This window comes from Rhipicephalus sanguineus, chromosome 1 (assembly GCF_013339695.2).
Source record: "Rhipicephalus sanguineus isolate Rsan-2018 chromosome 1, BIME_Rsan_1.4, whole genome shotgun sequence".
Classification (NCBI taxonomy): domain Eukaryota; kingdom Metazoa; phylum Arthropoda; class Arachnida; order Ixodida; family Ixodidae; genus Rhipicephalus; species Rhipicephalus sanguineus.
The window spans coordinates 72,425,780-72,497,868 of record NC_051176.1 but is presented as its reverse complement, the minus strand read 5'-3'; the positions used below and the strand labels follow the sequence as shown (position 1 = coordinate 72,497,868).

General features: G+C 45.8%; 1 protein-coding gene and 1 long non-coding RNA gene across 4 annotated transcripts; both read right to left on the bottom strand.

Moving 5' to 3' along the window:
* Nucleotides 1-12,167: 12,167 nt before the first annotated feature.
* Nucleotides 12,168-71,712, bottom strand: LOC119399461 (high-affinity choline transporter 1). 3 transcript variants are annotated; one of them, XM_049414706.1, is made up of 6 exons: nt 71,295-71,712; nt 55,899-56,002; nt 54,834-54,941; nt 24,639-24,794; nt 13,155-13,247; nt 12,168-12,287 (listed from the first exon to the last, which is right to left on the bottom strand). In XM_049414706.1, the coding sequence occupies exons 1-5, from the start codon at nt 71,372-71,374 to the stop codon at nt 13,159-13,161; spliced, it is 537 nt and encodes a 178-aa protein (XP_049270663.1). In that variant the 5' UTR covers nt 71,375-71,712; the 3' UTR covers nt 12,168-12,287; nt 13,155-13,158. The 3 variants fall into 3 exon arrangements, 1 of the variants encoding a protein (XP_049270663.1); XR_007415787.1 differs by lacking the exons at nt 12,168-12,287; nt 13,155-13,247; nt 24,639-24,794; nt 54,834-54,941 and adding an exon at nt 66,055-66,182 and having other exon boundaries at nt 55,862-56,002; XR_007415786.1 differs by lacking the exons at nt 12,168-12,287; nt 13,155-13,247; nt 24,639-24,794; nt 54,834-54,941; nt 55,899-56,002 and adding an exon at nt 65,176-66,182.
* LOC125758063 (uncharacterized) lies at nt 47,500-52,153 on the bottom strand. The gene is made up of 3 exons (XR_007415789.1): nt 52,103-52,153; nt 50,776-50,844; nt 47,500-47,520 (listed from the first exon to the last, which is right to left on the bottom strand). It is a non-coding gene; the product is annotated as an uncharacterized LOC125758063 (long non-coding RNA).
* Nucleotides 71,713-72,089: the final 377 nt, after the last annotated feature.

The following is a 72,089-nucleotide window of genomic DNA, read 5'->3' as shown; positions in this document are numbered from 1 at the left end:
AATACGTCGGGAAAAAATTGGGGGACCCTTAAGCTTCGCCTTTAAGAGTTGAACGCAATAGCGAAATCCGGCCCCTGGTGCGCACTACAACCACTAAGTGCATACTTATTAATGTGTATTGTTACACACACACGCACACAGACACACACACGCGCGCGCGCGAGAATGGTACATACAGGTTTTTGATCTAAAGCAAGAGTCGCATGGCCTCCAAGATGCACGCCGCGCGTTTGCCATCTCGGAGGCCATGAAGAGTCTCACAATGCCTCACAGATGGCAGCACATTATCTAGCGTTCGCTGTTTGCTTGATCAACGCCTCCTCTGGAAAAGCCGGCATTGGCTTGATATGTTTTCCGCTAGATGGACATAGTTGTCCATTTCCTTTCTCGATTTTTCGCTCACGGATGATTTTTCGCTCACAACCAACGGTCCCTGCGGTCCCGACACCGACGACGGAATTTCTGCGACACGAGCTCTATAACGCTATCGCGTTAATACGAGTGCTGTGTTGCGGGCTTGTAGTCCCGGCGCAGCAGCAGGCGTAGCCGGCGGTGACCAATGGTACCGGCGGGGACGCCAGCCAGCCCGAACACACGGTTTGGCGCGAAGCGCCGAAGCAGAAGAAACGTCCGCACTCAACGACTACTCTCGTTGAGTGCGGATTTACACGTCGCCTGGGTAAAACAGGTATGCCAGAGCGGCGCCCCATGGCATTGGTACTGTGCAATACTGAACCGAAACCGAAACACAACAATGAGCTCGTGCAGAGGGCACGGAGGAAGGCAAGTCTCAGCGCAGTCGCATTTTCAACGCAGCTTAAGAAACTAGGGTCTCTAGAATTACGTATCTATGTATTTTCTATTAAAGTAGCACACCACCTAGGACTTACCTAGTGATTGCGCGCCTCAGGTATGCGTATTGTTTGCTTTTTCATCAACAATGTACACAAGTATGAACCTAGTCAGCCGTTCAAGATGGCTGGCCCTTGGGCAAGTGGTTCAACTTTGGCCGGGTGGCTGAATCGAGTGACGCGCCGACAAACAGAAAAACAGACAGACAGACCAAAATTTCTGCGTTTAAGTTCCCGAAGAAAGACTGTCGTCTTTAAAAGAAAGAAAAATAACATTTTCCCGAAAGAATGAATGTCTAAACCAACAAAGGCAAGTCTGTGCCAGCATGGAAGTATGCACTACATACTATGCAAGCACGCTAGCCAGCTTACCAGCGTTTCCGTTTAAGCCACTAAGAAACCGTGCTGAACATGTGAATTAGCGCCGAACGCCGCGCGCGCCTTGTGCCTTGCGCCTTGTTTTTTTTTCTGGCGCCGGCGCCGCATCTATGTGCAGGGAGCTTCGACAGCGCCGGCGGGCATAAGGCGCTTCGCCCCTAAAAATGAATCGCGCATTTCGCGCTTACAATGTGACATGAATCCCGATGCCCTAAAGGATTCAAAGGTATATATCTGCCCAGTGCTGAAGAAGTGTCTAGGTATTGGAAAATGAATCATGGAGTGCACACACGCCTTGTGGTTGTTAAAACTGTACCAAATGCATTTTCGGTTTGACCTATATACTGTAACTTGCAGATGGAGCACTCAAGCAAATATACTACACTATCTGTCTCACACGTAAAATCGCCACGAATTTTCAAGTTAAAGTCATTAGCGGTGCTTTTAGCTACAGTGGTGGTCCTCATCCGAGTGCATACTTTGCATCGCGGTTTGCGACATGGATGGAAACCAGTGTGTGGAATATAGGTATTTCGAACTTCGGTTTCTTGTCTAACGCGATATCTTTGTTTTTGCTATTGCTATCCGCATTGTTGTGTCCGCAGTGCGTCTATAACTTGTTGTTCTAGATGCGCAGAGTGTCTGATTGTGGTGCAGTGCACCGCAGTGTGAAGCTACGCACTTCGAAATAGTGCCTGTAACATGTACTGCATTCATTCTGACGAAGGCTGGCCCACCAACTGACACGGTAATAAAACCACATTTCCTCTATCTATCTATCTATCTCTCTCTCTCTCTCTCTCTCTCTCTCTCTCTATATATATATATATATATATATATATATATATATATATATATATATATATATATATATATATATATATATATTGTTACGGGTACGGTTGAATTATGTTTATTTACAGGGCGAGGTTGATGGTCAGGGAATGATGGCGTCGGTAGGCTCGACCAGTTCACGTCCTCTTCTTCTTCTTCTCGCTCGGCTCATACCCGTTTCATTCCCCGGTTCCCAGACGAAGCCCGCTGGGCGAGTCCGAATCACTTAGTATGTGTAGAGTGAAACCGCTTAAGACGGGCAACATGTACCAGCTGGGTCCGGCTTGACCGACGGCCAGCTGACGTCAAGCGCGCCACCACGTACGTCAAATCGCTCAAGCGATCAACGATGACGAACGGGCCCGTGTACTGGGGTAAAAACTTTTCGCATAAGCCACGTTTACGTTGCGGGGTCCACAACCACACGAAGTCTCCTTTACAGTACGAGACAGCCTGATGGTGGCTGTCATAGCGTTCTTTCGATCGCTGCTGCGATGCCACAGTACGAAGGCGAGCAATCCGCCGGGCTTCTTCGGCAAGACACAGCGTTCTGGCGACAGAGTAGTCGCTATGAAAGTCAAACGGTAGTATCGTGTCGATGCAGCTTAGCGGTGGACGTGCGTAAAGGAGGTAAAATGGACTGTAATCGGTCGTCTCATGCTTTGCAGTATTATAAGCATAAGTGATGAAGGGGAGAACATCATCCCAGTCTTTGTGGTCGGAAGATACGTACATGGCCAACATGTTAGTCAGAGTTCTGTTCGTACGCTCTACAAGCCCATTCGTCTGAGGGTGATAAGGCGATGAATGGCGGAACTGCGAATTGCACAGACGAACCAGTTCTTCTACGGCGTCCGCGACGAACTGACGACCACGATCACTAATGATCACACGGGGAGGACCATGTCGAAGAATAATAAATCGAAGCAAAAACATTGCAACGCACGCAGCTGTCGAAGATGGTATGGCCGCCGTTTCTGCGTAGCGGGTCAGATGGTCGACACATACTATCACCCATCGATTGTCGTTAGATGATCGTGGAAATGGGCCTAAAAGATCAATACCCACTTGTTCAAATGGTAGACGAGGCGGTGACAGTGGTTGGAGAAGACCTGGCGGAGAAGTCGAAGGGCGCTTGTAGCGTTGACACTGTTCGCAACTTGCGACATAGTGCTTGACGGTGTCTCGCATTCTGGGCCAGTAAAAGCGCTCCTGTATCCGGTTCAAAGTTCTGATGAACCCGAAGTGACCAGCGGTCGCATCGTCGTGCATGGCTCTCAGTATTTCCAATCGCAGACTCTGTGGCACGACCAGAAGGAAGCGTGCGCCTTTAGCCGAATAATTCGTCTTGTAAAGCAAGCCGTCACGGACACAAAAGCGACCGGTGGCTCCAGGACGCGTTGCAGCGACGAATAGTGGTTCCAAACCAATATCATTTTTTTGTTCTGTCTTGAAAGTCGTCGAGTCTGGGAATGTGGCAGAAATGTGGGCAATGCAGTCATCAAAACTGTCTTCGTCACACTCGGTCGTCGTCAGAGGAAGGCGGGAGAGACAGTCTGCATCGGCGTGGTGACGTCCAGACTTGTACGAGATGACGAAGTCGTACTCCTGTAGTCGAAGAGCCCAACGTGCAAGTCGTCCACTTGGGTCACGGAGATTCACCAGCCAGCATAAAGCGTGGTGGTCGGTGACGATTGTGAACGGGCGTCCGTAGATATAAGGTCGAAATTTGTGTACCGCGAAAACAGCTGCCAAGCATTCTTGTTCTGTCACGGTATAGTTGCGCTCAGCCTTACTGAAAGAGCGGCTAGCATAAGCCACGACGTGTTCAGCCCCTTGATGACGCTGCACTAGTACGGCACCGATGCCGATGCCACTAGCATCGGCGTGCACTTCTGTCGGCGAAGACGCATCGAAGTGACGCAATATAGGCCCCGACGTTAGCAGAAACTTTAGCTGGCGGAACGCCTCGTCGCAAGCCGAAGTCCACTTGAAAGGCACGTCTTTTTGGAGAAGACATGTTAGGGGATGCACCACGTCTGCGAACCTTGGAACGAATCGACGAAAATACGAGCATAAGCCCAAGAAGCTCCTCAGCTCCCGCACGGACTTAGGTGGTTCGAAAGAGCTGACGGCCTCGATCTTTCGTGGGTCTGGCCTCACACCGTTTTTGTCCACGAGATGCCCAAGTACTAACGTCTCCGTTTCACCGAAACGACATTTCTTTGAGTTTAGGATCAAGCCGGCCTTTTCTACGCAATCCAAAACGAGACTGAGGCGTCTGTTATGCTCGTTCAGTGTGCTGCCAAAAATCACCACATCATCGAGGTAGCACAAACAAATTTCCCATTTAAGTCCACGAAGTATAGTGTCCATAAATCGTTCGAACGTTGCTGGCGCATTACAAAGGCCGAACGGCATAACATTAAATTCATAAAGGCCGTCGGGCGTCACGAAGGCCGTTTTCTCCTTGTCGTTTGGGTGCATGGGTATCTGCCAATACCCTGATCGCAAATCCAGCGACGAAAAGTAGGCAGCGGAATGTAGGCAGTCGATGACATCATCAATTCTAGGAAGCGGATACACATCCTTTTTGGTGACCGAGTTTAGTTTTCTGTAATCAACACAGAACCGCCACGATCCATCCTTCTTCTTTACCAAGATCACTGGTGCTGCCCACGGACTAGATGACTCTTTCACAACACCCTTTCGTAACATATCAGTCACCTGTTCTGCTATAACTGTCCTTTCTGTCGAAGACACGCGGTATGGCTTTTGACGAATCGGGTGTGCAGATCCGGTGTCAATTCTGTGGTGAGCACGAGAACGTGGTAGTGAAGCCTCCGTGTCCCCTTGTGTGAAATCGAAGACAGAAAGATGTGTCAGAAGGACTCGTGCAAGAGCGTGGCGTTCATGTGAGGGCAGCGACTTGCTGATCATCCGTAAGACCTGTTCTTCAGAACTGCTTCGTTGGGGGTCGCTTTTTTGAGACTGCTCCTCCTCGCTTAAAACTGTAATAGAGCTGTAAGTAACTTCGTCAAATTTAGCGAGCTTCATATCGCGCGGGAGAATAGCAGGCACCGAAGAACAATTGAAAGCCCACAAATTTGAGGCGCCATTCACAACAGTCACGAGAGAACGCGGCACAAGTACATCTTTCTTCACGCAACCCGTCGCAAGTGGTTGGGTTTGGGCGTCGAACGATGAAAGGTCGGACGCAGCAACATTAACAGGAACACGCGATAGAGACCACGGCGCTATAAGCGAATCGTTCGATACGACAAAATAGTTTTCCTCTGGTAAGGATGTATCGGCAAGAGTAGAGAGAAGCGCGCCATTCAACGTAATTTCGCCTGTGCCACAGTTAACGGAAGCACCACAGTCTTGAAGAAAGTCGATCCCGAGAATCACATCATGAGTGCACCGTGGTAGAATAAGAAATTCCGTGATGAGATGTTCTTCGCCGAATAAAACACTTGCAACACAAATACCAAGGGGAACAAGACACTCTCCGCTGACACCACGAAATGTCACACCACCATTCCACGGGAACATAACTTTCCGACCAAGCCTTTCTTTGAAAGTCACACTCATGACGGAAACCGTAGCACCAGTATCGACTAACGCAGTGACAGGTACACTATCAATTAACACACACACTTTGTTCTTGACCATCACAATAGGAAGAGGAGTAGTTCGCAGAGACGGAGACTGGCCGGCGACCTTACCTCCATCGGCCGCGCCGGCTAGTTTCCCGACGATGGTGGTGACGTAGAACGTCGCCGTGGTGACGGTGAACGGCGTTGGCGTCTGGTCGGTGGCGTCAGGCTACGGTCGGAAGCTGGCGAGTCACTTCTTCTGGTGTAATGACGGAAGGTATTCCTGGGTGGCGAGCCTGTGGTGTTTACTTCCCTAAGTTCTGTCGGCCAATGATCGTCATAAATGCCTTGTTCAAGGTTAGGCCAAGTCGGTGGTGGGCCGTATCTTGCCTGGCGTCGCCGGCGACAAAAACGAGAGATGTGACCTACGGCACCACAGCTGTAGCAGACAGGCGATGGGCGACCGACGTTGTAGGCTTCGGGATAAGCTCTGGGACGCTGCGTGTAGAAAACACGGTCTTCTGAGTGCCGATTCGTGGTAGTATCCCTACGAGTGCGTTGGTCGTGCGTCATGTCATTGGGCAAGGAACTTCGGTGCTGTCGCACCTGGTCGACTCGAAAGTCTGCGCCGCCTGACATGGCCGACAATGCGGATACAGCCGATGCAGGTTCGTGGTGTTGGTTAGAAGCGCAACCAGGCTGTTCGACATCCGCCGATTTGGTGTGTCGTTCCAGTTCTTCGCGGACAATTTGCCTCACAATTGCTGCAAAGTCAAATTGAAAACTGTAGCTGTCCTCAATGCTTGCTACAGTCGCCACATTTGCTAACCTGCCGAACTTGGGCGTGATGCGGCGCAGCTTCAAGGTTTCAAATGTGCGGCAATGCTTCATGACATCAGCGACCGAGGCGAGACTCTCCTTGGCAATCAAGTAGTTGTATACATCCTCGGCAATACCTTTGAGAAGGTGCCCAACTTTGTCCTCTTCGGACATTCGAGGATCCACCGTCTTACACAACTTCAGGATCGCCTCTATGTACGTGGTACAGGTCTCACCTGGCACTTGAGCACGCTGAAGCAATGTCTGCTCCGCCCGCTTCCTCTTCGTGGTAGAATCTCCGAAGCACTCTGCGATCTCAGTAGCGAAGCGCTCCCAGGTTGTTAATGATTCTTCGTGGTTCTCAAACCACACCAGCGCAGTGTCTGTCAGGAAGAGAACGACATGCTCCAGCTGAGCCGTGGGGTTCCAGCCGTTGCACTTGCTTACACGCTTATAGTGGGTAAGCCATTCCTCCACGTCCTCGCCGGGTTTTCCAGAGAAAGGGCGTGGCTCCATCTGACGCATCCAGCCGCCGGTTGTCCGCGCCGGAGGAGCCGGAGACGACTGTTGGTCACCGTTGTTGGACATCGGTAGCGTCCCCGGTAGTGTCGGAGGTAGTCGAGCGAGGCGTCGGCTTCGGCGTAGACCTAGCGGCAGCGGCTCCGTCGTCTCGATCGAAGTACCCAGCACCTCCACCACAAAACTGTTACGGGTACGGTTGAATTATGTTTATTTACAGGGCGAGGTTGATGGTCAGGGAATGATGGCGTCGGTAGGCTCGACCAGTTCACGTCCTCTTCTTCTTCTTCTCGCTCGGCTCATACCCGTTTCAATATTATTGTACGGCAGGCACCCGTCGCACACAATCGACGCAACCCTTCCATACACGCCGGATCGATCGGAGTGTGCGCCTATTTCTGCCACTGCCAGACTTGCTGAGGAGTGTCGCGAGCTTGCCAGGACCTTTACTACGCAGGACCAAGAGCGGCAGAAGAGCATTCGCAGTGCCACCAACACTTCTGCACCCACGTTCCTCCCTGGAGCGCTCGTATGGCTCTCGGTTCCTACCACTGCAACTGGCCTCTCTTCCAAACTACTACCCAAATACGAAGGCCCCTACCGTGTCATCGAACGCACATCCCCGGTCAACTACCTGATTGAACCTATTGACCATCTTCGGACATGCGCCGTCGAGGGCGCGACATTGTCAACGTGGAGCGCCTCAAGCCCTACCATGACCCGCTCATAGTGACCAGCTGTTAGGTCGCCAGGCGGCTCCCTTTTCGTACCCGGGGCATTGTAGAGAAGCATTGGAACGCTCTAATGGGTCGTCCTCTCAAGCGCCTCCTAGTGGGTCACCCTCTTCGCCTATTCTCGGGGAGCACGCCCCTCGTGCTCGTGCTCGTGAGAGTCTGCGAGTCTGCGCTCTATCGTTGTGCATCGTCGCCGTCAATCTCGCCGTCAATAAACGTCTTAACAATATATATATATATATATATATATATATATATATAATATATATATATATATATATATATATATATATATAGAAGGCGACGATGATGAGGCAGTGCTCGTGCACTAGAAAAAGAGTATGGCATCTGTGCCGTTGGACGTCTCTCCTTCATAGCGTGATATATATATATATATATATATATATATATATATATATATATATATATATATATATATATATATATATATATGTCTCTCCTTCATAGCGTGATATATATATATATATATATATATATATATATATATATATATATATATATATATATCACGCTATGAAGCAGAGGACGTCCAACGGCACAGATGCCATACTCTTTTTCTAGTGCACGAGCACTTCCTCATCATCGTCGCCTTCTACCCGTCATTCCTTCCTTCTTACGTCACACACACACACACACACACACACACACACACACACACACACACACACACACACACACACACACACCACACACACCACACACACACACATATATATACAGGGTGTCCCAGCTATCTTTAGCCAAGGGTTAAAAAATACGATATTAGAGGCAGGCGATTGAAATGACTTGCAAATTGCTGACAGCCACCTTGCGCACTACAGACAATTTTTTGTTTTGTAATTAACTAATTTGTTAATTAGGACGATTTAACTAAATTGCTAAATATTGACTATAGGCAAGAAATGCTGCTTGCAAAGTTCGAGAGCGTCTTCAGAAACCCCAATCGCATCATTTGCGATAAAGAAAGTCTCACGTATATAATTTTTTCCAAGCTGCAAAAAAGCCCGCGAAATACAAAAAGAACCACGTGGCTAGCGCGCTCGCGCGCCGCGAGGATGCTGCCCTCAGCCGTGGTTTGAACGAACGAAATGAGCTGCGGCCGCGACTCGGCGTCTCCGTTGCAGCGGTAGGCCGATAAGTTAAAGGTGGTTTCTTGGCCCGCGCTCGTTACAACTTGCACCGTCACGATCGCAGCTGGCTGGCAACGGGCCAAGAAACCACCGCCCACTTATAGGCCTACCGCTGCAACGGAGCCGGCGAGTCCCAGCCGCAGGTGATTTCGTTCGCTCAAACCTCGGCTGAGGGCAGCATTCTCGCGGCGCGCGAGCGCGCTAGTCACATGGTTTTTTTTGTATTTCGCGGGCTTTCTTTACAGCTTGGAAAATATGGTATACGTGAGACTTTCTTTATCGCAAATAACGCAGTTGGGGTTTTTGAGGACGCTCTCGAACTTTGCAAGCAGGATTTCTTGCCTAAAGTCAATATTTAGCAAATTAGTTAAATCGTCCTAATTAACAAATTAGTTAATTACAAAACAAAAAATTGTCTGTAGCGCGCAAGGTGCCTGTCAGCAATTTGCAACTGATTTCACTCGCCTGCCTCTAATATTGTATTTTTTAACCCTTGGCTAAAGATAGCTGGGACACCCGGTATATATATATATATATATATATATATATATATATATATATATATATATATATATATATATATATATATATATATATATATATATATATATATATATATATGGCGGGATGGTGACTGTGGAGTAATTTTTCACATTTAGCGAAACGTAGCGGAATGACGCTAGAGCAATGTGGAAGTGGTATACGCACACTCATACGTTGAACTTGTCGCATATGTATTATATACCCAGTTTACAATTGTGTAACGATGCCAACAGTAACATAGGTGTAACCAACAAACGCGGTAAGCTGATATGTAGTGCTTATATTCTTCAATACTGGATAGCGCGAATCCGAAACGGACAAAGAAGGAACACAGATGCACAGGACAGGCGTTACTCGCAACTAAGCTTCATTCAGGAAAGCTTCCTTAGGTGTACGGTACGCAGCCGAGTGGCACGCGCAGGCGCACTGCACGTACTACATTACAGTCACAGTTGCAGTTGTTTCACGAACGCACGTTTCGCGAACCTGTGTGCATGTGTAGAAGGGGTTCTTGACAGTTCTTGAACAAGGTCATTATCAATGTGATCAGTAAGCACCAGTAGCTGGACCAGACTTGTTATCGGATCCGTTCATGATTGCGGCTACGAGGGGTCTAAGTGTAGTGAAGTGCGAGGTATAGTACACCTGGTGGAAATCCTGGATGCCTCTTACGATGAAATGACCTATCATGCCTCCTGTCCTGGACGTGGCAGCGAGGTCTTTTGATGCCCAGTCCACATCCAAGCCGTCTAAGGGTCAGGCGTTGTTGGGTATTGACAAGTCAATGTTGAAGTCACCGGTAATGATGAGAGGCCTGGTTCTATCGGCAGATTTATTGTAGGGAAGCATTCACACCGGTTTTTTTTGTGGACCACGTGGACTAGTGGATGGTAGCTGAGCGTCTTCTAGGGGCGCTCTGTCTTCAGCTCCGTCACTTTTCTTGCGCCCGCCGCGGTAGTGTAGCGGTTACGGTGCTCAGCTGCTGGCCAGAAGGTCACGGGTTCGATCCCGGCAGTGGCGGTCGCATTTCGATGAAGGCGAAATGCTAGAGGCCCGTGTGCTGTGCGATCTCGGTGCATGTTAAAGACTACCAGATGGTCAAAATTTCCGGAGCCCTCCACTACCGCGTCTCTCATAATCATTTCGTGGTTTGGGGACATTAAACCCCAGAAGAAAGAAGAAGAAAAGAAAAAGAAGCGAGCCGCGGAGACAATCCCCGGAGTATCACGTCAGCAGTGGAATGCCACACCGGGTGATCGGCCCGAAGACGACGTTAGGCCTAACGGGCTTAGCCGTCAGGAGAGCGGAATGCCTGCTGTGAACAGGCAACGAAGGCTGGCGCATCGTGCTATAGAGTGGAGCATGCCAAGTTATATGACCGGACGACATAGACACCAGATGGGACTTTGACTATGCACCAAGCCATCAGAAATACTAAGTAAGGCCAGTCCGACGTATTATTTGGTACAAGACCGCAACAGGTTAGGAGTAGGACGATTTTGTTATGTACTGATTTGAGAGATTCAAATTTCTTTGCAGGGACTGCATTTTGTACATTTGTATATTTTAGAGTGCCAAGTTTTCCTTTTTTTGTTTGATAAATATTTCTATCACACAATCATGACACGATCAGACAATCAGACACAATCAGACACAATCATGACACGCGTCATGATTGTGTCTCTTGCGCGGGACCACCCGAATCCGTGACATTGTTAGAACCTGTATAAAATAGGCAGACACATATGCGTATGAAGGCTACAAGAGTTTTTGTTCTGCCTCCATTCTGTTTTTCTTTTTTTGCTAGATCCGTTTTATGTTCAAAATGTCGCTGTCTCTAATCTTCTTCATTTCTTATTTTACGAAAACTTTTTCGAGCAATTGTACCGCTAGCGCTGATCACTGTTGTTTTTGTGACGGGCCGAATGAATATGACAAAATCAGGAAAAACGTAGTGGGCTTACCGTAAAGAGAGAACGTGTTAAAATATCTCGGCGCACTGTAATAAGCACTGTTTGCATTTTAGCGCGCCAAAACGTACGGCACGCAGATGCAAACATAAGAGAAGAGGAAGAGCGAACACAAAGGCTAACGCGGTGTATGTGCTATTTCCCTTCTTTTGAGCCCGCGTCTACAGGTCTTACTCTTTCGTACGATCAAACAGTGCTAACCAGCTCAACTCTCTGCTGTACTATGTTTTAAATTTGTTATCGCCTATAATATATTCTTCAAATTAAGCACGAACTCTTGCCATGCTTTGCCTTTATTACTGTGAACTGGCCAAATAAATATGCCATATAGGAAATCAATGCCAACGCTGAACTTTCATTTCCCGGATGGAACTATCTTGTAGGACGTAGTTCTATCCGCCTTCTCGGCTGTTAGCTAGCAAATAGTAAGTTAAATTCATTTTTCGGATACGGTAGCTTGTAGTACGGTAATAAGCGCTGGCATATTCGAAGAAACGTGAGTCTTGGAGATAAATGTCTTTTAGAATAACATAGAGCTGAGTGAGTTGGTAAGTATTCATTCTAAATAGACAGGACGTGCAAATACGGACACAAGAAATGAATCATGACACCATAAAGATATTTGTGGTGTCATGACTTCTTTCTTGTGTCCGCGTTTGCACGCCCTGTCTATTTAGAATAAATGTCTTGTCGTGGCATACAGTACAGTGACTACCGATACAAACAGAAATAAAACTTATGACTGTACAGGCGACGTACTCGTCGTCTTGGCAACAGCTCCGACCACGATGGATGGAACAGTGACGAAAAGGCATAATACTGCGGAGAGGTATGAAAGCATCTTTGCACCGAATATGGAGTCCGTGCTCAGCACTCGTTGGAAGTAGCCCTGCGTTACGAGAAGACAAAAAAAGCACTTGTTACATATATATATATATATATATATATATATATATATATATATATATATATATATATATATGTATATATATATATATGACACGGTGATCTTGCTTAGGATCCAAGAGGAAGCCAATGGCTTGCAGCAACGTTAGAACCCTCCATACGCGCCATGCCTTAAAGTAGGAAAGGTACAATGTTAATGTTGGGATCGATGAGCTTAACGTACGGTGGCTTGTCCTCAATCACATTACAGTTTACGAAATCTACGAAGGGGACGATACTATTGGTAGAAGTGCTAAAATTTTCATACTTACATGCACCAGTATTCTGCAACGTATACCTGTCCTTGAAAGCCCACGCTCCCTTCGGATTTAAGTGCGCGAATTTCACTGCCTCTTCATAAGGAGGAAATCTCAGATACACGAAAGAGAGGTCACATTTCGCTGAAAGGGTATCAGTTGGAGGGTTAAATATGGCTCACCGTAAGCTAAACATACCATGTGTTAAAAAATGACAACTTATCTTTAGCCGTTTATAGAGCGTTTAAGCTTGATTACTTCCGCAAAAATGCTTCAGTAACTTAGTGAAGACACTGCATTTGAGTTGGCAGTTTAAATCTTCGGTCACCATTTTATTGATAAGGGTCGTTACAACAATGTATCTAAGGAGTACAGGAAACAGCCCTAGCACAGGGCATCACTGAAAGCTCAACAACGATGAAAATAATCTAAACGAGCGCTGCGCAACGCTGAACACCTACGATACAATCAGCGTGCTTTTCAAGGAGATCTCGCACCTGCCAGGGAATGCCTCCAAAGGTGGTCATAAACAGCAAGTCAACGACCATGCTCACGTCTTTAGGCTCCATCGAGCCTATCCAGTCGCTCTCGGGAGGACCAATCTTTCCGCTCGCCTTGTTCATCACCACGTACGGCAAGCACGTCAACTGCGCACGGCACCAGTTTTGAGTGAACTTGTGGACGCAGATTTGAACGGATACGAGAAAAGGTATTAGAGTGAGAAACGTGCGCGCAAAGCTCTTGCGCGCGCTATACTTATGCTCTTCATGCAGAGTGTGTCATCCGTAAACTATCAATCATTCGAAGGTACGCTATTTCAACAGCCGAGCTCTTCGTTCCGCCGGTTCGCGTGACCAGCAGAAAGCGGGTATGTGCCAAGGAACTCCTAGCATAGCATAGCCGTAAATAGTATGGTATAGCAAGGGGCGGAAAATTGAAGTGAGGGTAAGCAGGAAGGAAAGGAGGGTGCGAGAGGGTAAAGCATGGCATAGCCTTGTATAGTATAACAAGAGGGTGGGAAAGGCAGATGGGGATGAGGAGCACTGATGTCAAGGTGAGGAGGAGGGGAAGAAGGATGTGAGAGGGTAAGAAATAGCATAACCATGTGGAGTACAGCATAGCAAGGGGTGGAAAAGTGAAGTGAGCGTGAGGGGGAGTAATGTGAGGTTTAGGAGGATGGAAAGGAGGAGAGGGGGCAATATAGAAATAATTATAGGAAAAAATACAGGTGCAACAAAGAGCAAGGAAGATGTAAAAAAGATAAAGAAAGAAAGATAGAAACGAGAAACTAAAGAAAAAAATCAAGAACGATGAAAGAACTCAATCTGCGTTCGCCAAGTGGCGGCGCTTCCTTGCCAGCTCTGCTGTCTGCTCAGATTGCAGAGGCGTGGAAATGGCTTTATTTTTTTTTAATTCAAATAAAATTAGCATGAAGATATCAGGATAGATAGCTGGGTAAGGCTAGTTTCGAGTCGTGTGTAAGAATATAACAATTAGGTCAGTCGCAGAATTTTCCAACAGCGATTAACGAGGCAATGTAATAATTTGTAGCATGTTCAATATCTTGTGCACATACAATGTAAGCCGTATGCTTGTGCACATAAAATGTAAGCCCGTTAGAGAGAGTGCATAGGAAAATAGAAGAAGTTGCCGCACCACTTCAACGGTCTTAAGCTGTATAGGTAATATAATCGAAATTCTTTCGCCCCAGAATTCAGTTATACTTTCACGGTATATATTGTAACAATATGATTAGTTACGTTGCCTTTTAAGGTAGGTCTATTACTGCGAGCTGGTAAAGAAAGGGCGATTCCGAGAATAGGAAAAATTGTGCACAAATTACCATTGACTGAAATGAAGCTACTATGACTTTACGGTCTCTAATTGACAACACCCACTCTGTGTGACAGGTGTCAAGAAGTGCATCACTGGCGGAGTTCCAATCATTAATTACCTCCTCCAAGGTCGTATTCTATAATTTTAGCAAAGGTCATTGAAGGTGTAAATAACGAGGACCCGTGGTCGTTGATCTGGAACACGTCTTTATTGTGCAAGGGCTAGCTCCTAATCCCACTTCGTTCTCCTCCTCGTTTTTGACCCTGTAGCCACCCTCAAGACTATGCCCCACTATTCTATTTTCAACATCCTCCGAGGGGGAGAGGACAAAAAACGTCACATTAGTCATTTTGTAGCTTCCATTACACACAGTTTTTGCACCGGCCGGCTCACCACGTGGCCCGTAGCCAAACGTACGGAGCAGGCTCTAGCTACCCCGTCTCGGCCGGGATGCAGCGACGTCACTCGCCCGAGTTTCCAGAACGTCGGAGCAGTGTTGTCTTCGTTCACTATTACAACGTCGCCTATGTGAATCGGTGAGGAACCTTGTTCTGGGCGGCAGTGCGCTGATCGCAGCTGTAGTAAGTAGGCATTTTTCCATCTTCGCCAAAGCTCCGTGCTGATCCTCTTCCGGTACTGCACTCGTCGTTGTAGCTCAGCGTGAGTTGTTGTCCCTGCTGTGATACCCGGCTCCGGCATTGCGATGGCTCGCTTTCCGAGCAGAAAGTGCGCCGGAGTTAAAGGCTGCAATTCATTGGGGTCATCCGCCAGGTAGGTCAGGGGTCTGCTGTTAATGACGGCTTCAACTTCGCATAATGTTGTCGTGAGGCCCTCTACGTCAAGGCTGCTATGCCCTAAGGTCCGCTTCAAAGCGTCTTTCGTAGTGCGGATAAGGCGCTCCCACCATCCACGCCACCAAGGAGCTCGTTCCACAATAAATTTCCACTGTATTCGCGTGGTGGTGGCGTACTCTTGCAACGCAGGGATGACCGCCTTGAAGCTCCGTGCACAATAACGAAACGTTAGGGCGTTGTCGGAGTACACCACGGCTGGAACACCTCGCCGCGCAACAAACCGACGAAAAGCGAGAATCGTGGTCGGCGTTGTCATGTCGGAGGTCAGTTCGAGGTGAATAGCTCGTGTCACGGTACATGAAAATATCAGTATGTATGACTTGTTTGAGTTCCCAGTTGTGCGAACGTAAAGTGGCCCACAATAGTCGATGCCAACAACCGAAAATGCTTGAACCTCGGTTATTCTCTCTGGTGGCAATGGTGCTACTGGAACAGACACTGCCGTCAATCGTCGTTTTCGGCACGGTAAACACTGCGAAAGCAAATTTTTTACGGTCTTCCTTCCCTTCAATACCCAGAATCTTGCCCGGAGTTCGGTCAGGGTGAGCTCGATGCCACCATGACGAGTGCGGGCATGAGCAGCTTGAACCATCAGGGTGGTGAACTTGGGTTCGGCGGGCAACAGAATGGGATGCCGGATGTCAGGACTGGCGTTAAGCAGGTCAAGCCTCCCACCGACACGGAGGAGTCCATTTGTATCCAGGAATTGGGCCAGGCGAAGAACCGATGACGTTGATGGCAGCTTTTTTCCTTTCTCAAGAAATCGTGTTTCGGCTCTGAAATACTGGTCTTGCACGAGTCTAAGCCAATAACGCTCGGCTTCTTCAAGTTCTAAAGTCGTGAGCGTTCCACCACGGGGAGGGCTCCTTCTCGAAGCGTTGTGGACGAATCGCTGTACGAAAGCAGTAACGCGCAGAAGCCTGTTGAGCGAGCTGAAATCTTCCGCACGCACAATTGACGTCCTCGACGAAACAAGCGATGGACAGATCGTCGTGGCTGTCTCAAAGAGAGGCTCAATGTCTCTGTCGTTCGGAAGGTCATCCAGCTTGAAACTGGGAATCGGTCCTGGCGTTGAGATCCAAGGGGGACCGTGCCACCGTTTATCCAACTCCAAAAGCGCCTTTGCAGACACGCCACGGGTGAGTAGATCGGCAGGATTCTCGCCGCTGCTGCAATGCGCCCAGGTGTCGGGATTAGTGAGCTTAGATATCTCGGCCACACGATTGCTGATCAAAAGATCTCGATTTCTTGTTTTTGCTCGGATCCAGTGAAGAGTGACTAGGGAGTCGGTCCAAAATCGAGCGGATGCCTGCTGGAGAAGTGGCACGGACCGTACGTACTCCGCTAGCCGTGCTCTACTAACGCAGGCGATCAGCTCCAGTCGCGGCAGGGACATCGTCTTGAGCGGAGCGACGCGACTTCGGCTGATGAGCAATCGTGTGACGCACGCCCCGTCGGCAGAAAGCGCCCGAACGTAGATACACGCACCATAAGCTTTAGGACTGGCATCAGTAAATATGTGCAGTTCAAATGCCAGCTCTACGCTACTGTCGTGCAGAAACACGTAGCGAGGAATCTGTGCCTGGACCTCTGGTAACTCGGCGCACCACGCGTTCCATGCAGCTTGTACTTCATCTGGCAGCGTGTCATCCCAGGAGTGCTTCCGCTTCCACAGGTCTTGGAAAATTAGCTTCCATTTCACGGTGAAGGGGGAAAGATAACCGAGCGGATCGTAAACTCTAGCTACAGTTTGAAGGATCGTGCGCTTGGTGGCCGGACTGTTTGTGGCAAAGGAGGCTGCGTTGCGCACTGTCAAGGCGATGGTATCGCCTTTACGCTCCCACGGCACGCCCAAAACCTTCATGAGATGGTCATCTCCTGTTTCGGTCTCAATGGCCACGTTATCTTGGATAAACTGTTGCTTTAGCAGGTCGGAGTTTGATGCCCATTTCCGTAGCTCCATGCAGGCGTCAGCGAAAATGGCGCGTGTTTCCTTGTATACAGTCATGGCTTGTTCCGCCGTGGACGCCCCAAGGATGAGGTCATCCAAGTAAAACGCCTTCTCCAGGAGGGCCACTGTCACAGGAAATTTTTCCCGACACGACGCTAAATGATGGCGTATCGTGGCGGCAAGCAGAAAGGGACTTGATGCTGCTCCGAAAGGGACCCTAGTCATGCGCCATGCGACAGTGGGTGGGCTGGGCTCTTCCTTGGTTGGCAGTTGCTGAACCCATAGAAAGCGTAGTAAGTCGCGGTCTTCTGGTCGAATGAGCATTTGTAGATAGGCTTTCTTGATGTCTGCCACAAGAATCACTGGGTGGCAACGAAAGGATAGCAATAGTTGCACGATGTCAACACCAAGCTTCACCACTATCGATAAAACGTCATTCAGGCACGGTTTTCTGACGACATGTGACGACGCGTCAAAAACAACCCGGAGCTTGGTGGTCACTGCATCTCGACGGATCACAGCATGATGCGGCATGTAATAAATGTTCGGGCCTGGAATCTGCTCTTGATCAACTCTTTCGGCATGACCATCCTTGAAATAAGCAGTGATGGCTTCGTCGTACTGTTTCAGCAGGTCGGGTTGTTCCCTGAATCGGTTCAGCTGCAGATTTAGTCGACGTGCTGCAAGCTGTCTGTTGTCACTACCGGCAGGAATGCCAGGCTCCTGCATCATCAGGGGCACTTGGTAACGACCAGCTTGCTTGCTCAGACAGTGCTCAAATATGTCGAGGTCAGGGTCGTCTTTTACAGTACTTGACCACCGGTTCTCAAGACCAATAGTGTCGAGGCGCCACATAGCCGATTCATCGCACTCTTGATGAGAACCACCAGCCGATAAGAAAAGGGCACTAGTTGCTTTAGCTTCGTAGTGCGAGCTACTGCCCTGCACAGTCCACCCGAACGACGTTTCCACGGCAGTGAGTTGCTCGTTGAGGCGATCAATCTTTCCCGTGGCGACCTTCCAATAAGCGTCCGAGCCAATTAATATGCTGACGTCCTCTGGGTGCCAAGTTTCCGGGTCAAACATGTCAGCAGCATCATACCTCCGGGCGCTCAACAACTCGAGCACTTCGATGTTCAGCGGTGGACTTGTCACGGTGCACACTTGGGGGCTTCCAGTGCTTCCAATGCGACGGTGCTGCCGTTAAAGCGTCCACGCAGCGTGACAGAGACGCGTCGACAACGTAAATGATTCCGTGGCTTGGCATTTCCAAACGTTAGCAATGACAGCTCTTCCGTGCCAATGACTTTACACTGCAATCTCCTGGAAACATCGGTGCGGATGAAAGAACTCTGGCTGCCGCTGTCAAGCATCACACGCACCAGGAGCTGTCGCGGTCCGCTCTCCGCCCAAACACGGCCCGTCTGAAGCAGCACGGACTTGGCTTCTGTAGCGCCGGTTGACGCCGTAGTTACTGTCGGTGAGGGAGAGCCGGATGAGCCGCCCGGTACTGTTGGTGTAGGAGCAGTGGTCGTGGTGACGGCTCGTGACAGCTCGCAAAGGACCGTTAGGTGTCGGCGTTGGCACTTGTTGCACGTAAGGTTCAGGGAGACTCTGCAAAACCGTGCGACATGATTGCGCATTCCGCACTTGTAACAGCACCGAGCGTTAAGCAACCTGGCCCGTTTCTCGTCGGCGGATAAGTCGACCGTACACTCTGCCAGGCCGTGACCTCGGCTGTCGCACAGTACACAAGGCGTGCGCTGCTGTAGGGATTCCGTCGCCGCTAGCGCGGATGCCGATGGAATACCCCGTGAAGATCTTGTCGGCGAGTTCATGTCACCAGGTTCCGTGATCGAGTTGTGCGTATACGATGACGCCGCTTCTTGGTTCCCTTCCTCACGCACTTCAAGCTGTATTCTCAGGAACGCTAAAATATCGGTCGCCTTGTGCGTTCTCGCTTCAGGGGGTGCGGGCTCTGCTGATGCATTAGTACCGCTCGTGCTCTCCTGCTTCGTCTTCTGTCGGTACAGCATCGCCAAGTCTTCTGGCAAGCACCTCATTAGCACCCGATGCAACACCACAGTGTACTGCTCAGGTGGTACGCCAAGACCTTGGAGCGCACATACGCGGAAACGCACAGTGTCATGCAGCACCCGAAGCTTCTCCACTTCCTTGGAACTTCTCACGGGCGACAATGCAAGAAGCTGGTCGATGTGCTCGTTGACTAGTAATTCTTGTCGACCGAAGCGGTCTTTCAGTGTAGTCACGGCAATTTCATAGTTGTTATCAGCCAGCCTGATGCCTTCGATAGCTCGCTTGGCCGCTCCCGTCAGGTACGTCAGCAAATACTTAAATTTCTCGATGGGCGGCAACTCGGTGTTCTCGTGGATCGTAGCGCTGTAATGGTCCCAGAATTCTTGCCACTGACGTAAATCTCCGGTATACGTCGGGACCTGAAGCGTTGGAAGCGCGACCGACCGGTAGCGTGGCGTACTAACGGGTCCTGGCGGCGCCTCAGCAGATCCGATGTTGCTCTGGGTGGCTGCTACCCGGTCTTCATTGGGTTCACGCCTCGACGGGCCGCTGAGACCGGTCGCCTGTTGGCGGTGTGACAGGAAGAACTGCACATCAACAATTGCGTACAGAATCTTCTTGTGGTAGTCATTTGCACCCTCGACTTCTCCTTCAATAGCCTCGTCTTCCGTGAGATCGAGAATGTCCTTGTCTAGCTGGCGGAGCTCAGCTTCTTTCGTCTTTAAAACAGCGACTTGCCTATTGATCTCACGCGCCTCGGTGCCGGGGTCCTGTAGCAGTCCTGTCAGGAGCGTAATATTCCGGGAGACGCTGGCCCTGACAGTTCCACGCACCTTCCGAAGACGCTCGGTCGAAGACATCGTTGTCCAGCACTGACCAGTTCCCGGGTTTCGCGGCACCAAAAATGTAAATAATGAGGACCCGTGGTCGTTGATCTGGAACACGTCTTTACTGTGCAAGGGCTAGCTCCTAATTCCACTTCGTTCTCCTCCTCGTTTTTGACCCTGTAGCCACCCTCAAGACTATGCCCCACCATTCTATTTTCAACAGAAGGGTTTTGGTATAGTGGAGTTTTTTCAGTATGTCCTGCATGTCGTTGCCCAGAAACACAGACAGCAAAAAATACTGCTATGAAAAACGCATAATGCAGAAAGAAACTCCTCACGGGGAAAATATTGCGTAGCTTTGGACAAGGGCATAACAACCGTATGCGACCTTCCTAAAAGCATTACGAATATTAGCTTCGCAGTGTAAATGTCGGCCACATATGGCACCCAAATGTCTAAAAGGAGAACTTTCCTGGATCGATATATTAATTCACCTAATGTTTATTAGACTGGCGCCAATATTTTCTTACTTCTTTCAAAAGACTACATACTTCATTTTATTGATATTTAAAGGTAACTTATTTTCTAAGAACCACGACGAAATTCTCATAACTCGGCCATGACATCTGTCTGCAGGCCCCAGTCAGTCGCCGATAACTAACAAAGCGGTGTCATCTAGCACATGTGCGTTCCGAAGAACGTTACCGCGATGGTTATTATACGAGCATGCCCAGCACAAAAATTCGCAAGATTCCGCTTGTGATGGTGTTGTGCGCAGTATAAGTGTCACTCCCTATTATTTCTTTTCGCGGGGCTACAACAACTTCAAGCAAGATCAAGTGAGGTAGTATCAATAAAATAATATTCCAGTTTTTGCAAAAGTAAAGATTGAGCAAAGACATCGAATGCCTCTTCTTTCTCTAAGAACATACCTATAATTATTCTATTTTCATAAATTGCTGAATTTATTATTACCAGAGTGTTAAAACAGCAGTCGATGTCTATTTGGTTGGAGTGGGGTTATGATGCCGTCTACAAATTACATTGTTTTCCTTCAGAAAGCACCTAACTTTCTTGTAACTGTGTTTTTCAAGAAAAAAAGCGTTTATCGCTCTCAGAACTGAACCTGGTCTATAATTGTCCAGTTAGTTCGAAACTTAGGGCTCAATATTTTGGTGCTTTTGAATAAAGGCGGGTACGTGCAAGTAAATCCTTGGCTCAAGACATGACAAATAGGACTGTGGATAATGTTAATATAGACTTTTTAAATCCCAGTGTGTACAGACTATTGTACGTAAGACATGTGGACGGCGCCACCTTGGACTGTTAAACAAATGTTCTTTTTAGTACGACGGGACGTGAGCTGATAAGGCCAGAAAACGCCGAACGCGCCAGCCCAATCGTTTTCATGTGTATATTATACGTCCACCGCAGCGCTGTTCGCATAGTTGTTCAAGATAAAAAACGACAAGGACAGCCCAGTAAGGCGGCACCGAAGCCTATCCGTAACACGACTTTATTTTTGGTTCGAGGGCGCCGCCATCTTGGGCTTGTAAGCGATTGTTTTGCCGGTTTTCTATGTCCCAATATGAAATGATCATGGTCATGAAACGTTTAATGTACCGGTACAAGCGTTTTCGTAAGTGCGAGTTCACCATAGCACTTTTGTGTTGTTTGTGTTAGAATAGGTGCATGTTTTTTTTAATAAAAATGACTCGCTAAGTACATGTCAATGTTAGCAAAATGGTTATTAAAATTATCAGGTAGTTACATCGGCGGTTTATTAGGAAGAATACGCGGCTTTTTTTTTCCTGCACCTGTCACTTCTTTAAAGGTTTAATACGCCCGTTCAGTCTTCCCGCTCTTGTTCATAACGGGGTTGGTATAAAGAAGTGTACATAAAATAGCTTGGAAATGCTGTATAATAAAGGTTCTTCGATATTCTATTCATAATAACTGGTTTACTTTTGAAATACTTCAAGCTCTCCTTATAATATGACTTGGTTTTGTTGCTTTTTATGCTTTGCACACTTCATTTTCCTTTTATGATCAAAATAACCAGTGCCTCTTAGGGTGCCTAAAGAATTTATGATGGGTTACTTCTCTATAATACCCGCGGTATTCGCCTTAGCTTTTGCGCTACCGTGGTGACATTTGTCATGTTTCCGAGCTCGAAGTCTACTTTTTGATCCCGGCTTGAGTTCACTGTGTTTTCATGAGTACGAGACGCAAAAGTGACCGATTATTTGGCTAGATGTAGGTACATATAAAATACTCCTACGTAATGCATATTGTTTCCAAAGGCCTCCGCTATGGTGTGCCTCATAAGCAGATTTTGGTTTGGGAACGTAAGACCTTAGTATTTATTTGTTCATTCTGCTTTGTGCAAGAGAGCACTATGTATGGGTGTTGCACTGGTGTTCACAAAGCGCAACAACTTAGAAGGCCTCGCGTACGGAACGCGCACGAGCTCCATACTGTAAGGCTCGCACGAGTGTCGCACGAGCTTCACACTGCAACGTTCGTGCGCGCATAACACGTATGAGCCGTGAAGCCTGCTTTCACCTCCGTCCATGGGCTGGAGCCAGAGCGCAATGAAAAAAGCGGATGATTGTCCTTCCTGCAATAATTATGTGATAGCATCGCGAGTCAGCGCGAATATGATTTTGAAATTAACAGCATGAATAATGGTAATTTTGCGTTATTTCAGCTCATAATCGAGAAACACAATGATATTCGTCTTCTCATTCGTCAGTAAGATGTACCATCCACTATGTCCAGTGTCTCTTCCTTGCTGTCCTCCTCTTCACCAGCGCTAAGCTACTGCCTTTCAATCACTAGTGCACGAAGTGACCTCTAATACACTGCTAGGCCGTCTGCATTCCGTCTCCAGTTGCCACTCAGATGAACTGGACTGGTAGGCGGCCGAGTAACGCAGTTGTGTTGCACAACTTGCGTACATTAGTAAATGGGTGTGCAAAACGGACCATTACGAGATCAAGCAGATAGACATCGTCTATGGCAGTTCGAATAAACAGCGTCATTGTAAACATGAGTGGCAGGCGCTCTTTCGTGGGGTGTTGCGTACAACGCCATTCAACGGCTCGGTGGCAGTAGTACTTGACCATGTACTCACCAGGCCGATAACTGTGCTGAACATCTGGAACAAGTCTGTATAGATGACCGAGTATAGGCCACCAAGCGCCGTGTAGAACAAGATCACGACGGCTGACGCGACGATGATCAAGTGACTGTTGAGGTGGACAATGGTCTCCACGGTGTCACCTGCCACCGGCCGTAGCAATTAATTATCAGCGGCGTGCGTTAGAATGCCTTCATAAACCTTAAATCGGTAAGAACTCTCGTAGAACTTGCAAGCACAAGAGAGTGTCTTCATTTCTGGTTAGACAACTTGTTTCAAGATGTCCCTAGCAGCATCCAGTAAGCCGCCGGCATTACACCTACGCCATTACCTACGACAGAATACCGGGCACACTAACACCCTCGGTAGTAACGATGCTGGTTTGAACGTCTGTCCTGTCAGATTCTTTCCTTCTATTCCTGCTTTTTGTCCGCTCATACAATCTACAAGATGCTGGGTTCATATGCGCAAACCCTCGTTGAGCTATCATTATTACTACGAGGACGTTTAAGCCACTGCTGATGTTCAGCTATAATTAGCATGAATGGCCCTCCGAACATTGGCTATTAAACTTTATGCAAGGAAAGCTTTGTGCACTGGGTGCCTGCTGAAGGCCCCGAATCACATCACTTTATTTGCTTGTTTTCACTGTAGTTTGCCGAATACTCTACGTCAACAAACTTTCCTGCCATCGAGGACACGAAGCACCACAATTAGTCGCTGTTCTTTCTTTTTTCACAGGTTGCAGCTGTGTGCAGGAAGCAGAAATAAAAAAAGACGCATGATAGTTGCAGGAGAGTGGTCTATGACTACAACCGGTGACGACAACAGGCAGCGTTCATATTATCATCCATAGCGCGTCTCTGCCATAGGAAATAGAAACACGAACAGAATGAAGTTTAAGTTATGCGTATATTCATTAGATTGAAGAACAAGTTTACAAGCACGCTCACCCGCGACAACATAAACGGCCGTAAAATATTTGCAAGCCTCTCTTGATACACATTTGCTCATTGGAAACATCCTCTAGATTTCCCAATATTTCATAGTTTAACGTGCTCTCGCGAAAATACTCATCACTCAACAAGTAAGTTCATTGGATTACTGCAAAAAAATAATAAATGCACGTATTTTACCCGTTAAAGACATGAGAAGGCTTTTCCGAGTCATTGATTTCTTTGTGTTGGAATAAGGTCATCTTGAAGCTAACAACAAAAAAAATGCCGAGTTTGTATGTGGCAGTCAGCTGATCCAGGCAGGCATATTAAATGTTGCGGTAATCACTTAGTTGCACTGCCTAATTGCCCACTTACGACAGACCATATCCAAGTTCGCTTTGCAGTTTGAGACGGCTGAACCTTTTTTCTTTCTAGATAATTGTCTGAGCTTACCTAAAGCGGTAAGTGCCGAGGCGGTCCAGAAAACTTCGGAAAAGACAGCTGGCACCGTGAGCAGAACGGAGATCCACTTGCCATAGTGCTGCTGGAAGGGGTCCAGCATCGTCAGCGCCTTGGTAACTCTCATCTTGCCGGCAAAGAACCAGCCGCCTGCGTGCATGCACGCTTACGTGAATGCGATGTGCTCAGCCCCACCGCGCTATTCAGCGACGTTTCAGTTGGCGAGTAATGCATATACGCAATGCTAAGCGAGCTGCATGAAAGTGGGCGACGCACGTCGAACACCCCTTCACGACGTCACTATTGCAGATCCTAAAGAAATGACAGCACAAGTCACCCGGCCATGTTTTCACCCTGAAGTAGTTACTGATTTAGAAAAATTCCCGTGGTTTTGGGACGTTAAACCCCAGATATTATTATTATATTAGAAAAAATTCCCCCGATATGTTTTAGTAGTATTGTAAAAAGACCTCACCTACGCCCTTGCAACAAGAAAACACCTTTACGTACACGCGGAAAATTTCTTGCGCATCTGCCACGAAACCTGTCTACTTGCCAAGGCATTGGTTTGAGTATGCAGTCCGTTGGAACCATCTTTTTTAGCACGGTTGATCAGTTTCAGAGCATTTTCAATATTAGTGTCGTTGGCTGTGTGAGCCTACTTTGGGGTATCAGTCCGCTTCCATTGCGGGTGCTCCACCACCGCAAATCGCCGCGTTCATGTGCAATTTTAAATACGAAGCATTCCTTAGCGAACCAAAGGCACTTTTACCGTTTCTTATATGTAGCCGCCTACGTCTGGGCGCTCTTGTATTCGGCTCCTTAGCTTGGTATATGCCTGGCACATGAGGACATGGGTGAATGACGAAAATGATTAACAGGTAATGAGATGAATAACGTACGGCACGAAACCCTTTCCCACAGTCATGTGTGGCACATACCCGCATACTACGGCCCATGGAATGCGGGTATGTTCCACAAGTGATTCACAGTTTATATCTCACCCAGGAACACCGAGAATAGAGTTCACAAATCTTGACACGATAGCGCTAAGGAACCATGCCGCAGAAAATCCGGTGCATGCCTGGACGACATTGTCGATGAAAGAAAAATCCCGATGGACGCAAAGAGTAAGACACGGATCGAGCAGGAATCAAACTGATGCATTTTGCATGGCAGTCAGGTGTTCTACCACAGAGCCGCCATTGCTTGAAACTGTTTCGGAAAAAGACACTACACAGGCGGGGCAACGTCATTTGGGTTGCAGTGTTGGCCAGGGTTGCCTTTGGGTGTATTTGAATAGGAACCATAACTGAAACTAAAAGCCGCCAAAGTAGTCATATCGTTTAATTGTACCCCCAAATTTCTAGCTGAATAGAACAGAAGCGGTGGTATGACTAGAGCTTTTATTGTTTAATAATAAATAATACCATTTAAATGATCAAGATCATAGAAACAATTTTTCGCTCTTCTTCGGTATTCAATGCACAGATACGTTGCAAAAGAAACGAATAAAATATAATAAATACAGTTCTTGCGAGGTACAGAGTAATTATGGAATATTCCAGCCAACACGTCAGTAGGAACATTAAACATTGAAGACCATTTTTTATTTAATACCAGTCGATCATCAGATGGTGAAATCTGGCTGAAGATGAACAGTCCAACTTCATTTCGTTCCGGATCCCTGTTTTTATAAGATTCACACAATAACACTCGCTGCGCGTGAGAATTAGAACATTGAGCATGGCATCAGCATAGATGACGGGCAGCATGTTAGCCATGCGTTTGCCAGCATGCATGCAACTTCATCATGCCGCGTTTGCACCTGCGCACGCTTAGCGTTGGTATACCTTGATGCGCACAAGCGTGCTGGTGGAGAGAGGGCGCGCGCGCGTCGGCAGACACAACAGGAAAGCTTGGAAACGATGCATTTTTTGTGCAAATAAGAAAATTGGCTGTTTAATGCGCCAAAGCAGAAGTTCAGAAGTAGTAAGAAAGTAGCCACGGAGACGACGTGAAATTTTTGCCGACAGACGCTGTCGTATAAAGTAGCCAACTTGACGCAAAGGAGCCACCAACGGCAACTCTGGCGTTGGCTTTCCGCTTTTATGCCAGTGCAATAAACATTACATATGTTGAACTATTCTGTATCTGGCAAGAATTATATTCTATATAAACTAAAAGCAGGCGTACTTAATTTAATGTAATTTATTCATTTATTTCAACTTATTGTGCCTTGAATACCAAACAACACTGACCTATTGATTCTATGCTGCTGCTTATTAAAATGGTATTTTTATTCTTCAATTAATAAAAAAACTAAACCTATATTACCTCTTATGATCTATTACTATAACTCAGAAAGCTAAAGCAATGATTTGCTCTACCACGGAGAAATACGTCGACGACTGCTACTTATGATATGCACATCGTCGCATTGTATAGCGTGCACTTCGCTTCGACAAAACTGACGTCTGTGCTCTACGGTGAGTACAGACGTTAAATCAGGCCATAAGCTGCCCTTTAGGCGCCAGTATAGTCGATGCACCTGGTAAGCCCACGATACGCTCCCAACTACGCAAAATACGCAAAGACGTCGATCCAGCTCGTAGGACCTGATTCAAAGCAAAATAACAAGTGCGGCATAGGCGGTTCCAAACTGTTTAGCATGAAATCTACCACCGCAATCTGTTGGATCTACCACAACTTTCCTTTAAAACGGCTGGTTTCGGATGGTCGAGAGGGAGGAGCGGTGACCTCCGCTACTTTAGTTCACCCTTCCTCGGCAACGGATGGGACTCATTGTGGGCGAAGCGCAAGAAACATAGACGGAAAAGAGGAGAACGACACAAGACAGGCGCTAATGCGCGTGGTGCAGCAAGGTTGTTTGCAAAGGGACACGTCACCCATGTGGTGCACGTTCCTCGCCTGTTCACAGTTGGATGTGTTGTTCGTTCTTTTGTTATCAGGCTGTGTTTTGCCGTGGTTGCTTTGTTTGTTAGTTTTCTTGCGTGTGATTTCTGCGATTAAAAGCCAGTTGAAGATTAGCGCCTGTCTTGTGTCGTTCTCCTCTTTTCCGTCTATGTTTTTTGCGCTTCGCCCACAATGAATCCCCACCATCTAGCCCAATTTTCAGTTTTGTTAAACGGATGGGACACTGGCGGCATGACCGCTGAAGTACGCATGCACACAATGGCGAACCCGCTGAGCCATCGTATGCAGCACCACATGCGCTTGTGTGTAGCGGAGTTGTAAACAATAAACTAAAAGCTAGGATTTTATTTGTGCGTGAAAGGGACTGAAGCTGCCCTATTATTTTACAGTGTAGGCTCCGTACCCCCTTGGAATAGCGATACCTGCCTTTGGACAACCTAATGAACTCGTTGCGTTATTATTAACTATCTGCTATTTACGCGTAAATGTGCGTGCGTGTGTGTGTGTGTGTGTGTGTGTGTGTGTGTGTGTGTGTGTGTGTGTGTGTGTGTGTGTGTGTGTGTGTGCGCGCGTGTGCATGCGCGCGTGTGAGCATGTCTGTGTGCACCCACCCCTGATATATACCCCCTAAAATATAGTGACTCGAAATAGGTGGCCCCAGTTCTCTGGCGATAACATAGCAGGAGGAGACGCAAAACATATACAATTAAAACTCGATCTAACAAAACCAGATTTTACAAAGTTCCCCATCTAACGAAGAAATTTCCAGTCCCCAGCAAGCACACACAGGATTCAATGTTTTCATCAACCCCAATTAACGAAACTAACATGCCACCAAACCCGAGCTAACGAAGCTTTTCCTGAAATAACTGAATGATAAAGCGGTGATGTCCTTCTAATTATGACAGAGACGGGTTTTTCTTCGAGCGTGCGCACTAACGCGATCGCGTTAAAATATCTAGGCCCTCCAGTCACACCCCGACCTTTGTTTTGACGAGGTTGCAGGCCACGCCCATGAGCGAAACAAGGGAGTCGTCAGTCGGTAGCGCTCTTACATACCGCGTGATGCTGTGGGTGACAGTGGTTGCTTTCGTTATGTGATCGTTGAGGGGACAGATAGCACTGGTTGTCTCCTCAGAACTTTCTTGCTCGGCCTTCTCGCATAATCAGTGCATTCCTTTTCAGCGTTTTCGCATATCGCGAGCCTGCCATAGCTTCCCGTGACCGTCTACCAGGCTCACATTGCGCGGACATGCGGCACCCTAAGTTCTGGCGACATGGAAGGCTCCATGTACGGGCCGCCTTCACAAATTTTGCACAGGCCCAGGTGTGGGTTGGCGGCAAAAACAATGCCATGGTAGCTTTTGGATGTCGCTACGTTACAATTTCAGATTCTGAAGTACCGAAAAATTGCTTTCTCGATTTTGCGAACTTTCCGATTTAACGAAATAAATAGACCTCTCCCTGTTTGCAAACAGTGTGACGTCACGCAGCGCATCGGCATCGACATCGCGCCGAGCAAGTTTCGCGCGGGTTGGGAAAAAGCCCCTGTTCCGGCAAGCCTTCTGCAGCATAGGAGCTCTCGGAGTACGTGAGGTCTCTTACTGAAAATGCGCGCCAGCGATATGTTGAGAAGCTCCAAGTTAACGGTGAACAGTATCCTGATCCGTACACCATTTCGGCGTGGATTAATGATCCGAAGCGTTGGCCAAACGTTCGGTTTGGCGACATTTACATCTATCTTGTAAACACACGTGGGCCGTACAGTGCCAAGGCCATGAAGTGTTACCGATCTTTGAAGGCTTACGGTCTTGCGATGGAGGGGCATGTACGGAAAGTGCTAATCTCCGACATGGCCAGCAGCATGGAATGCTGCTTCCTCAAAGCAAATGTGACGCCGTCGCAGAGAACTACGGCCAAGCCCTACGAGCCCTGGGTGCTTGTTAACCGAGACGACACCGTCAGCACGGCGCACTGCACTTGCATGGCTGGGTAAGTTATCGTAGCCACCATTTCTCTTATTTTTGTTATTTGTGCTCAGGCATAAGCATATTTTTCTACTACCTGGCGAAGCTTGCGCATGCAAGCGTGCAAAGCAGTCTTGGCAGTGTATAGGCGTACTGTGTGCGCTTCGTAGCCGCTCGCAAGCAAACGGGCGAATCATGCATTCAGTAGCGCGCTTTCCGATGCGAAATTTTCCATAGTCGTCGCAGCACCACTCGACCATTGTTGATGGGCGACGAACGAATGCCATGTTTTTGCTGCGTGATCGCTAACTATATCGGATTTCTTGTAGCTTTGTCTGTTTTGCGGAATGTGCACAGTGAAACGAGAAATGGTCACGCACGCTAGTACGTGTGCGCTCACTCCGTTTATGCTGCAAAACGGTTGCGTGCAGGTCAGTTATGCCAAGCTACGTTTCTTTGTTTTCGTTTTCTTCTCAAGAAACTGCAGAGCATTTTATGGAGGCCTCGCTATGAAACTGATTCCAAATCACTTATCTGAGCTTCAGCACCATAGCGACGGAAGGGCCCTCGCTCTTTTTTCTTTGAAGCTTTCTGGAAGCTTTTTGTAGAAGGTTTATTCTAAACAAATGGCGATAGTTTCAGCAAGACTCGCATTGCATAATTTACCTTCCCTTGCAGACTAGGAGAAGTGTGTACGCATGTGGCTGCATTGCTGTTCAAGGTTGAGCTGTTGGTGTTGTCTGGGTTTGCGAGGTCTACGACATCCCAACTCTACGAGTGGAGCAACAGATTTCGAAAGAGTGTGAGCCCAAATTTTGATGTTTTTATTGATGCCATAAAGTGCAGTTTGTGCTTATAGTTCTCACATTAACTTGAACATAAAAATGATAGGTGAAGCATATATCAATTCCTTTCACTTAATGCCGAGTGTGCGTAATTGCGATAGCAATTATATGGACCGTCTCGGCTGAATTTTGCCGTCGCCGTCATGCACCGTATATATATATATATATATATATATATATATATATATATATATATATATATATATATATAAACGCCCAAAGAAAAATAATTCAGAAAAATGCTTCCGAAGCGCGAAATCGAACCAGGGACCTCTTGCTTCGCAGCGAGTGGCGCTAACCGCTACGCCACGAAACGCAGATCCTCCACGTAGCTAACGGCGAGCGTTATATACACACCCTTTACCGCTGGACGGACTCAGAGGCGGCCGGCGCTTATAAGCGTTTCTTCATTATCAGCGAGATTGCGCTAGGAGCACGACGGGCGCATTTAAAAGTCGTCGGTGAGCTCGCTCGCTTCTCCTTATATTTGCGCAGGGAGAACCTTGCCCTTCCGCTGTCTGCTCGCGCGGTTTTCTCGTGGTGAAGGTGAAAGGGTTATTTCAAGCTTTCACCGTGGTGTCCGCGCTCATGTTTCGGAGCGTACGAAAGTCACTCGAGCTCAATTGGGACGCCGCTAAACGAACAAACAGACGATGAGCGCGAACTATCAAGTGTCACAGCTCGACACTTGAAGCACGCTAGTTTCCTTCGCTGCTTCGGCCGCCTTTGCAACAGCAGCGCTGTTCAAACTGAGAGTATCCATTGGCGAGCCTCACTTCGTATAGCATTAGTTTCTTGCTATCGCATTCATTGATTCGCCCTTGCGGCGAAATTGTGACTTTTTAACAGCATGCTGCATGTTTACATATGTGAAATTAGCAATGTCACAAAAGGGAAACCACAGGATGTTGTAAGTGGCATTTCCACTTTACTTTAATGTAGGAAAAAAGAATTTGGGTTAGAGTTAAAACGCTTCATTTCATTACAGTTATGGAAAATTAAGTTCGTGACATTGGCAGAACGGTTCACAACACTGAACCAGCTCAGCACGGAACAGCTTTCGACCTATTCAAGGATGAGCTCTCATCACATCTGCAAGTTTTGTCAAGCGGTGGGATATGTCAGCGTCAGCAGTGTAGCCAGAATTTTTTTTCAGGGCGAGTTCACCTATACTTTATGCATGTTCGTGTGTGTGTGCATGTGTGTGTGTGTGTGTAATATGCACGTCCAAAATCGAAAAAATTCAGGGGTGGGGGTGTTGAGCCCGGCACCGCCAGTGGTCAGCATCTTGGCGCACTGGAAACGGTGCTTGATGAACACGTCAGTAAATTTTAGTGCAGCTTTCATTCCCTAATAGGTGCCCTGAACAAAGTCCTTTCTCTTTCTGTTCATCTAAACCACATATATGTGTACTACTTCTACTGACATCGCTACGTTTACAGAAGTCACCAGTGCATTCGATAGAAAACATTTTTAACTCCTAGACTGTTTTTATGCTTGTGCAAATGTACATAAGTTGTGTAGTTATGTCATAGTTATACATTGTAATTCCCAAATATATCCTAAAATTTCCTGCCAGTGTTCATGAAGGCTCCTGTTTTTATATAAGCATTCTTGTTTTTGTTCATGCTTCTCTGCTGGTACTTCATTTGCCAAGTGTAGGCTGCAGTGTCACTAACGTTGAATTCCTTGTAAAATGTGTAGGTGGAGCCAGCGAGGGTCAAGGACTTGCAGATTGTGAAGCACCAGCATGGCAAAGTGTCCAAAGGCATCAAAGAAAGCGCAGTGTAGCCAAGCTCCGCAGGCAAGGTTCCCCGATGTGCTCGAACCTCTAAGAAATATACTACCAAATGCAGCAGTTTTTACAGCATATTCAAAGTATGCCCTAAGAAATGAAGATACCGACAGTGCTGATGAATGCGATGCCTTAACTGAGTTGCCAAATAGTCTGTACGGAATCTATGACAACACATGGGAACAGCTCAGTGCAAGTGACAAAAAAAAATCGATTCTGTGCTGATGATGACTATGAGCCACAGTGATGCCGCAAGGATAGAAGAGGAGACAAGAACGCAAGGAAAGTGTCATTCCTAGTATCAGCAAAGATGTGGCCGCATCACGATATCGATCATCAGCAAAGTTGTGAAGTGCAAGAGCACAAATGCTGCTTTACGTCTCGCCAGCAAAATTGCCGAGTCACCTCTCGTGCTCTTTGAGAGCCGGCACAAGAAGACTGTTGCCATGAGTTATGGTACAGAGCGCGAGGAGGTAGCAAGGAGGCTATATGTACAGCATCAGATGTCGCAACACACAAACTTTCAATGTAGAGATGCTGGTTTGTTTATTTGTGAAAAGTTCCAGTATATCACTGCCAGTCCAGATGGCATAGTTGACTGTAGTTGCTGTGGTCGTGGGGTGCTTGAAGTTAAGCTTCCATATAAGTACAGGGATGTACATATGACGACATCAATGAGAAAGGCTTTTACCTTGATCAGAATCATCATCTGAAAGAGCACCATGATTATATGTTTCAAGTGCAGGCTGAAATGGCTTCAGCTGATGTAAATTATTGTGATTTTATGTGCTGGACTAGGAAATCTTTTGTTGTTGTGCGTGTTATTAGAGATCCAGATTTTATTGAGAAGCACATGCCAGTGCTGCAAGCATTCTTAAAGTACTCATTACTCCCACAGCTACTGTCAAGGAAGAGCATTCTCGATGTGCAGCACAATAGCTCCTGGGCTTGTTGGTAGAGTGGTTTGCACAGATAACATATGGTTTGATATAGGGTATCGCTCAGCATGTACTTGATAGGTAGCAACAGACTAGAAGTGGTCAGTGAATATATTTACTTAAGGCAGGTAGTAATTGAAGATCCCAACAATAGGACGGATAATAATTGTTGGGGTTTTACTTCCCAAAACCATGATATGATTATGAGAGATGCCACAGTGGAGAGCCCTGGAAATCTTGACCACCTGGGGTTCTTTAATGTGCAGCTAAATCTAAATGGACAGGCCTGTAGCATTTCAACGCCATAGCATTGCGGCTTCAGAAGCCAGGATTCAATCCTGCGACCCTCAAATTCGTAATTGAGTGCTGTAACCACTAGACCACTGTGGCGGGTAAACCATAACATAGAAATAGGTAGAATGATAAGATTGGGATGGAGTGCATTCGGCAGATATTCTCAGTTCATAAATATCAGTCTGCCAGTATCCCTCAAGGTGAAGGTATACAACTGCGTCTTACTGGTACTAACCTAGTGGGGAGGCTTATGAGCAGGCTTCATTAAAGCTGAGGACAAAACAACGAGCAATGCAGAGGAAAATCCTTGGAATAACGTTAAGGGACAGGAAGAGAGCAGAGTGGGTCACGAAACAAATGTTTGTTCATGACATCTTAAATGAATTTAACGAGAAGAAACTGGCGCGGGCGGGGCATGTGTTGAGAAAGGAAGGTGATCATTAAGAGTAGCAGAGCGGCTTCCAAGAGAGAGAAAGTGTAGTAAGAAATGGCAGAAAGTTGCATAGGCAGGTGCGGTTGCGAAGTTTGCAGGCATATTGCGGAGGCAACTCAAACAGGACAGGGTTAATCAGAGAAGTTTGGGAGAGGCTCTTCCGCTCCAGTAGGCTGGTAACAATGATGAGCGTGCGCAGCGTAAATTAACACTGCCTTGCACTTCTTTCCCTTCTTTATTGCCACGGCTGCAACAGCCGCTTTAACCGTTGTATGTAACATCAGTGATTGGTGTGGTGCTGACAAACAAAGCATGGAATTACCAAACTTGGCGTGTTATTCTGCAAGATTGTCCTGGTTTCACTGTGAAGTGAGAATAACTTTGCAGCAAAGCTTGCATCACGTGTCAAGCAGTTCGATCACCCCTGAGCCCTCTTCCTCTCGTTTTGTTTTTCTGCGGCACTGCACCACCGACAGCTCTTTTGATTGCCGAAGCAGTCGTTATATCTGTGGTGATATACGAGGAAAGAAATTGCAAAACAAGTGCGCGATTAGTACCACGCCTGCTCAGATGTGACCCACCTTAAACTGCGCGTAATAGACCTTTTTCAGGCACACGAGCGCCACCAACAGGCGCGCAAGCGCTCATGGAAAAAGTGTGTACGCCGCAGCAGCCGCCGCGACGAGCGCGCGGGCCTAGCGCTGTAGCTTTCCGCTTGCGCCGTGCCAGGACTTCTTAGACACAGTGAATTCGGCAAGGTGCAGCATGTTACTGCGCAATTCAACCACGAACTTCAGTGTTTAGTTGTGACGGCCTCTCGACGATTTCCATCTGTCCCACTGTTGGATCAGCTGAGCGGCTCAGAAGCATCACCTTTTATTTATTTTTTTGGCACCTTACGGCATAAATGAAAAAAAAAATACAGCTCGGTTCCCTGCAAAGTGCAGGAGCGGTCTATGATTCGCAGATGCATTTGAAATCAACGTCCATCGACGTTGTCGACGAGTACAGTGTGAGGTTGTGATATTTAAAGAGTACACTAGAAAGTGTAGTCGGCAATTGGGGAAATGAGATACATTCACTGCGTCGCTCGCACCATATATGTAACGAACGATAAGTGCCAACTAACCCTTGTTGGTACTATAACTACAGGTTGTAATAATGCACAAACCAGCGCTCACACACAACTGAACGTTTATTTGCTCGCGTGAAAGAATGCATATATATACAAAAATGGGGGTGTGTCGTGCATGTCATAAAGAAACAGAATAAGTCAAACAACCAAGGTGCGTGCTTACAGTAGTTTAATAAAGTTGAGAAGGTTGACTGGCAGAAAGTGTGGCGTTATTTGTGACATGATATGCCTCCGAAGTTTCTCGCGTTGTCTTTTCAGGTTGATGGTGCAAAATTACTGTGCTTTCGAAGATGAGATTACATTTTCATGACTGACAAAGCGATGCAAGATGAGACGGCTCCATTCATTGAATTTCGATGCTCGCCGAGGCGCGTGTTACTACATCGACCAGTCTGGCCGATGTACATGTGGACACAAGAAAGAGATATTTGCGGTCAACTCCTACAGAATTGAAAAAACAATTGGCATGCCTCTGACCGCATTTTTTTTTGCCCACTACAGACCCCTGCGAAGTTAATGCGACTAAGCTTATTTGGGGCGGCAAACAGAACCTTCACTCCCGCATCGCTTCCCTACGTTCCTCAGGCCATGCGACCTCTTATGCATATGTGGAATAACTGCAATATTTCTAGTTCCTTCATTATTCATGGATGGAGGGCGTCCGTATTAATTTTTCTTTGCCATGCGAACCGATTTTCGCAAACCATACAACGATACGCAGGATATCCCGCATCTGTGATTACTTTGCAGCTGGAAACTACTGATCACTGCTTATGTGCGCAAGCTTTTTTTCCACCGAATTAAACACCGATTTCGCTGAACGCGGACTATACCGCCCTTAATAATAATATCTGGGGTTTAACGTCCCAAAACCACGATTTGATTATGAGAGACGCCGTAGTGGAGGGCTCCGGAAATTTCGTCCACCTGGGGTTCTTTAACGTGCACCTAAATCTAAGTACACGGGCCTCAAACATTTTCGCCTCCATCGAAAATGCAGCCGCCGCGGCCGGGATTCGATCCCGCGACCTTCGGGTCAGCAGTCGAGCGCCATAACCACTAGACCACCGTGGCGGGTCGACTCTACCGCCCTTAAACATGCTCCGCAGTGAAACTTAAAAGCATGTATCAAGAAACTGCAAATTATCAGATCAAGGCATCTCGCAAGTGAATTCTAGTCCCATCCCTTTTTTTAAACACATTTAGAATGTGCTCACTTCTTTGTACAGGGCGTGACTCGTCAATTAAAATCAAATAATCATCCGTATACCTGAACACTGTAACACCTCTCTACATTTTGGTTAAACGCGATCACGAGCCGCTATGGCATTAAATGCCATAGCGGCTTGTGAACAAGTAATCATTGAATATACGAATTGGTGTTCCAGCTCACATTGCTCACGATAGCACGTTTTGACTGCATGTATCAGCACGTGATAACTCGCATGCCGCTTAACTGCTACATCCGGTATACATCCACTCGGTAATACCTACACTGACTGCATCATTCCTTTCGCATATCATGCGAAAGAGATACATGCAGGTGCGTTCAGACATGTGTAGTATTTAAGATTTAATAATTGTCTACCAGCGGCGACACGGTTTGTTTTCGTTTGGTGCTCTTACGGCGCCAACGAGCAGCGACCGACGGAACAGCCGGCGGGCTCGCCGTACACACTTTTCCCATAGTGCTTCGCGCGTCCGCGGGGGGTTCTGGGATTGCTTGAAAAAGGTCTATTGGGAGATGTTGCTTGTGGATCCTTGAGCGCAGTGCTCCGTCATCTAGACAAGTGTGCTCCCCTGTGTATCAACATGTGGCATGATGAAGTAGCACAATCCGTGCTGTGTGATATGACAAACACTTTACTGCAAAGGTTCACATAACTTTTCCTGTAGCTTCAGACAAAATGATTTAAATTTGATCGTTTTATTCGTTTGTTATATACGCTAGCTGTTGTATGCAACCCTGTTTTTCTTTTTCTGGGGATGCTGCTTGTATATGCAGTTATTTGTGTCATTTGGCCATGCAGTTCATACTTTTAAATAAATGAATGAAAAAACAATGGTTTCTTCAGAAAGCATGATGGAGTCCTGATGGAGAAACCAAAAATTAAGACTGCACCTTGTGTAGGGATCCAGGCACAGTGCATGACACGGAAGTAGTTGGCAAGGTTAAGTGTAGTGCTTATAGGCTACTCAAAGGAGTGAAAATTTACCTTAATTTAAAAAAAAAAACAGAAGAAATAAATGAGGCACAGAGAACCTCGTTAATCTTGAAGCAGTCAGAGCAAAAACGGAAGAAATAGAGTTGCACTTCAGAACAAGTGTGAGGCTTCAGGACATGAAGAAAATAGCGAGATAGATGATATAAACGAAAACTAAACCAGGCTGATTTCGAAGCAGCATTTGAAATCGGAGGGAAAGCTCAGACAAGGAACGAGCACTCAGTCTTAAAGGGACACTAAAGAGAAAAAAGTTATGTTCTCATATTTGTAAATTACTCCTTCACAGTTCCGCAAGAAGACACTTTGCAAGTTAGAAAACACAAACATAAAAAAAATGCAGGTGGCGACACTACGTCAAAATTCCTGCCCCAAACGCCGTGCCGCCATAGATTTTGTTGGCGTTTACAAGGCCTTACGTAGTTCCCGAACAGTAAAAATGAAGCGCATTGACCTCTGAGGGCCCCATAGACTTAACATACCAAGTTTCTAGGAAATGTCTTTGAGCATGCAATGTCGCCAAAATACTTTGAGAACCATGATAGCACGCGGGGCGATTTCAGTGCGAAATTTAAAAACGGAACTTTGACCTTGATTTTGTTCTATTATGGTGAAATTAAAAACACTAGTTCTAGGAGCACAATGAATTGATCTAAACAGACTCATTGTTCCACTTGTGTCCCTTTAAACCACGACACTTAATAAAGAAATACAATTCTTTAAAACAAAAATTTTTGTCTTGGTTTATAGCACACACTGCATACCGAGGAAGACTAGGCTAAAGATGTTCTATTACACCTGACAAAGACCCAGTCTCTTCTTAGTAACTGTAACACAGCAGTTGTGTAGCACGTGTAACAACCTTACAATGCAGTTGCATCATTAGGTTGTTATACGACGCTACATCAAATGAAATCTTGAGCATTACGAAACATAACAGAAAATACAAACAAATACTCTTAATTGTATGCCATGTGTGTCCCAACATTGTGGGGTTTTGAAAGAGCTCCTCTCAGAAGAATTAGACACAGTACACGCTGTTGTAAAAAAACACATGATCATTTATTAACAGCTTTTACATAACCGCAAGCTCGCCACCTGAATCTCAGAAATAAGTGCAGTAATGTGCCAAATAAAACAATATAATGCCAATATAAAACACACAAATAATATAACACTACAAACAACATGCATACAGTATTTCACGAATCACGGCAGTCCATGAGACCGAGCCGTGGAATCGTCCTCGCTGACATTCTATTAATGCATAAGAAAGGAGCCTAAAAAGGATACTGACACAAAATTTCACGGCCGAGATAGCCTTTGGTACACCTTTAAAGGACTCTAGAACGATCAGCCTTTTACAAAATATTTACAAAGGTAATGTCGAATAGGATAAGAGACACACTGGACTTTAACCAACCAAGACAGCAAGCAGGGTTTAGGAAAGGGTGCTCGTAATGTACCACCTTCATGTGGTCAATCACACAATTGAGATATTTGTGGAATACAACAAACCTCTTTATACGGCCTTCGTCAACTACGAGAAGCCTATAGACTCTACAGATACCTGCAATTCTGGATGCATTACATCTCAATGTATACCTAAAAGATAAGTAGATATATAACCAACATCTACGCAGACTCCACAGCCACCCTACTCCTCCACAAGAAATTCGGTGGAAATCCTGATCGAAAGAAAAATGGATTAGGCAGGAAGGTGCAATCTCTACAATGCTGTTCAATGCCTGTTTGTTTGGAAGTATTTAAATAAAAACTAGACTGGGACAACAGGGGAATACAGATTAATTCAGAATATATCAGCAACTTTTCCTTTGTAGACGACATCATGCTCTTAGCAATCATGGCGGTGAATTGCAAGACATGATTGAGGATCGCAATGGAGAAAGCAGTAAAGTAGGATTAAGGATGAACATGCAGAAAACAAAGACAGTGTTAGGTGGCGCAGCAAAAGCACGAGTTCAAGATTCAGAACGAGATTCTTGAAATGGTGAAAGAGCATATATACATAAGGCGACTATTAACGGACGAGCCTAATCATGTCAAAGAGGTTCACCAAAGAAATCAGATGAGTTGGTCACATGCGGTGACTGATAGCTTGCCACTCACCCTGAAGCGGAAATTGTACAGCCATTGTATCTTGCCAGTATTAACCTACGGGGTGGAAACTAGGAGAGTAACAAAGAAACTTAAAAGGCCCCTCACCAGGCCACATAGCAAATTTTAGTTAGAAGCTGGAAATTGTTGTGTGCCGAATGAAGAGCAGTATGCCGCAAGAATTTTTCAAATCGGTTCATTACGAGCTAAGAAAAACAATAATTTGTAGCGGCACGAAACTATGATGCGAGGAAGCGAGTTTCAAACCCTTGCCACTCGCCTCGTGTAGCCTTCGCAAGGCAAATCCCTTCCCTGCCCTCTTCACTTGACACATACGCATGAACACGTCATGCGCATGCATGGTCACGTGCGCATGACGTGCCCGAGCCAACTCGAGCACGCGAGCGGCGTTGCACAGCCGCTACCTTTTTTTATGTAGCGGCCGTGGGCGCTTTGTCGGCGTTCTCTGTGGTGTACTACCTGTCTCTGCGGGACGGGCATGAAAGTTGAGACATTTGTACGGGCACGAGAGTGGCAGTATCATGAGCCAGTGCCGTAATAAAGTTTACTTGGACGCGGTAGAATAAATGAGCATAATGAGTGCTCGAACGCACCAGAACATTACTTTCGTTTCCAGGGCTGGCGTCTGCTCGATGCGCTAACCGCGGGGACACGTACGCATGGGAAACGGAGGCACATTAGCCCCACATCTCGCTGAAATTCATGAAAAAAAAATGAAAGACGTACACATTCCTTTTGTGTGTCTTATTATTTCTCTCAAGTTCTATTAATCTATTCAAGCAACAAATTACACAAACTACACACGTCGTGTCAAATAATTATCGCAGTGTCACGTGCCACTGTTGAACGCGCAGTGTATGCATTGCGCTCGTTAGCTCAAAATAGTTAAACCTGGTGAGGGGCCACTACACTGCTGTGATGATGTGGGCTCAGGCCTTTTTTTTTACCCACAAAGATGGCCCAATGCACACACAGAGGCTTTAACATAAAAAGGAACTGATGGACAGATTACAGATACACACACCTGAACAGCTTTCAGTCTATCGTCTGGAGCTGGTCATACACAAGTCATGTCGCGCTGCATGGTGACACTGTCATCAAAGGTTCAGACGTGAATCGGGACAGAGGCCCGGCGCTAAACTGTCTGGGACATTGCCCAGCACAATATAGGTCCAGGACACAGCTCGGCCACACCATAACACACCGATGCCACGTGAACACAGACCCAGGTCACGGGCTTTGGACACTCAAATGGGAGTGCGGGTCCCACCCAGGCAGCTCACGCTAGTTACATGGCCGACTGTCCAGCGCGAGCCCCATTTATTGGCGGCGTCTTCTCGATCGCCACGATACAAACACGCAATCGGCCGCACACCTCAAATTAGTCAAGTTCCTATTGCAATTTTGAAATAGGAAGATAGCAGAGTGGATCACAGAACAGATGGGAGTGACCGATATCCCAGCACACATTACGACGTGGACATGGGCAGGTTACTTAATGAGAAGGTCAGACAATCGATCATCCACCCGAATGATGGTCGAGAGAGTGGAAGCAAAGCCAAGTACGCAGAGAGCAAGATGTGAAAACGAAATAAAAAAAGTATGCACACGTAGAATGCAACTAGCTGGTGCAGGTCAGGGCGGGTTGGAGGTCGTAGGGACAGGCCTTCATTTTGCAGTGGACATAACATGGGCTGATGATTATGATAAGAGTTTATTGACATGTCGGCAAGGGTACTGCTGGCTATGTAAAATGCGGCATCAGGTTGGTGAGTGCTGCAATCAGCAACACAATATCGTCTAAGTAATCCTTCATAAAGTATGAAACGGTGTTCTTTAGAATATGAAAGCGCTTCATGCGCCCAATTACGTGTTCTACTCGGATGCGCCGGCAGGAAATCTCCCGTGACTTTGTCACTTCCGTTTGCGAAAGCTGGTTCTTTCATTTAGTGTAGGCAGGTACAACCAGTCTCACCCCGAGTACTGCCAGCTCTTCGGTAACATTGAAGCCCCTGTCTGCCATCACTTCATCACCATATTCCAGCTTCTTAGTGAAGTCTGTCAGGAGGACTAACTGCTTGTCGCTAACCTTGCCGCCCCAACACTCTGAAATATAAGAGATAAGCCCGTTCGGTGTAATTCCCACCAGCACTTTCACAGTGTTAGAATTTTTGTACGATGACCATGTTGTGCTTTGTGCCGTTGAAGCACTTTCTTTTTCGAGACGAATCTCCGTTCTGTCAATGATTACACGTACATGGCGAAACCTTCTGCACTTGAAAGTCTTTGGTTGCCAGGCATAAAACGCCTCATCGTCTGGCCACACAACAAGCCCCTTCAACTCGGTCACCAATGTTGTCAGGGCACTCTCAAATATTTTAGAAGCATAATTCCTTGATATTTTGAAAAGGTCTGCCAAGAAACAAAGGTGAATATCAAGGCGCAGCCTCATCAAAACAAGCAGTACTTGGTCTTCGCAACTTAGAGTATCCCGAGAACAGCATAATTTTCTGTAGAGGGAGACAACCCAATTGAATGTTTTCTCATTAGGCAGGCCTGTATTCGCAATGCCCATAGACTGTCGCGCCGCCAAGCGGAATTCAGGAGCGTCCTCTCGAGGAGGGTTAGTAGACGATAAAATGGCAGCACTACGCAGTCTCTCCCTTGTTCGGCTGTGCTAACCTCAGTGTTAACGCATTGGCAAGGAAGGAACAATACGACTTTGCATGTTCCCTGCATCAGTGAACAAACCGGGCCCTCTGTGACATGAGAAATCTGATTCGTTCTTGCGAGACGCGAAGTTTTCGTGAAAATACGTGGCAACTCGCGCTTTCAATGCTAGCCTACAGCGTACGCATACTATCAACTTCGCGAGGCTTTCTGTACCCACGTAGGTTAGTTAAATGTTATCGTCTGACATATTCAGTTGAATCTCACCCTGTTTTACTTGTATATAGCATTGGTCAGTGTTTCTTGTAGAGCATGAATCCCATAACACTACGCGGGAGGTCGCGCGGGCTCGCGATGTGCTCTTGTAAAACTCAGCGATCTCAAGTTGTCGATACATCAAAATAGGGCCTCTATCCTTTGTCAGCAAAGCGCTGTTACTAATCGTGCGAGCGACGTTTCAATCATTCGAGGACGCGTCTGCTCCACGCCTTTCGTGGAGCGAACGCTTTCCACACCGTCCTTCGCCAGTGTGTTGGTGTTGGTTTCATAGCCAGCGCTGCGCCGTTTGTTTTTGTACGTTTGTTGATAGGTGGCAGCACACTACAAGCGATTTGCTCGTTGACCGATCCGAGAGCATAATGTTCTTCGCGCCCAGACGTCTCTCTAATTGTAAACGTGGTGACGCGGAGTGGTCGCAGTCGTTCGGCGGAGGAATTTCTTCGGATTGCTTTCAGCAGTGATGTTGAAAGAAACCATCTTGACGACGAGGATTTTTCACTGGACATTGAAGACTGTGAAAGCACCGAGAGTGACAGCTGTGACAGCGACGACGAACGATCAGCTGAACTCACGAGGAGCGAGTTGCACTTCACGTCCGCTCGTGCGTTAATGTTCTTTCACGCTCGTAAGTCACTTTGATTGTATTTAACGTATAATATCCTTGAGCGAGATCAGAATAAAAGCATAGTTCCTCTTGTGCATTGCATGTATCACAATTATTGTGGATGTTATTACGGAGCACCGCATGCCGTCAACACGCTCGAGCTCGACCAGCGAAGCGAAATGGTTAGAGCGATGGAACGTGCAGTCACGGCCACAATCTACGCCTCTCGGCTAACTTCTTCGACGTTGCGAAAAGCATACGTGTGCATTCTTTTCGATATTCATGTTTGGATCGGGCTGATCGAATCTGCAACATGCGAGTGAAGTGAATTGCACACGGCTAGAGTCTCAGCATGGCTGTGACACAAGCGCTACTGAATGGGATGTTAAATGCTCGTGTTCCGTTGAAGACGTAATACCGCGTTCCCGACTGCGCAAGTAATGACGGCGGCGTATTATGTTTGCAAACCATAACCACGTTAAACGTGCGGTCCCGTGCTGCAGCGATGACGCTACTCGCTGGCGGCCTACTACTGCGGCAAATCCGTCAGGCAGGCTCGGTACGTACTACCTCGGTGTGCCGTTCAGCTCATACGTCAATTTTAGTTCATGCAGTTTTATGTAGCACGCACATGATTTCGCAATGCATCGTTATGCACGGTAACGGAGCTGAAATATAACCTTTCACACCGCAGCAAATAATTAGGTGGGGGGTACTTTGCACTTTCCATGGTTTGGGAAAGTATTTTAGTCTCATATCCAATTCAGCGCGGCTCATGACTTCATCCGGTGAAAGTGGCACGGGCCGTACGTCCGCACGTCCTATCTGTTCCTATGCTAACAAACGGGTTGACCTTCCTCCTGGCGCCATCTTGAAAAGCACGGCGCGCCACCTATAGTCCGTGGGCATTGCGAATAGTATGCGACCTTGTCAGAATTCGCCATTATCTTAGCATGCCCCCACGGAGCGGCATCTCCATGTCCTAATCTTGCTTTGGCCTGAAGCTCTTCAAGTTCCTTTTCTAGGGCTGTGACTTTTTCCGGCAGGGTATTGTAATCGAGCCACTTATTCACATATTTCTCCTGCATGTGCAGCTGGAGGTTACCAGAAAACACTCCGATGTGGCCTAGTGGTCCACGTGAGCCTGGTGGCGAGGATGACACGTCCTCTGGGACATCACATGGCCTCACATTGTCTGAAACAGGAGAAATGGGTGATCAGTAGCTACTACAGATTGTCAGATGCTCTGTGTCTCTAACAACTTTCGGTGAAGAATAAGTACTGAAATACACAAACTTCAACACAGATAACACCTTATTGTACTTGCAGCCTACAAACAGATAGGCTAGGCTACAAGCACCTGAAATTGAACGTGGCGCCACAGGCTATGGCTATGTGTAAGCCGTGGAGACAGTTCCATATTCACTGAATGCCTGTTAATAGGGCAGGTATTGTTGGTGCACATGGCAGCCTTGAAATTATTTTCTGTGCAACACTGCGCTTATTAACAACCATTTGACCAGACATTGCGGACACCATTTGCATTACCTCAACGAAATGTTTACACTTGAGATGCACCGCTGTCACATGGCGTTCTGAGTGGCAGTGGTACTTCCTATTACAGTTACTGTGTAAAAAAGTAAGAGTTTTACAGTTTCAAGTTAGCTTAAATGTGACTAGGTAGTTACAAGTTACTGAATAAACTACCGGTAACATGTTACCAGTACGTCGTTACTGCCCAGGTGTGCTGTATGGCAATGATTTAGCAGCAGGAGTCTGAATGTTTGAAGTTTACATTACGCAGTTTGGAAAGCTATGCCAAGGCTTTTGATGGTGTATAGTCGAAAGCCGCATACTGCTGAATGCGAAACTCACATTTTTCTAACGATTGTGTGCTTCATTTCTTTCTTTCTTGACTCCACTAAAGCACTCGATACTGTACTTCATTGCTATGTTACTTCCAAGTTATCTGCCCTTTGTATAGATTCAGTAATGCTATCTCGGCTTTGTAACTCTTTCCAATATATGTGTTCTATAGTAACAAATTGCACTGTTAACCACTTCATTCTCCTGTCCGCACATTTTCACGCATTCACAAGCGTTCAGTTTCATGTGCATTTATGGTAAAACACAGGCACTTAAGCCATTAACATTACCTCATCTACCTCTAATTGTGAAACTATCCGCGATATGTTGCCTGTTAATGCTGTGTAATGATGTTGCCTTTAGTATTTGTAACCTTTGTTTTGTTTTCTTAATTTCTTTTTGCTATACACTTGTTTTTCTTCTGTGATGTAGTTACTGACACCTCCCTTACTCATTGCCCTTCATTGGGCCTGTAAGGTATTGTTTTCTGAATAAATAAAATAAACAAGCAGATCTACCGAAATAATACATTGATTTGGGTGAGTTGGTTGAAATCTCATGAAAAGGCACTGCGCAACTCTGACAAGACAGAAAAGAAGACAACCACATCAAAGCATTTACAGCTAACTATATTTAGCAACTGTTGTTCGTCAACACTCAAGATGTGATTGTGTGTTAGTGTCTAACATCAGTCACACTATGCCATCAGTCAAGATGCCCTCATTTTTTGGTCTGGAATTGTTCATGATGGAATAAAACGAGTGGGTTGGTCAGCTGTCTCCTTGCTTCACAGCCTTGTGCAGTAACAATGCATAATGTCACAGACATAGTAAGAATCAAGAGGGTAGATGTATAAACATCACGTTACAAACTGTGCATGAAATGCCCATAAAATATGTCCTATAGCAGATGAGTGTAATGTACAAGTCATTTTTAAAAACTACATCTTATGAGACTTTGCTTTAAAAATGCTCACTTCAAATCAGTAATGAAACACACTTGTTGCTTTATCAGAATGTTAAAGGGACACTAAAGAGAAACAATGAATCAGTTCAGATTGACAAATTGCACTCTGAGAACTCTAATGTCATTATCTAGCCACCGTAGGTTTATTATTACAGGAGAACATGAAGTTCAAAGCTTCATTTTTAAATTTCGTGCCGAAAGCTCCATGCGTGACGTCACGGATTTCAAAGTGTACTTATTGTATTTTGGCGCCATTGGCTCAACGAAATTTGCTCAGACTTGGTATGTTAAGTCTACAGCCCCCCTCAGAGGGCAATGTACTTGATTTTTACCAATTAGGAACCATGTACCTAAGCCCTAGTAGGCGCCATCAAAATATCTGACGTCACGGCGATTGCTGTAGAAACTCCAAGGTGGCGTCGCCACCCACATTTTCTTTTTGCTCGTTTGCTCGCTTACTAAGCGTCTTCTCGCAGCAAGTGTGGTGTTTTTGGTATCGTGAAAAAGTAGCTTACTAATACGAGAAAAATCGTTTTGTTCTTTAGTGTCCCTTTAAACATTTTGTGCAACCAGAGAAAATTCTTTTTACAAAACTACCATTTGCTGAACTGGTGTAGCAAATGAGGGCAACAAGGAGACTGATTTGTAACTTGATGCTGTTAGCCAGTAAAACAAGAACGTAACATATGCGTGACAACTATCATTCTGAGTTCTGAGTTCTAAGAATGAACTGAAATAACCTCGGTTTTTATCTTCCTCAACCTGCACAATTCTGAATGCAGAGTGGCCAAGTGAGCGCTGTGTGTAGTTTGAGATGAGAGAACTAATATTTATTCTCCAACCAAAGTTACGAAAACACGTAAAAACCCGACGTTTCGGAACCAGCTCGGTTCCTTCCTCAGGGGGGACTGCGGCAGCTTGGCCGCGGCCTCTTTAAGGCACTCTCGCGGCGGTTAACGATCCCACGCATTACCGCGGAGCGTAGCCCATGAGCATACACCGGGGGCAGAGTTCCGAGGGAACGGTTGATATTTTGAGTGGTCCTCTGTATGTGCCACGACTCCAGTAGTAACCTCATCCTCCACTTGGTTTCACTTTCGAGGATGGCGGTTCCGTTGAAGTATATTCTGTGGTCAAACGTCTCCGCGTGTTCGGCGACGGCGCTGCGTTCTTTGTTGAGTTTACGGACGTCGTTGACGTGTTGCCTAATTCGTTCGGGGAAGTTTTTGGTCTCGCCGATGTATGACAAGGGGCAGTCGGCGCACGGTATTTTGTAAACGACGCCGGGCGCCCTGTCCTTTGTTGGTCGGTCTTTCGGGCGGGGAAGGAAGCGGCCCAGCGTGCATGAAGGCACGTGCGCGATGTGCACACCTTCTTTTCTAAAAATCCGGGCCAACGCCTCGCTGGCTCTCTGGACGTATGGGACCGACACGCGTTTTGGAGAGCTGTTCGTCAATGCTAGCTGGGAGTCGCGTAACCTCTTTTGCTCTGCGCGGCGGGCGACGGATCGAATGAAATTTCTGGGATAACCGTTTTTTCTGAGGTCCGCAATTACGCGGGCCTCTTCTTTCCGGCGTTCCGTGTCAGTGGAACATATCTTTTTGGCTCTCTGAAGTAATGTGGACCCAACGGAGGCCTTGTGGGTGGAGGTATGGGACGAATCGTATTGAAGGTATCGGCCGGTGCTGATAAACAAGCTGTGTGATGTAAAAGAAGCATGACTTACCGCTTGAGTCTGCTTCGTTGTTCAGCTGCAACAATGGAGCTGCAGCTTCTCCGTCTGCTTCTGATAACAAAATAAGAAAAATTTCAGAAAACTTCTAGAAGAAGCACAAAGCCACAAGGAAACACAAACGGATTTCTCAGAAAGATTCTTAATTGCCAAAAAATTCGTCTTGGTCTGGGGATCAAGCCCCAGACCAACACCTTTCTGGGTCAGTCGCTCTACCAAGTGAGCTAACCAGGAAGCTAGCAATTGGCAGTGTGACATCGAATTGATCGACAGCTCAAAGCACATGGGTACATATATGGCAAATCAATTCTGTGAAATTCTGCAAGGTGGCGGGATTCCGCAGAATTAATTTGCAAACTTCTAGAAGGTTTACATTGTATAGCCGCATAAACACAGCACCACACATGCTAAGGAATAACAAAACCCACAAGTTTTAGAAGGCTTGAGCTAATAACCAAGCACATGAAAAGAGTGTTAACCATAGAGAAAAAGAAGTTCTTTAGGTCTTTTGAAAAAGGACTACAAAGAAGTCCTAAAAAACTCTGGCATCTAGTCAAACTGAACGGCAAAGATACAGTGTCGATTCCTCCACTTGAACTAGACGAAAACTTACTTCATAGTGGCATTGCAAAAGCCACACATCTTAACCAATATTTTAGCTCTGTGTTTGCCGGCCGCTCAAGTAGCGATGCCATTTCAGCCCAGACCTGTGTGAGTGGAGAGCAAATGGAAGATGTTGATCAGTGGGGCATCCAGAAATTGTTAGAGAAATTATGTGCCTCAAAGGGCGCTGGTCCGGACAGCCTACAATCTGCTTTACTTTCTACGTGTGCACGTTCTGTATCAAAATACTTGTTATCTTCTCAAAGTCACTGAGTGAAAGTGTCTTGCCGGATGACTGGAAACTTGCTTACGTTGTGCCAGTGCACAAGTCTGGCCCACGCAGCATTGCGTCAAACTACCGGCCGATCTCACTCACTTGCATCAGCTGTAAAATTCTAGAACACATTCTCTTTACAAACATTATGAATTGCCTGAAAAATTACTCCTTATTATCGTCTCAGCAACATGGATTTCGACCTGGGTTTTCTTGTGTTACACAGTTGACTGAATTCAGACATGGTTTGGCTAGTGTACTGGATAACGGGTATACCGTTGACTTTTGTACTTGGATTTCCGTAAAGCGTTTGATTTAGTATCTCACTCATTACTTATTCAGAAGCTGACCTGGTACAACATAAACTTTTCTGTTATCGAATGGATCAAAGCATATTTGAACTTCAGACGGCAGATGGTAGTCTTAAATGGAATGCAGTCCGATCAAGTGGATGTTACTTCAGGTGTGCCGCAAGGGTCAGTGCTGGTGCAGCTTCTTTTTCTTATCTACATGAATGACATCTGTTGTGGTATTTCCTCCAGTCTACGAATGTTCGCAGATGACTGCATATTATAAAGAGTTATTCATACCGTAGATGATCACACTGCGCTACAGAACGATCTGGATTTGTTTAGCACCTGGTGTAATACCTGGAACATGGACATAAACGTGAAAAAAATTGTTTATATGTGCTTGACTAGAAAAAACGCTGTAATGATTTTAGTTACACTATTATTGCAAAAAAAACTGGCAAAATTGTTCGACCATAAGTATCTTAGTGTTTATTTTACTGCAGATTTATCCTGGCGTCGCCATATTGAGTATGTCATGTGCAAGGCTTCAAGTGTTCTACGTTTTCTTAGAAGAAATGCAAGAAATTTGCCTATTGACGCAAGAGAGCTCTTGTATAAAGCCAATGTTAGACCAATACTTGAATACGCTTGTTGCGTTTGCAACCCTTGGCAGCAGGTGGACATTCAAAGATTGCAAGAATTCAAAATTTAGCTGTGAGATTTGTTAATGAGGATTATACCTGTCACTTTAGCGTGGCCAGTGCAAAGGAAAGCCTTGGATGCGAGCTGCTGTTGCAACGTAGGCAATACTTTAGGTTAAAATGTTTTCACAGTGTATTCCATAACAACACTGGTATTAACAGGGATTTTTACTTGCACAATCCTGATTACGTCTCACCCCGTCTTGATCATGCCTACAAGATAAAGGAGATAAGATGTAGGACGAACTATTTCAGGATGGCGTTTTTCCCCAGAACAATTCGCGAGTGGAAACGAACTGCCTTATTACGTTGCCACTGTTATGTCCCTTGAAGTATTTACTTCCTTTTTTCAGAACTGGTATTGTAAATAGTCCTCGTGATCCCCTGAGGGGTATTTGCTCGTGTGTTTTTCGTACTAAAAATGTTTTGCTATTTCGCTTTTCTTTTGTCCAATTTGCTACTTGCTGCTGTACATTTGTTCATTTACCTGCTTTTGGTTGTCTACGTTTGTATTGTACTCCCCCCCCCCCCCACTGTAATGCCAAAAGGCGCTGTGGGTATTGTAATAAATAATAAATAAATAAATAAATAAGACTGTAACATTGCTGTCTTTTGCAACATGCTTTTGCAAATGTTGTGAAAGCATGACAGGTTTCTGAAATGTTTTTTTTAAATTTGTATAAGAGTAAGTTACATCATTATGAAATCATTCACACCATATATTGCAAAGCACCTTGCATAATAGCAGCCACAGCACACTCTTGCTCTCCTTGTTAGCATCACCCCTCAACGTTGGCCCATTGGGAAGTGTACAGTGCTAAATGCCGCTATGAAATGGCCCTAATAGAGTGCGCATAGCACTACTCAAAATGTGTGTTCAAACTCGGCAATGCTAAGAAAATATATTTTATGCGTCATTTCATCGGTTCTGGGGAAATTAGTGATTTTGAGGTTTAAGTGTTGCCTTCTGCCATTGTCACCGGTGCATGGCTCAACTCTGCACCACCATGGTGCACAGAGAAGTAAGCCCTTCGCATAACCCATGATGGCAGTAGAATTGGGTGTATGTTCAGCAGGATTAGTTACTTATGCAGTGTCACTCACCAACGTTGTGTCAATTAAATGGTGGCTGAAAACTCTACTAGTACCGCAGCTACGATATAATATTACGCTGCACAAGTGTAGAAGAACATAGGACTTGTTCCTGGCCTAAATACCACACTTGCCTGCCTTTACTCTTAGCCTTGCGAACATTTTGTACCGTAGCAAGACATGTGGACAGAGCAGAAAGCATTTTACATCCCTGAATACCTTGGCTTTCCTTTCCTCAGCAATGCATGCACCCTCACAGAAAATGCAGATTGGCCACATGAACCCTGTACGCTGTCTACCAAGGCCAGACATAATACATGAGTGTGACAAAGCAGGCATGGCTCACCTGTTGGAGTTGGATCCACCTCAATGTTTCCTAACAGCAATAGTGCAGCTATGGCTTCATTGTCTGCTGCTGATGAGAAAAATATCCATACCATAACTTCAACTAGTGCTTTATGAAAAATTCATGAAGGTTAATTATGCAGCGCCAGTATTAATCTACACCACATATGCTAAAGACGAGAAAATCCCTCAAATTTTACAGGTGGGGCAGATTATGAGAGCCCTTGGCATAGGTCGGCAAAAACTGGGGAGCTCATTCAGAAATATATTTTGCCCATAGGGCTCACTCAGACTCGCCAAAATTTTCCTCAACTGGACTCACTCGGACTCTAATACACGAAAACATTACTCAGACTCACAGCTCGATCTGAGTCAAGGAGAGTCAATTCATAAGTTCCTTGTTTTTTGACCATGGTGTCAATGCTCTTTAACACCAATATCTTGCATAATCGGTGATTTACTTGGCGCCTTTTGATCTAGTACCTTCAAATACGAGCTATCGTGGATGCAATCCAGTAACAGGACACTCATTGAGAGATATGACTCACCCGAGATATCTTTATTAATAACTTCCCATGGAAGAGTTTGTAGCCAGGAAGGAGAAGGTCAAAGCATCTCCCACCCCCCTCCTAACTCATCCCTCTGATCAATAAATATTGAGCTGGGAACTATGTATGAGTGGCTGAGGGAATAAACATGAGCTGACATCACGCTGATAGTAATACTTAAGTTGAGTAGAGAGGACCATAGGTCAGCAAAATAATTGGAGCTCACTCATCACCAAAGAAATTATTTTGCACTTGGGGCTCACTTGGACTCACTAAAAATTTTCTCAATCGCACTCGAACTCACCAAAGTCTTACTCACGCGGACTCAGAATCACGACTCAATCCGAGTCAGAGCGAGTGACGACCTACGGTTCTTGGGCCTTTCTTTGATTCGTGAAATCTTACTCGAGCAATTCTGAAGAACAAGGTATTCCGGCAGCACCATCAGAAATTAAAACGTGCTTGTGGGGCTAAACATACAGTGCTTAAAGCAAAATCGAGGTTAACTTCGGGAAAATTGATAACTCGTTCTAGGCATAACTATAACAACACTTGGCTGCTGTTTCATTTTAAGACACCGTAGAAATTTTTCATAATACAGTACATCAACACAGTAAAATATAAGCATCATTCTTGAGCACATACATTAGCTTCGCTGTCTGTTCCCCAGTCTGCACGAGGTTGCACGTGTAAGTGGAAAGCCCGGTAATATAAACGCAGCATGGTAGTTTTCAGGGCTTCTTATTAACTAGAAGTGTGAAGTAAAACAAGTGGGCTCACCAGTACAATCCATGTTGCTCAACTGCAACAATGCAGCTTCTCCATCTGCTTCTGATAACAAATAAAAAACATGCCATAATAGTTTATGACATTTGAAAAGTGCTAGCATACTTTTTGTTTACTGCATAAGAGCACACGAAGAAGGAAGGTACACCGACCAAATAACAGAATAAAATAAAAGATGTTGCATCTTCCACACGCAAGCCTTGCTCACAATGAGGCCAATCAACTAGCAATGTCTCATATTGGCTTCAGCACATGATGCAAGCACCGTGCGTAGGAAAAGGGAAGCTTTCCGTTGTTATGATGAAGTGTGTGTGTTGTAGTTGTTTACATAGATGTTGTGTACAAGATCCCTTGTGCAGATTTCAAACGTATCAACATCGGGAAGATTGGCAACTTTCGACAGCTTTTGCACCAACATCAGAATGATGTGGAAAAGGAGAAAGTGAAGTCTAATGCACTGGCAGAGCATGCGGCTATGACTTATCACGCCATTGATTGGATGAATGCTAACATCATTGGGAGGGAAATAAATGGGTCATCGCGCTTGCATCTCGGAGTACAAGGCAGACACTTTATCGTAATGATGGAAACCTTCCCTCATCATGTGTACAGTGCTTGCATCACATGCTGAAGCCTATATAAGAGACACGTCTAGCCGACTGGCCTCATTGTGAACAAGGCTTCCGTATTAAGCCAAAACGTTTTGATTTTAAACTTTTATTTGGTCGGTGTACTTTCTTTCTTCATGTTTCATCCCTACCAGATAGGGTTCCATAGAACTCTCGATTGCATATAAGCACAGCAACACATGCAAGATAAAAATGTCCCCAAGTCTCGCAAGTAGGTAACACTAACAAGAGCTAGAAATTCTGTGTAAAAACAATCAACTTGCCTGCTTCTGCATCAGTGTCTGGCTCCGTACCAGAACTAACCGCATCAGAGCATCCTGCATGGGCGGCTGGATCGCCACTTGCGGAGACATCATAGTTAACTGCAGCAAGATTGCATCAATCAGTAGACTCAACGATTAGATGGCATCTTACACAAACATGTTCACAGAGCCAAGGCTGTTCGAAGAAAAATTGACAGCTTCTAATGCTTTTCACGATTTTAGAATTTCTATGCTCTGCACTGTGAGAGAGATCCTTGCGCTCAAGCGACACTGCTAAGAAATAAAATACAACATGCGATGCATTTTTTGTGTGTTGCAGAAACGATGTTCAGACCACTGAATCCGTTGCGTCGTCAAATGGTCATCACAAAGCATTGAGACCGCTGACAGTTACGAGAACGGAGGTGTTACAAACGCCATACGTTATCCAGTTTTTCTGGCGGACAGAAAAGGCAGCGTATACAACCAATGCGCGACATAAAACTCTAAACGAAGCAGGGGAGATTTTCTGCCGCGTTTCAGAAGCAGAATTTGTCATTTCGGGGTTAGTGGCTGCCGGACGAAAATTTCAGCAAGGGCGCGCAAAACTATAAAATCTGCGCGACACCAAACGCTTACCTGAAACGCGTTTTCGTTTCCAGCTACGCTCGAAACGGTTGCACTTCTTTGTCAGCGCTGCAGGGTCAGCCTTTCTGAACACAAACACGCTAGGTGCCCAGTCCGGATGTCCGGGAAATGGAGACGGAGCGCCTGAGTCAATAAAATATAATCACTGACAAATCATGCCGAATAACGGATAATACGCCTAAAGTCTCGAGGCAACAGGATTTACTTGCCGGTGATGAAGTGTATGCCGCAAATCCTCGTGCTGTCGGACGGCTGCCATTGCTCGCGGCGCACAGCTTGCACCCACGTTTTCCGTCGGTCGATTTCCTTCGGAAACCGAAAAAAAACCGATGCCGCTGCCTTTCCTGGCACGCTTGGTGCACCCAACAGCGCAGCAGCTGACAACCATAGCACAATGCTGCTAAACAAACACCGTGAATGTGTCTTGGCGATACCAACTGGAGCACTGAACAAGCACGCACGGAGCAATGTTTTGCCAACCACCCCGCTGCCGCGTGCGCCGAGGGGTCATGAGACCTGACGTCACGGGGCGTGAGTGACGTAGGCCGGTAGAGGTCTATTGAGCTTGGTAGTCACTTTGTTAAATGGAGCTTTAACTGTACTCCCATTTCGGATCAAGGCAGCCTTATTGGTCAGGCAGCGTCAATATGCTTCTTTTTTGCATGGGCTCGCTTACGTAGTCTGCTGTAAAACGAAGTCACCAGTACTACAGATCGGTATTCACAAGCGGAAGCTACATCATTACACTGAACAATGGTAAGCGTCATGTACGTATTATGGCCAAAACCATTACCTGTTGCGATAGTAATGTAGATGTAGATGCTTTGGCATACAGCGGTTTCAGTATACCAGGCGATCACGAATTTTCGCCCATATTCACACAACACTGACGTTAGAGCGTTCCCTCACTGACCACCGATCCGACCCTCAGTGTAGCGGTCCACTTCATAACGAGGCGGCCAGTCGCGGACGGCTCTTTCATAAATTAATGTCTTGGGAATAGAGTGAGGCGGGGTATCCGTGCAATGTACCAGATCTACCTTTTAGGCTTTCTCTTCGTAGCCTGCACATTAATTTTACAGTGTACGAAAGATAAGCGCTACTGTGAGGGCCTCCCATAGAACCAAACACGTTGCACGAGCACACCATGCTTTCGAATCGACCACTTGAAGAGAATACTGGAGGAATGGCTGCATGCTAACTCACCGACCATGAGGCTGAGACCGTATCCGAAAGGAGCCTGGCACCAGACGATGCCACTCGTGAAGACTGTTTCGGCAGTTGTGTTGAGTAAAGCGCCTCCCACCCAAGTTGCTGGACCAGAAAGACCAGGTTAAAGCACTCAATTCTAAACGCATTTTAGTGTAAATTTTAAACACGAGCTTACGAAAGGCATTCTGTAATTATGATGCTTATTCTCTTCGCTGTGATCCCCATTGCAAACATTATTATTATTATTATTATTATTATTATTATTATTATTATTATTATTATTATTATTATTATTATTATTATTAATATGTATGCTAGTAGTAGTAGTATAGCCAAAGAAGGCACTTTTTTTTCGAGGGGCTAGTTTTTTTTGTTAGACAGAAACAAATGAGACAGGCAATCAAGCCATGTAAAGCATAGGAGACATTATTTGCTGCTTTTCACTGTAGTGCAATAATTACGACATAAATTGGAAGGAATGAAGTGGATGCAATACCACCCTTTTCGTCAGTGGGATCCAACCCCACAACCTTCGAATTACTGGTCCGATGCTCAATCAGTTTAGCCGCGACGGGAGGCGCTTCCCTGCACACTTCATGGGGTATTTCTGTGCTTGCAATCCCTGAGAGTGTTAGCCAGCACCACTCGCCGCTTTGGCTACCTGGTACCCATTGCCCATTCCTTAGCACTGTTGGTGCAATTTCTCCAGGCTGATGCTGTAAATAAGCTCTCCTGAAAATACATTGACCGGGTATTGGTGGACGTGCCCGACCGCCAAGCTGCGCTCCACATCGTTTGAAGTTACCGGGTCAGGCAGCATTGAAATCAGGCCTGAGTCCCTCTTCCTGCGGTGGTCGGCGGCACTACTCGCGCGACGTAATACTGACGTGTCGGTGTGTATTTCTGGGAAGCATAGCAAAGAAACAGAAGGACGCAGGATGAGCGCTCAATTCAGAATTGAAGTCTTGTCAGTCGTATAACCATGTGAACCACGCGGTGCAGATTCTCTCGATAGAGGGGCACCTATGGTATTACACACAGTCAAGAAGGCGAGCGTACCTGTCATGGAGACGACGCCCAGTGCAACAGGCACGCTGCGATTGGCGAGGAACAGGCGCAGGAGGTAGTCGTTGTCGTCGTCCTTGTGAGTGTCTTTGTGCTTCCTGTGCGATAGAAAAGACTCACCTGTTGACTGCCTCAATGTAAATGCCATGCACCGTTAAGCGCAGTTGTATTTCTATACAGTGGCACTACGACCAGTAGGTGACGGCTCGAGCAGTTATACGCAATGGTTTCACATACGTTTGTACTAGACCGCATAGACGAAGTATACTATGCAACCTTGAGGGGTGTTATATTGACTGTTTGGCTTGGCCTTTATTGTTATAACGGAACACGGCTACGCAGTCGGCAGGTTGACCAAATCATGCAAGCGCAATTAACAACTCACGCGCCTTTCAGCTGTCAGCGTCTCCTATGCATACCTCTGTGTCAAGAAACACCGAAGCGACCATCAAATAATGATGGCTGAAGGCGCTACCTCAAAGCATTGTCAGGCAGATTTGTCCTCTGAACGCTGCTACACTCTTTTCTACGTGCAAGTATGGTGAAATTGCATTTCGGGAAATTACCGCAAGGTTTCAAACCTCTGCCGCTGCTAAAGCGTCACGGGGCAGCTTTTGTCTTAAATATTGTCTAAACAAAATATGGCGGGCTCTCCTGTAATCGAGAATAAATTTAAGCATGAAATGGCTGCCCGCAAATCAGAATAATTGAAGATAATACTGGCGTCAGTGTTGTGCACGCTCGCTAGGGCAACACCACCAAACTACACCACACTACACTGTGCACTGGTCCATATAAGAGCGTCATAGTTTCATGTCACTGTGTGAGATAAATATAGGGCTTTGCCAAGCGTCTGCCGCCACGACGCGACACCACGCCGGTGCGCCGCACAAAGTGTGGCTCCATCTCTCTAAGGAGGTGGCAACCCGCGGAGCGAAACCGCTGCCTCCACGATTAGCTCCTGCTGCGGTGGCGTTTAAAAGAGCACAGGTGTGGCGCTACCGGTTAAAAAGGTACCCGGTATACGCCTTTGGAGCGTCGCTATTGGAAATCACAAATAAAACTTCACTGTATTAGAAGTTACAGTTTCAGTAATAGTGTGGAGAAACGCTGACAACTCGGAAGCAACGTTTGTAATTCGTTTCAGCCATAACTAGCGTATATATTGCGATCATGTGCGAATGGTTGGCAGCCGTGGACCGCGCTTACTTTTTAACTTTTGGCAGGTTTCTCGAGTGTTTTAGTTCCATTCTCGCAACAATGTCTTGATAACGGCGCTGACTTTTCGCTGAAGGTCATTTGAAGGCCGCCGACAACGGAAGCCAAATCATTTCATGCTTAAAACACCGCCTACTTATTTGTATGCGTGCTTCAGTGAATTCACTCTACTGTTTCCAATGGGACACTCAACAAAGACAAGCAATTTACACATATTTTATCGTTTATACGGGAATCTTACCCAATACATCAATGTGACACACCTACAGGCTGCTTACAGCATAACAGTTCCAAAACGCTTACTCGAAACGGTTTTTATTGCGATAGCAATTATATGGACAGTCTCGGCTGAATTTTGCCGTCGCCGTCATGCACCGTATATGTATAAGTATGTATATATATATAAAAGCCCCAAGGAAAATAATTCAGAAAAATGCTCCCGAAGCGCGGAATCGAACCAGGGACCTCTTGCTCCGCAGCGAGTGGCGCTAGCCACTACGCCACGAAACGCAGATCCTCCACGTAGGTAACGGTGAGCGTTATATACACACCATTTACCGCTGGAGGACTCAGAGACGGCTGCGCTTATAAGCGTTTCTTCATTACCAGCGAGATGGCGTTAGGAGAACGACGGGCGCATTTAAAAGTCGTCGGCGAGCTCGCGAGCTTCTTCTTATTGCACTCTTAAAAAAAAGGGTGTCTGTACTGACTACCTTTGGGTGGTAATCGCCTCGCTACACATATGATGACCTTCTGGGGTGTCAAACGACTCCCTTCGTTCTTCAGACCAACGACTCCCTTCTTCACAATTTGGGGTGTCAAACGACTCCCTTCGTTCTTCAGACCAACGACTCCCTTCTTCACAAGCAGAGAGTCTACGTTACTCCCAACGCAGGAGTCTACGTGATACCTTTTATTTCCCGCTAGTACCTCTAGGTAGTCAGGGTGACCCCTTTGCCATGGTAACGCTGACCCCCACTGGAGCGTTCCTTTGACTCCGTTGTCCTTAAGGACAGTGGTGTACATGACTCCCCTGGCAAGAGTCAGTGTGACCACTTCGTGGTACTCAATGAGACACTCTGCAACAAGTAATGCGTTTATTTTTCTTCTTGGTCGATATTGATGAAACTTGCCGAGTTTAGGTTTACTTATGTGGCGATTTCAAATATGCAATTATCTGGAAGAAAACGCAGTTTTTACACATAAAAATTTCATGTGTCTTGATGAGCAAGCCTTTCCAAACTTGGAGTTACAAAGTAAATCGACATATCACTATAGTTAGGGGATAAAAACTGTAGCAATAGTTTTAAAGGAGTTTACTGCGCTGTTCTGGCATAATGTTCATGAACCTACTAAGCCCACATACGAACTCGCGTTTTAAACCCATTTGAGTTAAAAGTTACGTAATATTGAACTCTCGTGAGCGAATCACCAGCTAGACATACACTTACTGGTCAATGTTCAGCATACTATGACTATTGTTAAGTGGGTTTAGGACATGCATTCTGGTTATGTTGCATACAGTTCCCATTTCATATTATTGTGATATGCTTACTTTGTAACTCGTGCAGGCCTAACATGGCACATGAAATGTTTGATATACTTAACACGACATATAATAGCAGAAAAATATTTGCATTTTCAAAATCAGCGTACAAATACACATAAACTAAACAAGTTTTATAGAGATTGATCAAGAATTTCAAAAGAACTTCAAATCAGCGCGAACACCATTAGGGTTTTTATCTGACAATCGACGAAAGTTGGTGCCGCTACCTCTTGTTACTCAACAAGGCACTTCCACCGGGTTTACTCAAACAGGAACACTGTGGTGGATGCATGACAGCCGCAACAAGTTTTGTAGCAACTTACAGTGCTGCACTCGATTCCTTTGGGGGAAATAAAATACTACTCGAAGTTTATATAGATGAGTCTCAGAACAATTTCCGCTCGCGTAAAACAACAAAAAATGTTGATTCTAGAAGAAAGTAAGCCATGCAACACGGAAACAGAAGAGATGCGGACAGCTCAAACGCTAGCGTTTGGTTTGTCTGTGTCTTCTCTTTCCGTCTGCATGCCTTCATCCTATAAACAAACTGAAATTTCTGTGATTCGTAAAATTATTCTTTGAATCGGTTTTAAACACTTCATGCCATTTCATACATGTTCACATTGTAATGACAACCTACTGTTTTATCAGTAAGCACCTAAACTATAGGCACAACATCCTGCGAATAATGCGTAGTCCTTAGCCACGTCACCACAATTGTTAAGCATTATATATATATATCTGTGTGTGTGTGTGTGTGTTTGACATTTTTGAGCGCGCAAAAGAACAGGGACGAAAAACGACGCTGACACAGCGCTGACTTCCAACATATGCTTTATTTTCTACAGTGGTACATATATATATATATAGACAACAAAAAGCAACGCACGCAGGTGCATTGTACAGGAAGGCTTCATGTAAAACCACAAATAAGTATGCATGATAAGCAATCAAACAACCTGATACCGGATTTTTTTCTTCTTTAAGAGATCAAGCGGTCATTCCTGACTACCACTATCGTCTAGTCACCCTGTGGGCCTTGCTTAGAAAGTCTAGTTCTTTTTGGATAGGTCAATTGAAGGTGCACTAATGCACATGTCTCCCAAACTTGCAATCTTCGCCGCTTCAATTATCTCGCGTGTTGTTTGTGCCTGGCTCCTTCCTGTCGCAGTGCACTGCGAATACATGGGATCGCACCCACACTTCCTGCAGTGGAAAGCCAAATGTCCCACACCTCCAGTTCGCACGTTATTTGCGTGCTCACGCAGCCTGTCATTGGCACACCGTCCCGTCTGCCCTATGTATTTCTTGCCACAGGACAGCAGTAACTCATAAACGATGTTGTTCTCACATTTAACAAAGCTTTCTTTGTGCTTTTCAGAACCACTGTAGGAGGCCTTGCACAGATTATAAAGCTTGTTTGGTGCTGAAAGGACGACTCTTACGTTGGCGTTGTTTCCTATCTTTTTCAGCCTATGTGAGACATCGTGAAGGTACGGTATGACGGCGCATTTCTGCTTGACAGGCTCCGTTTCTGGTGAAGCCTGCTCCTCACCCTCGCGAGCATGTTTGACAGTCTTGAGAAGACCCTCCGCCACAGATGTGACGACATACTGAGGAAACCCCGCCTTTTTCAGGCAGTCAGCCTGCGCCTGGAAACTACACAAACACTTGTGAGGACATGAGCGGCGAAGCGCATTCATTAGGCTTAATTTTGCAATACCCCTTTTAACTAGCTTGGAGTGACCCGAAGAAAACGGCAGAAGCGGCTTATTGGCCCTAGGCTCGTACGACCAGCAGACCTGGTCTCGCTCGAAGAACATTCGTAAGTCAAGAAAACGCAAGGCGTTGTTTTGCGGCATTTCATGCGTGACTGCGAGCGGTTGCAGGAAACGCGTGAACAGATCAAGTACGTTTGAAGAATCATTGCCAAATTCGCCTGGACTTGATTCTAGAAAGACAACGTAGTCGTCTACATATCTAAACACCTTCTTTACATTTGTGCCTGTTAGCTCTGTTTCTAGTAACAGGCACAAATGTCTTTCTAGAATCAAGTCCAGGCGAATTTGGCAATGATTCTTCAAACGTACTTGATCTGTTCACGCGTTTCCTGCAACCGCTCGCAGTCACGCATGAAATGCCGCAAAACAACGCCTTGCGTTTTCTTGACTTACGAATGTTCTTCGAGCGAGACCAGGTCTGCTGGTCGTACGAGCCTAGGGCCAATAAGCCGCTTCTGCCGTTTTCTTCGGGCCACTCCAAGCTAGTTAAAAGGGGTATTGCAAAATTAAGCCTAATGAATGCGCTTCGCCGCTCATGTCCTCACAAGTGTTCGTGTAGTTTCCAGGCGCAGGCTGACTGCCTGAAAAAGGCGGGGTTTCCTCAGTATGTCGTCACATCTGTGGCGGAGGGTCTTCTCAAGACTGTCAAACATGCTCGCGAGGGTGAGGAGCAGGCTTCACCAGAAACGGAGCCTGTCAAGCAGAAATGCGCCGTCATACCGTACCTTCACGATGTCTCACATAGGCTGAAAAAGATAGGAAACGAACGCCAACGTAAGAGTCGTCCTTTCAGCACCAAACAAGCTTTATAATCTGTGCAAGGTCTCCTACAGTGGTTCTGAAAAACCCAGGTGCCAAAAAAAGCACAAAGAAAGCTTTGTTAAATGTGAGAACAACATCGTTTATGAGTTACTGCTGTCCTGTGGCAAGAAATACATAGGGCAGACGGGACGGTGTGCCAATGACAGGCTGCGTGAGCACGCAAATAACGTGCGAACTGGAGGTGTGGGACATTTGGCTTTCCACTGCAGGAAGTGTGGGTGCGATCCCATGTATTCGCAGTGCACTGCGACAGGAAGGAGCCAGGCACAAACAACACGCGAGATAATTGAAGCGGCGAAGATTGCAAGTTTGGGAGACATGTGCATTAGTGCACCTTCAATTGACCTATCCAAAAAGAACTAGACTTTCTAAGCAAGGCCCACAGGGTGACTAGACGATAGTGGTAGTCAGGAATGACCGCTTGATCTCTTAAAGAAGAAAAAAATCCGGTATCAGGTTGTTTGATTGTTTATCATGCATACTTATTTGTGGTTTTACATGAAGCCTTCCTGTACAATGCGCCTGCGTGCGTTGCTTTTTGTTGTCTATATATATATGTACCACTGTAGAAAATAAAGCATATGTTGGAAGTCAGCGCTGTGTCTGCGTCGTTTTTCGTCCCTGTTCTTTTGCGCGCTCAAAAAGTCAAACATGAATTACCAACTTGCCGATGCCTACGCTCTCTCAATATATATATATATGTGTGTGTGTGTGTGTGTGTGTGTGTGTGTGTGTGTGTCATTCCATGCCAAGTGTCCCAGACGTGGCGCTCGCACATCACAGATTTTGCTGATAAAATTTGTGCCTTTTTCCTGTGCCACATGGAGTATTGTGGCAAAACACTTTTGGTCGAAAAAAATTTTGACAATCATGGCACCCCCTCGAAATTCGCTTCTATTTATTAAACTGTACCTAATAGAAAAATGTGTATAAAATCTATTTTTGTGTGTTGAGCTACGAAACCGCGCTTGCGCTATCACAGAGGTTCTGTTTAGTTGTCCCATTCATTATTTCCGATTTTTTTTGTGTTTCACTACCAGCTACGTAGCTTCAGAAACTACAAAAATCTTCAATGTTCGTGAATTTTTCTTGAGCTATTTGCAACTCACCCTAACCAATATTAATCATAGCCTGATTTCCAGGAAAGTGTATTTTAGTACAGAAATGTTTAGGGGTAAAATAGACTTCAAATCTTTCCGAAAAAATTGTGATATTTGAGAAAATGTACGATTTGTCACATGTTTGACTGTATTTTTCATACTGATGTGGTCAAAGTAAAAATCCTCGTCATGTGGCGTTTGATAGAAGACTTCATCGTTAAGCAGTGTTGGCGGTAACGCGTTACAAGTAACGGCGTTACCGGTAACGTGTTACTTTTTTCGGTAACTTACTAACGCACTCGTTACTATTTAGGAACTGTAACGGGTAACATACTTACGTTAACATTTTTCGGTAACGTGAGGTGTCACGTTACTCGTTACTTTTTTTTTCAGTTATTCCGGAAGTATTACTCAAAATTCCCTCGTCTCATAGGCACCACTATTGCAGAGCTTGCCACGACGTTCTATTGCCGCAGCGGTGTACTCATACCGGCCCGCCAGGCGTTAAGAATAGACTGTTGAGCGAGTTGGTATTTCATGATGAATGAAAATACCTCGAAAAAACGTAGGACGAGACGTTTTTTCGCGCTATTTTCCTTCATCAGGCGTTAAGTGTACCATCCAATGCGTCCTTCGAGTGCCTATTCAGTGTAGGTATGGACGTATTCATTAAGAGAGAGGCAATCTGTCCGATGACAGCTTTGAAATGCAGCTGTTGCTTTATTTCTACAAGAAGCTGTAGTTATTAGAAAATTCTCCTTGCAATAATCTAGCGATAGTTATCAACTTTGTTTTCAATTTTGCTTCTTTCTATCGACAACTTAGAGTACGCGTTCCTATAGTTACCCAATTTTTCAGCGAATGAGGCTGACCTTGAATACCTTCATATAAAACGCTCGCAATTTTCGAGGCAAGTATACAGATTTTTAAAGGGAAAAATGCATGTGTGCAAACATTTTTTCCTCAAAACTAAGACGTTTAAGCATTTCTTTATGACTATTCGATCATCTGTCTTGTTAGTAGAAGCGCACCGTCAGAATTATTGTAAATTTGTTGAGGGTTGTGGTGTTTTTCTTTAGGGAAAGCATTGATGATAAAATCTAATTTTGTGTTTAACGTCACACTGAGAAAATGGATTTACCATGTGCCGTTAGCAGCCGTCACATGTAACTGCACACGCGACTTTAGGTCACTCCACTATTGCCAAGCACTGGTGTTGCCGCAGAAGGGGGGGGGGGTGAGGTTCAACACTCCTCCTCCCCCCCCCCCCCCGAAATCTTTCAATTATCCATGTGTATATGTACAAGTACACATACAAACGCACGCACAACCAAACATAAAAGTATGACTTAACGCCCCCCGCCCCACCCCCGAAAAATATTTATGGCTACGCTGCTGCTGCCGTGGTACGACACCTATGTGCGACCTATTCTCGTTAAAATGGTACATCGCGCAAAAAATTGCCGTTTGTGATAGAAGTTTCGTGTGAATTATAATTATCAGCTTTGTAAAACTGTTATTTGGGGTTCCTACAGTGGAAATGCGGTGAATAAAATTTCTGACCATACAGTAACGGCAGAAGTAACGTCCGTTACTTTTTTATGGTAACTGTAACGGTAACGCGTTACCTTTTTTAAGAGGTAACGTAGGGCGGTAACGCGTTCCTTTTTTGTTAGCGTAACGAGTAACCTATTCAGTTACTTTTTTTCGGTAACGCCTACAACACTGTCGTTAAGTAACGAAGAAAGTCTAATCAAATCATTTTTTTTGTTTTAAGGAAGAAAATAATTTTTGAATTTGGCCCTCCGATCGCGCAGTGCATTTCATTTTGCTGCCACTTCGCCGCAAAGCACGTGGTCGCCCTTACAGCTGACACTCATCACAGGCAGCGGCCAGATGCGAGATGTATGTCAGCGGCTCGTGAGTGGTCGAAAGTCTTGTCGCGCTGTCAGGGCGACGAGTAATGAATTTGCGTTACAATGAGCATTTGCTAGGCGGGCCCAATGGGAAATATGGACGCCCGAGAGCAGCATGTGGAGTCGTTGGCACAATGTCCTAGAGGGACGTCTGCACAACTAGCATACACATACTGAAAGAAATAATGCACACTGTACACACTTCTTTCTCAGGGTATACATGTTGTACAGACGGCCTCTAGCACAATGTGCCAACGACGCCATAGGCTGCTCTCGGGCGTCCATACTTCCCATTGGGCCCGCCAAGCAAGCTCACATTGTAACGCGAATTCATTACTCGTCGCCCTGACATCAACGTGACAAGACTTTCGACCACTCACGAGCCACTGACATACATCTCGCATCTGGCCGTTGCCTGTGACGAGTGTCAGCTGCAAGGGCTACCACGTGCTTTGCGGCGAAGTGGCAACAAAATGAAATGCACTGCGCGTTCGGAGGGCCAAATTAAAAAATTATTTTCTTCCTTAAAAGAAAAAAATGATTTGATAAGACTTTTTTCATTACTTAACGATGAAGTCTTTTATCAAACGCCGCATGACGAGGATTTTTTACTTTGACCGCATCAGTATGAAAAATACAGGTCAAACATTGCACAATCGTACATTTTCTCTAATATCACAATTTTTTTTCGGAAAGATTTGAAGTCTATTTTACCCCTAAACATTTCTGTACTAAAATACACTTTCCTGGAAATCAGGCTATGATTAATATTGGTTAGGGTGAGTTGCAAGATAGCTCAAGAAAATTCACGAACATTTGAAGATTTTTGTAGTTTTTGAAGCTACGTAGCTGGTAGTGAAACACAAAAAAATCGGAAATAATGAATGGGACAACTAAACAGAACCTCTGCGATAGCGCAAGCGCAGTTTAGAAGCTCAACACACAAAAGTAGATTTTATACACATTTTTCTATTAGGTACAGTTTAATAAATAGAAGCGAAATTCGAGGGGGTGCCAGGACCGTCAAAATTTTTTCGAGCAAGAATGTTTTGCCACAATACTCCATGTGGCACAGGAAAAAGGCACAAATTTTATCGGCAAAAGCTGCGATGTGCGAGCGCCACGTCTGGGACACTTGGCATGGAATGACCCTTAAATATAAGAGCTACAGAAAGATCACGAAGGTCCTGATACTGTAGGAAGGCATTTGACACACGACGTACGTTTTAGCACTATGCTAATGCTAAAATGTACGTCGTGTGTCAAGTACCTTATATATATAAGGTATGATATATATAAATATATATATTTAGCGGTGGTATGGAGAGTTCTGTACAGAAATGAAATACAGAAACACCGTCCAGAAATACAGCGAGACACATTACTGTCAGAATGAGGAGATATGAAAAGCAATAGTTTCGCTAACATCGTTCATTACTGTCAAATGCGGCAATATACTAGACCTGGCATAAACATTAGCATAGCCAGCAGTCAGTTTTTATGAATAGGAATCAATGGGCAGCCATCAAGCACTTCTTTGCGACATCCATTACATATTTTATGTGGCATACAGCGCAAAACATGCAACATGTGTAGTTCTCATGTAGTACAGGATTCTCATGTAGTCATCTGAGATACAGGACCCCTATAGGTGACACAGCTTGCGTGCATGAGCTTGGCAGTGTCGTGTTCCCAGACCATGTCAGGGTCAGGTGGCATTCTGGCGAAAAGGACAGCAGGTTGCACTGATTCGAGACCACTCACGGCCAGACCTTAAGCGTGGCTATTCCGAATTCTTGGACACGTCTTGACTACCTCGAGACACGAAGTTTCCAAGGAGGCTTCCTGGTCAAATGGAGCTGTAGAGCTTCAATGTGCAGTCTTGAAGCAACCTGAAATAGTCAAGTGCACAAAAATAAACACATGATGACAGACAGATCGATCACCTTTAATCTGACAAGGGCAGCGCTCACACACCAGATTCCATGAAGTGTCATGGCAATGAACAAAACCAGGGATACTCATTAACTTTGCTGTACTTTGAGGGTCTGTTACTCCCTTAGCCAGCTGCAACTGTTTCCGCTGCATGACCTCCGTACAATTAGAAGGATGTTTTTTTAGAGAACGCATATTTCTTATCAAAATTGTATAATAGTCACGCTCAAGATGTTTTCGCGCACACACTCTATGTCAAGAAGGAAATAGTTTGCTGCAACTAAAATGGCAATGAAGAGATTAATTAACAAAAACTCATTAATTAACTTTTAATTCCTGACCTGGAGGTAGTTGTTTATATTAGAAAGTTGTATCGCGTGCCAATTTATGGCATACACATTTTTTTTTAATCGCGAAAGTTACACGTAATTCGTGATATTCATCCTGAATTTCAAGGACGAAATCGAAACTGATAGCGCCTGACGTGCAGGAAACGTCGCTTCTCTGTTACGTAAGCTCGGAGCTACACGTGAAAAGAAGGTGATGATAGTTTAATGAAGGTGGGCCGAAGCAGAATGTGATCAGGAAAATCTGCAAGCATTCAGAAATACACAAGTAAACAGCTTATTATTTGGGTGCGATGTGTGGTACTTATCTGTAAACATAGAAAGAAAAGGTTGATATTACTGCCGTTTCGGATGCGCGCATCTCGAAAGAAACAAATGAGCACCAAACGCCACATGCAAAGGTAAGGCGATCCGCTGACGCAAGTTAGATGACTTGCCAGTTTTCACGAAAAGGTACGACCACGACGCGCCTTCATTCAAATTTCGTCACTCCCTTGTCGTGGGCAGCTCCGGTCTGACGTAACAGAAAAACCGCGTTTTCTGTGTGCCGGACACGATCAGTTTTGATTTAGCCCTTAAAATTTCACAATAAATATCTCGAGTTACGTAAAACTTTCATGATTTCTGAAAAATGGGTATACCATAAAGCGGCACGCACTACAAATTTCTAATATAAACAACTGCCCTCAAGTCAATAAATAAAAATTAGTTAACGGGTTTTTGTTAATTAGTCCCGTCAACGCATTTTTTGTTGCGGCAGAATATTTCCGCCTTGAACTAGAGTACCATCTTTGCGCAGCGCACGAAATTGACAAGGACACAAGAGAAGAGGACGGGACAAGCGCTGATCTTCAACTGAAAGATTTTATTTGAAAAGACAAATATATATATATACAGAAACACACGTGCCACGCAAGATTACACTCGATCAATGATACGGATTTCTTGCTCCGATAATGAGACTGATGGCTGACTTATACAAACACTATCGCACTTAGCCATGTGGTACGCCTCTGAAATCTCACGTGTGCGTTGATTATGATGGCGAGTGATGATGGACGTTTGCTCAAAGGAAGGCATGCACCCGCAATCCCGGCAGTGGCTGGCGAGGTGAGACGAAACACCCCCCTTCAAAGAATTCGCATGCTCGCGCAGCCGAACATTTATACATCTGGCAGTCTGTCCGATGTAGACAGACCCGCAGGTACAAGGAATCTTATATACCACCCCTTCTGAACACGCGGTGTACTTCTTAACATGTCTGATTGAGCAGGCATTATCACCTGCCCTTGCAACCGCATTTGCGCGTCTTTCAATCTTGCCACACAGGCTGCCCAATTTGATGCCACCCGAAAAAACAACATCAACCTCATACTGGCCCGCAAGTTCCTTTAATCTATGCGAAATGGAATGTACATACGGAATCACAGCAAACCGTTTTCGGTCGCATTGTGAAGTTGGTATCTGGTTGTCAGATTGCGCATTAGATTTTATTCTCTTTAGCAAACACTCAGAGGTAGTTGCCAGAAAAGAAGTGGGGAAGCCGGCTGCCATTAGCCGATCACACTGATTCTGGAAGCTTTCGTCTATGGTATGATGACATGATTTTGAGATGGCCGAGAACAAACAGGAGGTGGCAATACCGTTTTTTACAAGTTTTGAATGGGCCGATGTGAAGTTTAGGAGGGGCTTCACCGATCGTGGAGCGTAAATCCAACAAACATGCTCAACCAGATACCAACTTCACAATGCGACCGAAAACGGTTTGCTGTGATTCCGTATGTACATTCCATTTCGCATAGATTAAAGAAACTTGCGGGCCAGTATGAGGTTGATGTTGTTTTTTCGGGTGGCATCAAATTGGGCAGCCTGTGTGGCAAGATTGAAAGACGCGCAAAGACGCGCGATAATGCCTGCTCAATCAGACATGTTAAGAAGTACACCGCGTGTTCAGAAGGGGTGGTATATAAGATTCCTTGTACCTGCGGGTCTGTCTACATCGGACAGACTGCCAGATGTATAAATGTTCGGCTGCGCGAGCATGCGAATTCTTTGAAGGGGGGTGTTTCGTCTCATCTCGCCAGCCACTGCCGGGATTGCGGGTGCATGCCTTCCTTTGAGCAAACGTCCATCATCACTCGCCATCATAATCAACGCACACGTGAGATTTCAGAGGCGTACCACATGGCTAAGTGCGATAGTGTTTGTATAAGTCAGCCATCAGTCTCATTATCGGAGCAAGAAATCCGTTTCATTGATCGAGTGTAATCTTGCGTGGCACGTGTGTTTCTGTATATATATATATTTGTCTTTTCAAATAAAATCTTTCAGTTGAAGATCAGCGCTTGTCCCGTCCTCTTCTCTTGTGTCCTTGTCAATTTCGTGCGCTGCGCAAAGATGGATAAGTTCCAACTCGCCCGCCTATCAATCCTACTACAACTAGAGTACTACTGGAGCGTGACTGTCATAGAGTTTTTTTATAAAAGATATGTACTGTCTGAAAAAAAATCACCCTGTATAGCATGGCAGCAGTATTTTAATAATAATAATAATTCTTGGGGTTTGACGTCCCAAAACCACGATAAGATTATGAGAGACGCCGTAGTGGAGGGCTTCGGAAGTTTCGACCACCTGGAGTTCTTTAACGTGCACCTAAATCTAAGCACACGGGTCTAAACCATTTTCGCCTCCATCAAAAATGCGGCCGCGGCGGCCAGGATTCGATCCCGCAACCTGCGGGTCAGCAGTAGAGCACCATAACCACTAGACTAGCAGTATTTTACGAAGACCTGTAGGTCGCGGGATCGAGTCCCGGCCTCGGCGGCTGCATTTTCGTTGGAGGCGAAAATGTTTGAGGCCCGTGTACTTAGATTTAGCTGCACGTTAAAGAACCCCAGGTAGTCGAAATTTCCAGAGCCCTCTACTACGGCGTCTCTCAATCATATCGTGGTTTTGGGATGTTAAACGCCAAATGTTATTATTAGTTTAACGAAGAAAACGGCAAAATGTGTATACAGCTACACGAAATATGGCGAATGTACGACAAGACTAGGCTTGCCTTCACTGCCTTCTTTCTGTCGCATCATTGTGAGCGTGCCCTTCTAGTGCCTGGCTTCAGAACAGCTGCACGAAGGTGCAGCTATTCTAAAGGCCTAATGTGCCATTTTTTCTTCAGATCTATATCAACAGGCAAAGGTCTCGTTTTTCCGTTTGTCTGGAAGGACAACCCACCAGCCAGCGTTGACCAGTATAGAGGGTTGGGAGCAACTCGGGCAAACTGTGCAGCACAAACATCACCTCAAACCTCAAACAATCGAGGTGATGAGAAGCGGTCAAACAAAAAGGAACAGTGCTGAAGTGACTTATATACATATTAAAACAACAGCTGATTATGGCACGAAATTGGGACAATTAAGGTGCATTGTAAAAGAATGTCAAATGAGGTACCCTGCTGTAAAAAGTGCTAAATATTCATTGCAGACTATGGCGAATAGAATTCAAATAGGATACAGCGAGTGTTTCGAGGTATAATGACGAAGCAATAATTGCTAGAGATTTATGAGCGAAAAGCACAATGCGATTAAGCGGTGCTACATAGTGGGAGATCACGGATTAATTTCAACTACCTGGAGTTCTTCAACGTGCACAAATCAGAGGGCATGGGAGTTTCTGTATCTCACCCCCTTCTAAATGCAGCTGCCGGGGTCAGGAATAGAACCCGCGTCCTTGGGCTTCGCAGCGTAACGCTTCCAAGTCCATTTTAAAGGATTTTTGTCCACTGCCCACAACATCACTGTAGACTGTATCTTTGTGTTGAAAATAATAACGAACTGAACTACGGCTGGTATAACAAGGGCATCCAATATCCACGCAACACAGCGTTTGAGCAGTATGTTTACTGCCATTATTATTAGCCGGTGTTGTGTTTACTATTAGGTACTAGCACCACACCACATTAGACAAAGCAAGTATCACAGGAGGATGAGGTTATGCTCGTATGCAGTTTGTGGACAAAAAAAAAAAAAACTACAACTTTGAAGTGAACTCACATTTACCTTTGTTGCATGATAATTTTTAGCATCATAAGATCAAGTCACCACTGTTTCAATTAAATGAAACCGTGCTACAAAAGCTATTGCATCAAAATTTTATAGCAGTTACGCACGCACGCACGCGCACACACACACACACACACACACACACACACACACACACACACACACACACACACACACACAAAACAAGCAAACACGGCGAGAAGTTCGAATATGCAGCGAATAAATACGTATTAAACGTGTTTCAACGTCTGGGTAGCAAAGGAAAGAAACACTAAATTCTAGAGTTTCACGAGCCAAAATCATGATCTGGATATCAGGCATGTTCGGGCCGGGTGCATTAGATTGATTTTGATCAGCTGATCTTACTTACCCTTCAAATATATATCGGTGCAACGTTGCTCTACGTGTCACCACACTCGACTTGCAACCGAGATTTCAACTCGCAATTTCATGTTTTTCTGGCATGTATGGAATAAGGAAACACGATATTGGCGCGCACCACTCCGTTTTACCCGCTACTGGATAGTCCAGTGCGGTTTTCGTCGTTGCCAAGCCATTGAAACACGATAGCAAAATCCGTGCAACTGGAACATCAGAAAGACAAGTGGCAAAGCTACGTGTGAAGCGAATAAAAGAGTTGTAGGCAGAAGCCGGCAGAACTCACCTGAAATCTATAACGACAGTAGGAGCGTCGTCCACAGGCTTCGTCTGTCGGTGCCACTGGGATCCGTCATGCGCTGCCATCTTGCTCAGGCAAGTTCACGACGAAACGAAGCTTACTGCAGGGACTTCTCCGTCCGGAGGCTGCTTTTCCCAAACACTGAGTGACACTGCTTCAGCCAGTCACGGCAAGCGTGAGCCGACGACACGATACTACACCACGAATGCATAGCACGGAAGGAAAGTCACGCAAAACGATCAGCCAGACACGGCAAGAGCGAGCCGACGATACGATACTACGCCACGAATGCATAGCACGAAGAAAGTCACGCAAAACAATCACTTGCAATCACGCCTGACGACACAGATTATTCTGGCGGACTAAAGAACGACCACAACGAGACGGATCACGAACAATGCCGTCTAACGACGTCAGGCCAAAATGGCTGTCTCGTATTGATGGCTTCGGCTTTGGATTAAAGTAGCCTCCACGAACGCCTAAATGGTTTCGGTTTTGTTTTGGTGCTATAGAACACACATCCATGCATAGTTAAAGCTCTATTGAATAATATCAGGGTGGAGGAGGCGAAGCGTGCCCTGTGTGTGTCTGTAAGGGCTGTACGGTGGGAGGGGGCGCAGGTGAACGTGCATATCCTGCTCTAGGGGCTAGGGAGAGTGCGGTGAGGCCGTGTGTGCGTGCCTAGCTGTTCAATCGCTCAACGTTTGCTGAGCGATTTGGTGGCCCGCGCGGATTATCGTGAAGATATAGTTTAGCTGTGGCGGGCAGAAATGATGACCA

Coding starts and splice junctions, on each gene's coding strand:
- LOC119399461 (XM_049414706.1), bottom strand. CDS start 71,374: ATGGCAGCGCATGACGGATCCCAGTGGCACCGACAGACGAAGCCTGTG. Junction 56,003..71,294: donor ACTGTCGTTATAGATTTCAG/GTGAGTTCTGCC, acceptor TCTATCGCACAG/GAAGCACAAAGACACTCACA. Junction 24,795..54,833: donor CGGTCTCAGCCTCATGGTCG/GTGAGTTAGCAT, acceptor GCATGCACGCAG/GCGGCTGGTTCTTTGCCGGC.